This window comes from Mesoplodon mirus, assembly GCF_964341445.2.
Source record: "Mesoplodon mirus genome assembly, contig: HAP1_SCAFFOLD_655, whole genome shotgun sequence".
Taxonomy (NCBI): domain Eukaryota; kingdom Metazoa; phylum Chordata; class Mammalia; order Artiodactyla; family Ziphiidae; genus Mesoplodon; species Mesoplodon mirus.
This window is the reverse complement of record NW_028295373.1, coordinates 82,903-154,991: the sequence shown is the minus strand read 5'-3', so window position 1 is coordinate 154,991 and position 72,089 is coordinate 82,903. Positions and strand designations below refer to the sequence as shown.

General features: G+C 45.9%; 1 protein-coding gene across 3 annotated transcripts; it reads right to left on the bottom strand.

The window, feature by feature from the left end:
- Nucleotides 1-42,624: 42,624 nt before the first annotated feature.
- On the bottom strand, nucleotides 42,625-71,804 carry USP18 (ubiquitin specific peptidase 18). Of its 3 annotated transcripts, none has more exons than XM_082646010.1 (11): nucleotides 71,741-71,804; nucleotides 60,085-60,192; nucleotides 58,838-58,934; nucleotides 57,221-57,366; nucleotides 52,053-52,132; nucleotides 51,645-51,791; nucleotides 51,194-51,289; nucleotides 50,589-50,756; nucleotides 45,900-46,031; nucleotides 45,392-45,441; nucleotides 42,625-43,244 (listed from the first exon to the last, which is right to left on the bottom strand). In XM_082646010.1, the coding sequence occupies exons 2-11, from the start codon at nucleotides 60,086-60,088 to the stop codon at nucleotides 43,199-43,201; spliced, it is 966 nt and encodes a 321-aa protein (XP_082502136.1). In that variant the 5' UTR covers nucleotides 60,089-60,192; nucleotides 71,741-71,804; the 3' UTR covers nucleotides 42,625-43,198. The 3 variants fall into 3 exon arrangements, with proteins under 3 accessions (XP_082502136.1, XP_082502138.1, XP_082502137.1); XM_082646012.1 differs by lacking the exon at nucleotides 57,221-57,366 and adding an exon at nucleotides 53,861-53,922; XM_082646011.1 differs by lacking the exon at nucleotides 71,741-71,804 and adding an exon at nucleotides 71,503-71,698.
- Between the last annotated feature and the right edge of the window lie 285 nt (nucleotides 71,805-72,089).

Here is a 72,089-nt window from a genome sequence, read left to right as displayed (position 1 = left end):
TCTGTGTCAGCTCAACCGACAGGTGGGCTGGGGGCGCTCTGCAATGAGGGCTATGTGCACGGTTCCTGTGTGCCCAGGCTTGCTGGGTGCCTGCCCAGGTGAGCTCCATACCCGTGTAGGGGCCTGACCACGAGAGCCCGGTGGGCTGCTGGGTACCTGTCCAGGTGAGCTCCATATCCTGGGAGGGGCCTGACCACGAGAGCCCCGTGAGCTGCTGGGTAACTGCCCAGGTGAGCTCCATATCCTGGAAGGGGCCTGACCACGAGAGCCCCGAGGGCTGCTGGGTACCTGGTAAAGAACGTCAGGACAGGACAGTCAGTGAAGCCACCAAGAATATACATCCAGCAGATCCTAATTCCCACACCCTGCTGGTCATTCTACCATCCACCAGGACATGGTATTCTGTATTAGACTTAGATGATGCCTTCTTCTGTATTCCATTATTCCCAGAGTCACAAGAAATTTTGGCCTGTGATTGGCAGGACTCAACATACAACGAAGACAATACCGCTGGGGCCGTCCTGCCCCAAGCGTTCAAAAATCCCCACACCGTCTATGGGGAAACTTAACTAAAACCTAAAATATCTACCTCTGGAGAAGGGAACCTTCCTTCAATATGCAGACCACATTCTGCTCGCCAGCCCTACTAAGGAGGCCTCTGAACTGCCTAGCCAAGAAAGGATAGAAGGTGTCCAAGAAAAAGGCTCAAATATCACAGACTAAGGTAACCTGCCTGGACTGCATTCTCACAGAAGGTCGGAAAAGCCCATCCCAGGAAAGGGAAGAAGCCATTTGCAGCCTTACCCCTTCTAAAACTAGAAGACAGCTTAGGGGTTCCTGGGGAGGCCGGGGTTTGCTGCATCTGGATCCCTAACTACAGTCTAATAGCTGGGCCTCTATAAGAAACACTGACACGAAAAGATGATGATCCTTTTGACTAGAATCCAGAAGCAGCCTTTCAAGAATGGAAAGAGCAGTCACTTCAGACCCTTGCCCTGGAACTCCCTAGTTTAGCTAAACCCTTTGACCTTTACATTCTCGGTCGAAAGTGAACCGCCCTTGGAGCATTAGTGCAAACACTGGGACCACTTGAACTGTAACAACTCAAGTATGCCATCCAGGTAGGAGGAGCTACGGTCACCAAGGCCTTGGCCCGCCGCCCCATCCGGCCAGGATACTGGGGGTATCTAAAAACCTGGAAATCAGCAGCCCACAAGGCCAGCTCCCTCCTAAGGGAAAAGGACCCCACGTGGTGATCCTAACCACCCACCATGCCCTGAAGTTGCAGAGCAGGGATCGCTCCGTGGACACGCTGACCTCGAGTGAGGAGGCCCTCCAACCCCAACCTCCAGAGAGACAACCAGGGTCAACGGGCCCCCATGACGACTCGGGTGACCATCACTTGACCTGGAGTGTCTCTCAGAAAACAACAACAGTGTGATATTTGTATATGTATAGCTGATTCACTTTGTTATACAGCAGAAGCTAACACACCATTGTAAAGCAATTACATACCAATAAAGGTGTAAAAGAAAAAAAAAAAAGAAAGCCCAGAGATAAACCTACACACCTATGGTCAACTAATCTATGACAAAGGAGGCAAGACTATACAATGGATAAAAGACAGTCTCTTCGATCAGTGGTGCTGGGAAAACTAGACAGCTACGTGTAAAAGAATGAAATTCGAACACTCCCTAACACCATACACAACAATAAATTCAAAATGGATTAGAGACCTTAATGTAAGACCGGACAGTATAAAACTTAGAGGAAAACATAGGAAGAATTCTCGGACATAAACCACAACATGATCTTTTCTGATGCACCTCCTAGAGTAACGGAATAAAAAACAAAATAAACAAATGGGTCCTAATGAAACGTAAAAGCTTTTGCAAAGCAAAGGAAACTACACACAAGATGAAAAGACAACTCTCAGAATAGGAGAAATATTTGCAAATGAATCAACAGACAAAGGATTAATCTCCAATATAAATAAACAGCTCATGCAGCTCAATATTAAAAAAAAAACAAACAACCCAATACAAAAATGGGCAGAAGACTTAAATACACATTTCTTCCAAGAAGACATAGAGATGGCCAAGAAGCACATGAAAAGGTGCTCAACGTCACTAATTAGAGAAATGCAAATCAAAACTACGAGGTATCACCTCACACCTGTTAGAATGGGCATCATCAGAAAATCTACAAACAACAAATGCTGAAGAGGGCTGGAGAAAAGGAACTCTCTTCCACTATTGGTGGGAATGTAAATTGATTCAGTCACCATGGAGAATAGTATGGAGGTTCCTTAAAAATCTAAAAATAGAATTACCATATGATCCAGCAACGCCACTACTGGGTATATACCCAGAGAAAACCATAAATCAAACAGAAACATTCACCACAATGTTCATTGCAGCACTATTTACAATAGCCAGGGAATGGAAGCCACCTAAATGCCCACAGACAGGCGAACGGATAAAGATGTGGTACATGTATAAAATGGAATGTTTCTCAGCCATAAAAAGGAAGGAAATTGGGTCATTTGTAGAGACATTGATGGATCTAGAGACTGTCATACAGAGTGAAGTAAGTCAGAAAAACAAATATTGTATATTACTGCATATATGTGGAACCTAGAAAAATGGTACAGATGAACCAGTTTGCAGGGCAGAAATAGAGACACAGAGGTAGAGAACAAACCTATGGACACCAAGGGGGGAACGCCATGTGAGGGTGGTGGTGGGATGAATTGGGAGATTGGGATTCACATGTGCACACTTATATGTATAAAATAGATAACCAATAAGAACCTGCTGTATAAAAAAACAAATAAAATAAAATTTAAAAATTAAAATAATAAATAAAATTTTAAAAATAAAACAGAAAAAGAAGTTCTTCCCTTCCCAAAGCTGTATTTATACGAATGAATTATTTCCATGCTTATATCTATAAATACAAAAAATAGGAATAAACCCTAGCTTGAACCAAAAAAGAGAAAGAAAAAAAATCAGAACCCACCAGTTATACAGAGGAAAACCCTACCAGGGCACTTGCTCCAGTGTTAAACAAGTCTGAAGTTGGTCACAGGTGGGGAATCATCTCCCATGCAGCCAGCAGGCCCCCCGCAAGGAGCGTCCTCATTGCAAAGCTGGGGGACCGTGCCGAGGCGTCTGTGAGTAGACAGGAGCTGAGCCCCAGGCCAGCTGCTGCTGAACTGTTCCCACCCTTCCCAGGTAAAACACCTGAATGTGTGCAAGGACTTGAAAGCCTACAGGAAGGGCCGTGGAGCCACACCAGCGACAGCACGCAGGCCGACTTGGTGCCGGCAGGCCAGCCAGGATGGTCCTGGCCCCAGACGCTCTTCTGGAAGCTTTCCACTTCCCTGCCTGAGATACCCCTCCTGGCCCGGCCCCCACTGCTTTTTTCCTTCCTCACCTCTGCCCGGCGAGCAATTCCAGCAGCAGGTATGGGTGACACATCCTCTTCTTTAGCAGGTGGCAGCCTGGCAACTCCTGCAGAAAGTCCAGCAGAGCCCCCACTCACACCGGGCCACCCAAAAAGCCACGGCCCCTCACTCCCTCCCACCAGCCCAGCCCCGACACTGCTGACGGGGCAGAAAATATGGCGTCAGGCACAGCTGCAGGGGCTCTTGCTGCCTGGAGTGGTGTTTATACTGACCTCAACCCAGGCACACCTGGGGAGGGCTGGCCCGCCGGGTCAGCCAATCCTCACCCCTCAGCGGCTCACATTTGCAGAAAATGGCCCTTGCTGCACCGGCCACGTACAAGGAAGAGGTGTGGGCTCCTGAGAGTCAGGACAGACAAGGGGCTGCAGCCCTGGCTTGTTTTCTATTCAATTTAGCTGCCCCATGAGTGGGAGACAACCTCAAGAAGACCCTCTATTAATGAGAGGAACCCAGGAGTCAGGGAGAGGAGGGGTGGCGGGTGGAGACAGAGGCCTGGTGCCCCGGCTGCAGTGGAAGCCTCTGGAAGACCAAGCAGAGGGAGGCCGCACAGAGTGATGCCCAGGGTCACAGACCCGTCAGAGCTGCTGTTTTTTAGTTCAAGTCCTGCTCTGAGGTGCTCTGTGTCAGCTCAACCGACAGGTGGGCTGGGGGCGCTCTGCAATGAGGGCTATGTGCACGGTTCCTGTGTGCCCAGGCTTGCTGGGTGCCTGCCCAGATGAGCTCCATACCCGTGTAGGGGCCTGACCACGAGAGCCCGGTGGGCTGCTGGGTACCTGTCCAGGTGAGCTCCATATCCTGGGAGGGGCCTGACCACGAGAGCCCCGTGAGCTGCTGGGTAACTGCCCAGGTGAGCTCCATATCCTGGAAGGGGCCTGACCACGAGAGCCCCGAGGGCTGCTGGGTACCTGGTAAAGAACGTCAGGACAGGACAGTCAGTGAAGCCACCAAGAATATACATCCAGCAGATCCTAATTCCCACACCCTGCTGGTCATTCTACCATCCACCAGGACATGGTATTCTGTATTAGACTTAGATGATGCCTTCTTCTGTATTCCATTATTCCCAGAGTCACAAGAAATTTTGGCCTGTGATTGGCAGGACTCAACATACAACGAAGACAATACCGCTGGGGCCGTCCTGCCCCAAGGGTTCAAAAATCCCCACACCGTCTATGGGGAAACTTAACTAAAACCTAAAAAATCTACCTCTGGAGAAGGGAACCTTCCTTCAATATGCAGACCACATTCTGCTCGCCAGCCCTACTAAGGAGGCCTCTGAACTGCCTAGCCAAGAAAGGATAGAAGGTGTCCAAGAAAAAGGCTCAAATATCACAGACTAAGGTAACCTGCCTGGACTGCATTCTCACAGAAGGTCGGAAAAGCCCATCCCAGGAAAGGGAAGAAGCCATTTGCAGCCTTACCCCTTCTAAAACTAGAAGACAGCTTAGGGGTTCCTGGGGAGGCCGGGGTTTGCTGCATCTGGATCCCTAACTACAGTCTAATAGCTGGGCCTCTATAAGAAACACTGACACGAAAAGATGATGATCCTTTTGACTAGAATCCAGAAGCAGCCTTTCAAGAATGGAAAGAGCAGTCACTTCAGACCCTTGCCCTGGAACTCCCTAGTTTAGCTAAACCCTTTGACCTTTACATTCTCGGTCGAAAGTGAACCGCCCTTGGAGCATTAGTGCAAACACTGGGACCACTTGAACTGTAACAACTCAAGTATGCCATCCAGGTAGGAGGAGCTACGGTCACCAAGGCCTTGGCCCGCCGCCCCATCCGGCCAGGATACTGGGGGTATCTAAAAACCTGGAAATCAGCAGCCCACAAGGCCAGCTCCCTCCTAAGGGAAAAGGACCCCACGTGGTGATCCTAACCACCCACCATGCCCTGAAGTTGCAGAGCAGGGATCGCTCCGTGGACACGCTGACCTCGAGTGAGGAGGCCCTCCAACCCCAACCTCCAGAGAGACAACCAGGGTCAACGGGCCCCCATGACGACTCGGGTGACCATCACTTGACCTGGAGTGTCTCTCAGAAAACAACAACAGTGTGATATTTGTATATGTATAGCTGATTCACTTTGTTATACAGCAGAAGCTAACACACCATTGTAAAGCAATTACATACCAATAAAGGTGTAAAAGAAAAAAAAAAAAGAAAGCCCAGAGATAAACCTACACACCTATGGTCAACTAATCTATGACAAAGGAGGCAAGACTATACAATGGATAAAAGACAGTCTCTTCGATCAGTGGTGCTGGGAAAACTAGACAGCTACGTGTAAAAGAATGAAATTCGAACACTCCCTAACACCATACACAACAATAAATTCAAAATGGATTAGAGACCTTAATGTAAGACCGGACAGTATAAAACTTAGAGGAAAACATAGGAAGAATTCTCGGACATAAACCACAACATGATCTTTTCTGATGCACCTCCTAGAGTAACGGAATAAAAAACAAAATAAACAAATGGGTCCTAATGAAACGTAAAAGCTTTTGCAAAGCAAAGGAAACTACACACAAGATGAAAAGACAACTCTCAGAATAGGAGAAATATTTGCAAATGAATCAACAGACAAAGGATTAATCTCCAATATAAATAAACAGCTCATGCAGCTCAATATTAAAAAAAAAACAAACAACCCAATACAAAAATGGGCAGAAGACCTAAATACACATTTCTTCCAAGAAGACATAGAGATGGCCAAGAAGCACATGAAAAGGTGCTCAACGTCACTAATTAGAGAAATGCAAATCAAAACTACGAGGTATCACCTCACACCTGTTAGAATGGGCATCATCAGAAAATCTACAAACAACAAATGCTGAAGAGGGCTGGAGAAAAGGAACTCTCTTCCACTATTGGTGGGAATGTAAATTGATTCAGTCACCATGGAGAATAGTATGGAGGTTCCTTAAAAATCTAAAAATAGAATTACCATATGATCCAGCAACGCCACTACTGGGTATATACCCAGAGAAAACCATAAATCAAACAGAAACATTCACCACAATGTTCATTGCAGCACTATTTACAATAGCCAGGGAATGGAAGCCACCTAAATGCCCACAGACAGGCGAACGGATAAAGATGTGGTACATGTATAAAATGGAATGTTTCTCAGCCATAAAAAGGAAGGAAATTGGGTCATTTGTAGAGACATTGATGGATCTAGAGACTGTCATACAGAGTGAAGTAAGTCAGAAAAACAAATATTGTATATTACTGCATATATGTGGAACCTAGAAAAATGGTACAGATGAACCAGTTTGCAGGGCAGAAATAGAGACACAGAGGTAGAGAACAAACCTATGGACACCAAGGGGGGAACGCCATGTGAGGGTGGTGGTGGGATGAATTGGGAGATTGGGATTCACATGTGCACACTTATATGTATAAAATAGATAACCAATAAGAACCTGCTGTATAAAAAAACAAATAAAATAAAATTTAAAAATTAAAATAATAAATAAAATTTTAAAAATAAAACAGAAAAAGAAGTTCTTCCCTTCCCAAAGCTGTATTTATACGAATGAATTATTTCCATGCTTATATCTATAAATACAAAAAATAGGAATAAACCCTAGCTTGAACCAAAAAAGAGAAAGAAAAAAAATCAGAACCCACCAGTTATACAGAGGAAAACCCTACCAGGGCACTTGCTCCAGTGTTAAACAAGTCTGAAGTTGGTCACAGGTGGGGAATCATCTCCCATGCAGCCAGCAGGCCCCCCGCAAGGAGCGTCCTCATTGCAAAGCTGGGGGACCGTGCCGAGGCGTCTGTGAGTAGACAGGAGCTGAGCCCCAGGCCAGCTGCTGCTGAACTGTTCCCACCCTTCCCAGGTAAAACACCTGAATGTGTGCAAGGACTTGAAAGCCTACAGGAAGGGCCGTGGAGCCACACCAGCGACAGCACGCAGGCCGACTTGGTGCCGGCAGGCCAGCCAGGATGGTCCTGGCCCCAGACGCTCTTCTGGAAGCTTTCCACTTCCCTGCCTGAGATACCCCTCCTGGCCCGGCCCCCACTGCTTTTTTCCTTCCTCACCTCTGCCCGGCGAGCAATTCCAGCAGCAGGTATGGGTGACACATCCTCTTCTTTAGCAGGTGGCAGCCTGGCAACTCCTGCAGAAAGTCCAGCAGAGCCCCCACTCACACCGGGCCACCCAAAAAGCCACGGCCCCTCACTCCCTCCCACCAGCCCAGCCCCGACACTGCTGACGGGGCAGAAAATATGGCGTCAGGCACAGCTGCAGGGGCTCTTGCTGCCTGGAGTGGTGTTTATACTGACCTCAACCCAGGCACACCTGGGGAGGGCTGGCCCGCCGGGTCAGCCAATCCTCACCCCTCAGCGGCTCACATTTGCAGAAAATGGCCCTTGCTGCACCGGCCACGTACAAGGAAGAGGTGTGGGCTCCTGAGAGTCAGGACAGACAAGGGGCTGCAGCCCTGGCTTGTTTTCTATTCAATTTAGCTGCCCCATGAGTGGGAGACAACCTCAAGAAGACCCTCTATTAATGAGAGGAACCCAGGAGTCAGGGAGAGGAGGGGTGGCGGGTGGAGACAGAGGCCTGGTGCCCCGGCTGCAGTGGAAGCCTCTGGAAGACCAAGCAGAGGGAGGCCGCACAGAGTGATGCCCAGGGTCACAGACCCGTCAGAGCTGCTGTTTTTTAGTTCAAGTCCTGCTCTGAGGTGCTCTGTGTCAGCTCAACCGACAGGTGGGCTGGGGGCGCTCTGCAATGAGGGCTATGTGCACGGTTCCTCTGTGCCCAGGCTTGCTGGGTGCCTGCCCAGATGAGCTCCATACCCGTGTAGGGGCCTGACCACGAGAGCCCGGTGGGCTGCTGGGTACCTGTCCAGGTGAGCTCCATATCCTGGGAGGGGCCTGACCACGAGAGCCCCGTGAGCTGCTGGGTAACTGCCCAGGTGAGCTCCATATCCTGGAAGGGGCCTGACCACGAGAGCCCCGAGGGCTGCTGGGTACCTGGTAAAGAACGTCAGGACAGGACAGTCAGTGAAGCCACCAAGAATATACATCCAGCAGATCCTAATTCCCACACCCTGCTGGTCATTCTACCATCCACCAGGACATGGTATTCTGTATTAGACTTAGATGATGCCTTCTTCTGTATTCCATTATTCCCAGAGTCACAAGAAATTTTGGCCTGTGATTGGCAGGACTCAACATACAACGAAGACAATACCGCTGGGGCCGTCCTGCCCCAAGCGTTCAAAAATCCCCACACCGTCTATGGGGAAACTTAACTAAAACCTAAAATATCTACCTCTGGAGAAGGGAACCTTCCTTCAATATGCAGACCACATTCTGCTCGCCAGCCCTACTAAGGAGGCCTCTGAACTGCCTAGCCAAGAAAGGATAGAAGGTGTCCAAGAAAAAGGCTCAAATATCACAGACTAAGGTAACCTGCCTGGACTGCATTCTCACAGAAGGTCGGAAAAGCCCATCCCAGGAAAGGGAAGAAGCCATTTGCAGCCTTACCCCTTCTAAAACTAGAAGACAGCTTAGGGGTTCCTGGGGAGGCCGGGGTTTGCTGCATCTGGATCCCTAACTACAGTCTAATAGCTGGGCCTCTATAAGAAACACTGACACGAAAAGATGATGATCCTTTTGACTAGAATCCAGAAGCAGCCTTTCAAGAATGGAAAGAGCAGTCACTTCAGACCCTTGCCCTGGAACTCCCTAGTTTAGCTAAACCCTTTGACCTTTACATTCTCGGTCGAAAGTGAACCGCCCTTGGAGCATTAGTGCAAACACTGGGACCACTTGAACTGTAACAACTCAAGTATGCCATCCAGGTAGGAGGAGCTACGGTCACCAAGGCCTTGGCCCGCCGCCCCATCCGGCCAGGATACTGGGGGTATCTAAAAACCTGGAAATCAGCAGCCCACAAGGCCAGCTCCCTCCTAAGGGAAAAGGACCCCACGTGGTGATCCTAACCACCCACCATGCCCTGAAGTTGCAGAGCAGGGATCGCTCCGTGGACACGCTGACCTCGAGTGAGGAGGCCCTCCAACCCCAACCTCCAGAGAGACAACCAGGGTCAACGGGCCCCCATGACGACTCGGGTGACCATCACTTGACCTGGAGTGTCTCTCAGAAAACAACAACAGTGTGATATTTGTATATGTATAGCTGATTCACTTTGTTATACAGCAGAAGCTAACACACCATTGTAAAGCAATTACATACCAATAAAGGTGTAAAAGAAAAAAAAAAAGAAAGCCCAGAGATAAACCTACACACCTATGGTCAACTAATCTATGACAAAGGAGGCAAGACTATACAATGGATAAAAGACAGTCTCTTCGATCAGTGGTGCTGGGAAAACTAGACAGCTACGTGTAAAAGAATGAAATTCGAACACTCCCTAACACCATACACAACAATAAATTCAAAATGGATTAGAGACCTTAATGTAAGACCGGACAGTATAAAACTTAGAGGAAAACATAGGAAGAATTCTCGGACATAAACCACAACATGATCTTTTCTGATGCACCTCCTAGAGTAACGGAATAAAAAACAAAATAAACAAATGGGTCCTAATGAAACGTAAAAGCTTTTGCAAAGCAAAGGAAACTACACACAAGATGAAAAGACAACTCTCAGAATAGGAGAAATATTTGCAAATGAATCAACAGACAAAGGATTAATCTCCAATATAAATAAACAGCTCATGCAGCTCAATATTAAAAAAAAACAAACAACCCAATACAAAAATGGGCAGAAGACCTAAATACACATTTCTTCCAAGAAGACATAGAGATGGCCAAGAAGCACATGAAAAGGTGCTCAACGTCACTAATTAGAGAAATGCAAATCAAAACTACGAGGTATCACCTCACACCTGTTAGAATGGGCATCATCAGAAAATCTACAAACAACAAATGCTGAAGAGGGCTGGAGAAAAGGAACTCTCTTCCACTATTGGTGGGAATGTAAATTGATTCAGTCACCATGGAGAATAGTATGGAGGTTCCTTAAAAATCTAAAAATAGAATTACCATATGATCCAGCAACGCCACTACTGGGTATATACCCAGAGAAAACCATAAATCAAACAGAAACATTCACCACAATGTTCATTGCAGCACTATTTACAATAGCCAGGGAATGGAAGCCACCTAAATGCCCACAGACAGGCGAACGGATAAAGATGTGGTACATGTATAAAATGGAATGTTTCTCAGCCATAAAAAGGAAGGAAATTGGGTCATTTGTAGAGACATTGATGGATCTAGAGACTGTCATACAGAGTGAAGTAAGTCAGAAAAACAAATATTGTATATTACTGCATATATGTGGAACCTAGAAAAATGGTACAGATGAACCAGTTTGCAGGGCAGAAATAGAGACACAGAGGTAGAGAACAAACCTATGGACACCAAGGGGGGAACGCCATGTGAGGGTGGTGGTGGGATGAATTGGGAGATTGGGATTCACATGTGCACACTTATATGTATAAAATAGATAACCAATAAGAACCTGCTGTATAAAAAAACAAATAAAATAAAATTTAAAAATTAAAATAATAAATAAAATTTTAAAAATAAAACAGAAAAAGAAGTTCTTCCCTTCCCAAAGCTGTATTTATACGAATGAATTATTTCCATGCTTATATCTATAAATACAAAAAATAGGAATAAACCCTAGCTTGAACCAAAAAAGAGAAAGAAAAAAAATCAGAACCCACCAGTTATACAGAGGAAAACCCTACCAGGGCACTTGCTCCAGTGTTAAACAAGTCTGAAGTTGGTCACAGGTGGGGAATCATCTCCCATGCAGCCAGCAGGCCCCCCGCAAGGAGCGTCCTCATTGCAAAGCTGGGGGACCGTGCCGAGGCGTCTGTGAGTAGACAGGAGCTGAGCCCCAGGCCAGCTGCTGCTGAACTGTTCCCACCCTTCCCAGGTAAAACACCTGAATGTGTGCAAGGACTTGAAAGCCTACAGGAAGGGCCGTGGAGCCACACCAGCGACAGCACGCAGGCCGACTTGGTGCCGGCAGGCCAGCCAGGATGGTCCTGGCCCCAGACGCTCTTCTGGAAGCTTTCCACTTCCCTGCCTGAGATACCCCTCCTGGCCCGGCCCCCACTGCTTTTTTCCTTCCTCACCTCTGCCCGGCGAGCAATTCCAGCAGCAGGTATGGGTGACACATCCTCTTCTTTAGCAGGTGGCAGCCTGGCAACTCCTGCAGAAAGTCCAGCAGAGCCCCCACTCACACCGGGCCACCCAAAAAGCCACGGCCCCTCACTCCCTCCCACCAGCCCAGCCCCGACACTGCTGACGGGGCAGAAAATATGGCGTCAGGCACAGCTGCAGGGGCTCTTGCTGCCTGGAGTGGTGTTTATACTGACCTCAACCCAGGCACACCTGGGGAGGGCTGGCCCGCCGGGTCAGCCAATCCTCACCCCTCAGCGGCTCACATTTGCAGAAAATGGCCCTTGCTGCACCGGCCACGTACAAGGAAGAGGTGTGGGCTCCTGAGAGTCAGGACAGACAAGGGGCTGCAGCCCTGGCTTGTTTTCTATTCAATTTAGCTGCCCCATGAGTGGGAGACAACCTCAAGAAGACCCTCTATTAATGAGAGGAACCCAGGAGTCAGGGAGAGGAGGGGTGGCGGGTGGAGACAGAGGCCTGGTGCCCCGGCTGCAGTGGAAGCCTCTGGAAGACCAAGCAGAGGGAGGCCGCACAGAGTGATGCCCAGGGTCACAGACCCGTCAGAGCTGCTGTTTTTTAGTTCAAGTCCTGCTCTGAGGTGCTCTGTGTCAGCTCAACCGACAGGTGGGCTGGGGGCGCTCTGCAATGAGGGCTATGTGCACGGTTCCTGTGTGCCCAGGCTTGCTGGGTGCCTGCCCAGGTGAGCTCCATACCCGTGTAGGGGCCTGACCACGAGAGCCCGGTGGGCTGCTGGGTACCTGTCCAGGTGAGCTCCATATCCTGGGAGGGGCCTGACCACGAGAGCCCCGTGAGCTGCTGGGTAACTGCCCAGGTGAGCTCCATATCCTGGAAGGGGCCTGACCACGAGAGCCCCGAGGGCTGCTGGGTACCTGGTAAAGAACGTCAGGACAGGACAGTCAGTGAAGCCACCAAGAATATACATCCAGCAGATCCTAATTCCCACACCCTGCTGGTCATTCTACCATCCACCAGGACATGGTATTCTGTATTAGACTTAGATGATGCCTTCTTCTGTATTCCATTATTCCCAGAGTCACAAGAAATTTTGGCCTGTGATTGGCAGGACTCAACATACAACGAAGACAATACCGCTGGGGCCGTCCTGCCCCAAGGGTTCAAAAATCCCCACACCGTCTATGGGGAAACTTAACTAAAACCTAAAAAATCTACCTCTGGAGAAGGGAACCTTCCTTCAATATGCAGACCACATTCTGCTCGCCAGCCCTACTAAGGAGGCCTCTGAACTGCCTAGCCAAGAAAGGATAGAAGGTGTCCAAGAAAAAGGCTCAAATATCACAGACTAAGGTAACCTGCCTGGACTGCATTCTCACAGAAGGTCGGAAAAGCCCATCCCAGGAAAGGGAAGAAGCCATTTGCAGCCTTACCCCTTCTAAAACTAGAAGACAGCTTAGGGGTTCCTGAGGAGGCCGGGGTTTGCTGCATCTGGATCCCTAACTACAGTCTAATAGCTGGGCCTCTATAAGAAACACTGACACGAAAAGATGATGATCCTTTTGACTAGAATCCAGAAGCAGCCTTTCAAGAATGGAAAGAGCAGTCACTTCAGACCCTTGCCCTGGAACTCCCTAGTTTAGCTAAACCCTTTGACCTTTACATTCTCGGTCGAAAGTGAACCGCCCTTGGAGCATTAGTGCAAACACTGGGACCACTTGAACTGTAACAACTCAAGTATGCCATCCAGGTAGGAGAAGCTACGGTCACCAAGGCCTTGGCCCGCCGCCCCATCCGGCCAGGATACTGGGGGTATCTAAAAACCTGGAAATCAGCAGCCCACAAGGCCAGCTCCCTCCTAAGGGAAAAGGACCCCACGTGGTGATCCTAACCACCCACCATGCCCTGAAGTTGCAGAGCAGGGATCGCTCCGTGGACACGCTGACCTCGAGTGAGGAGGCCCTCCAACCCCAACCTCCAGAGAGACAACCAGGGTCAACAGGCCCCCATGACGACTCGGGTGACCATCACTTGACCTGGAGTGTCTCTCAGAAAACAACAACAGTGTGATATTTGTATATGTATAGCTGATTCACTTTGTTATACAGCAGAAGCTAACACACCATTGTAAAGCAATTACATACCAATAAAGGTGTAAAAGAAAAAAAAAAAAGAAAGCCCAGAGATAAACCTACACACCTATGGTCAACTAATCTATGACAAAGGAGGCAAGACTATACAATGGATAAAAGACAGTCTCTTCGATCAGTGGTGCTGGGAAAACTAGACAGCTACGTGTAAAAGAATGAAATTCGAACACTCCCTAACACCATACACAACAATAAATTCAAAATGGATTAGAGACCTTAATGTAAGACCGGACAGTATAAAACTTAGAGGAAAACATAGGAAGAATTCTCGGACATAAACCACAACATGATCTTTTCTGATGCACCTCCTAGAGTAACGGAATAAAAAACAAAATAAACAAATGGGTCCTAATGAAACGTAAAAGCTTTTGCAAAGCAAAGGAAACTACACACAAGATGAAAAGACAACTCTCAGAATAGGAGAAATATTTGCAAATGAATCAACAGACAAAGGATTAATCTCCAATATAAATAAACAGCTCATGCAGCTCAATATTAAAAAAAAACAAACAACCCAATACAAAAATGGGCAGAAGACCTAAATACACATTTCTTCCAAGAAGACATAGAGATGGCCAAGAAGCACATGAAAAGGTGCTCAACGTCACTAATTAGAGAAATGCAAATCAAAACTACGAGGTGTCACCTCACACCTGTTAGAATGGGCATCATCAGAAAATCTACAAACAACAAATGCTGAAGAGGGCTGGAGAAAAGGAACTCTCTTCCACTATTGGTGGGAATGTAAATTGATTCAGTCACCATGGAGAATAGTATGGAGGTTCCTTAAAAATCTAAAAATAGAATTACCATATGATCCAGCAACGCCACTACTGGGTATATACCCAGAGAAAACCATAAATCAAACAGAAACATTCACCACAATGTTCATTGCAGCACTATTTACAATAGCCAGGGAATGGAAGCCACCTAAATGCCCACAGACAGGCGAACGGATAAAGATGTGGTACATGTATAAAATGGAATGTTTCTCAGCCATAAAAAGGAAGGAAATTGGGTCATTTGTAGAGACATTGATGGATCTAGAGACTGTCATACAGAGTGAAGTAAGTCAGAAAAACAAATATTGTATATTACTGCATATATGTGGAACCTAGAAAAATGGTACAGATGAACCAGTTTGCAGGGCAGAAATAGAGACACAGAGGTAGAGAACAAACCTATGGACACCAAGGGGGGAACGCCATGTGAGGGTGGTGGTGGGATGAATTGGGAGATTGGGATTCACATGTGCACACTTATATGTATAAAATAGATAACCAATAAGAACCTGCTGTATAAAAAAACAAATAAAATAAAATTTAAAAATTAAAATAATAAATAAAAATTTAAAAATAAAACAGAAAAAGAAGTTCTTCCCTTCCCAAAGCTGTATTTATACGAATGAATTATTTCCATGCTTATATCTATAAATACAAAAAATAGGAATAAACCCTAGCTTGAACCAAAAAAGAGAAAGAAAAAAAATCAGAACCCACCAGTTATACAGAGGAAAACCCTACCAGGGCACTTGCTCCAGTGTTAAACAAGTCTGAAGTTGGTCACAGGTGGGGAATCATCTCCCATGCAGCCAGCAGGCCCCCCGCAAGGAGCGTCCTCATTGCAAAGCTGGGGGACCGTGCCGAGGCGTCTGTGAGTAGACAGGAGCTGAGCCCCAGGCCAGCTGCTGCTGAACTGTTCCCACCCTTCCCAGGTAAAACACCTGAATGTGTGCAAGGACTTGAAAGCCTACAGGAAGGGCCGTGGAGCCACACCAGCGACAGCACGCAGGCCGACTTGGTGCCGGCAGGCCAGCCAGGATGGTCCTGGCCCCAGACGCTCTTCTGGAAGCTTTCCACTTCCCTGCCTGAGATACCCCTCCTGGCCCGGCCCCCACTGCTTTTTTCCTTCCTCACCTCTGCCCGGCGAGCAATTCCAGCAGCAGGTATGGGTGACACATCCTCTTCTTTAGCAGGTGGCAGCCTGGCAACTCCTGCAGAAAGTCCAGCAGAGCCCCCACTCACACCGGGCCACCCAAAAAGCCACGGCCCCTCACTCCCTCCCACCAGCCCAGCCCCGACACTGCTGACGGGGCAGAAAATATGGCGTCAGGCACAGCTGCAGGGGCTCTTGCTGCCTGGAGTGGTGTTTATACTGACCTCAACCCAGGCACACCTGGGGAGGGCTGGCCCGCCGGGTCAGCCAATCCTCACCCCTCAGCGGCTCACATTTGCAGAAAATGGCCCTTGCTGCACCGGCCACGTACAAGGAAGAGGTGTGGGCTCCTGAGAGTCAGGACAGACAAGGGGCTGCAGCCCTGGCTTGTTTTCTATTCAATTTAGCTGCCCCATGAGTGGGAGACAACTTCAAGAAGACCCTCTATTAATGAGAGGAACCCAGGAGTCAGGGAGAGGAGGGGTGGCGGGTGGAGACAGAGGCCTGGTGCCCCGGCTGCAGTGGAAGCCTCTGGAAGACCAAGCAGAGGGAGGCCGCACAGAGTGATGCCCAGGGTCACAGACCCGTCAGAGCTGCTGTTTTTTAGTTCAAGTCCTGCTCTGAGGTGCTCTGTGTCAGCTCAACCGACAGGTGGGCTGGGGGCGCTCTGCAATGAGGGCTATGTGCACGGTTCCTGTGTGCCCAGGCTTGCTGGGTGCCTGCCCAGGTGAGCTCCATACCCGTGTAGGGGCCTGACCACGAGAGCCCGGTGGGCTGCTGGGTACCTGTCCAGGTGAGCTCCATATCCTGGGAGGGGCCTGACCACGAGAGCCCCGTGAGCTGCTGGGTAACTGCCCAGGTGAGCTCCATATCCTGGAAGGGGCCTGACCACGAGAGCCCCGAGGGCTGCTGGGTACCTGGTAAAGAACGTCAGGACAGGACAGTCAGTGAAGCCACCAAGAATATACATCCAGCAGATCCTAATTCCCACACCCTGCTGGTCATTCTACCATCCACCAGGACATGGTATTCTGTATTAGACTTAGATGATGCCTTCTTCTGTATTCCATTATTCCCAGAGTCACAAGAAATTTTGGCCTGTGATTGGCAGGACTCAACATACAACGAAGACAATACCGCTGGGGCCGTCCTGCCCCAAGGGTTCAAAAATCCCCACACCGTCTATGGGGAAACTTAACTAAAACCTAAAAAATCTACCTCTGGAGAAGGGAACCTTCCTTCAATATGCAGACCACATTCTGCTCGCCAGCCCTACTAAGGAGGCCTCTGAACTGCCTAGCCAAGAAAGGATAGAAGGTGTCCAAGAAAAAGGCTCAAATATCACAGACTAAGGTAACCTGCCTGGACTGCATTCTCACAGAAGGTCGGAAAAGCCCATCCCAGGAAAGGGAAGAAGCCATTTGCAGCCTTACCCCTTCTAAAACTAGAAGACAGCTTAGGGGTTCCTGGGGAGGCCGGGGTTTGCTGCATCTGGATCCCTAACTACAGTCTAATAGCTGGGCCTCTATAAGAAACACTGACACGAAAAGATGATGATCCTTTTGACTAGAATCCAGAAGCAGCCTTTCAAGAATGGAAAGAGCAGTCACTTCAGACCCTTGCCCTGGAACTCCCTAGTTTAGCTAAACCCTTTGACCTTTACATTCTCGGTCGAAAGTGAACCGCCCTTGGAGCATTAGTGCAAACACTGGGACCACTTGAACTGTAACAACTCAAGTATGCCATCCAGGTAGGAGAAGCTACGGTCACCAAGGCCTTGGCCCGCCGCCCCATCCGGCCAGGATACTGGGGGTATCTAAAAACCTGGAAATCAGCAGCCCACAAGGCCAGCTCCCTCCTAAGGGAAAAGGACCCCACGTGGTGATCCTAACCACCCACCATGCCCTGAAGTTGCAGAGCAGGGATCGCTCCGTGGACACGCTGACCTCGAGTGAGGAGGCCCTCCAACCCCAACCTCCAGAGAGACAACCAGGGTCAACGGGCCCCCATGACGACTCGGGTGACCATCACTTGACCTGGAGTGTCTCTCAGAAAACAACAACAGTGTGATATTTGTATATGTATAGCTGATTCACTTTGTTATACAGCAGAAGCTAACACACCATTGTAAAGCAATTACATACCAATAAAGGTGTAAAAGAAAAAAAAAAAAGAAAGCCCAGAGATAAACCTACACACCTATGGTCAACTAATCTATGACAAAGGAGGCAAGACTATACAATGGATAAAAGACAGTCTCTTCGATCAGTGGTGCTGGGAAAACTAGACAGCTACGTGTAAAAGAATGAAATTCGAACACTCCCTAACACCATACACAACAATAAATTCAAAATGGATTAGAGACCTTAATGTAAGACCGGACAGTATAAAACTTAGAGGAAAACATAGGAAGAATTCTCGGACATAAACCACAACATGATCTTTTCTGATGCACCTCCTAGAGTAACGGAATAAAAAACAAAATAAACAAATGGGTCCTAATGAAACGTAAAAGCTTTTGCAAAGCAAAGGAAACTACACACAAGATGAAAAGACAACTCTCAGAATAGGAGAAATATTTGCAAATGAATCAACAGACAAAGGATTAATCTCCAATATAAATAAACAGCTCATGCAGCTCAATATTAAAAAAAAACAAACAACCCAATACAAAAATGGGCAGAAGACCTAAATACACATTTCTTCCAAGAAGACATAGAGATGGCCAAGAAGCACATGAAAAGGTGCTCAACGTCACTAATTAGAGAAATGCAAATCAAAACTACGAGGTGTCACCTCACACCTGTTAGAATGGGCATCATCAGAAAATCTACAAACAACAAATGCTGAAGAGGGCTGGAGAAAAGGAACTCTCTTCCACTATTGGTGGGAATGTAAATTGATTCAGTCACCATGGAGAATAGTATGGAGGTTCCTTAAAAATCTAAAAATAGAATTACCATATGATCCAGCAACGCCACTACTGGGTATATACCCAGAGAAAACCATAAATCAAACAGAAACATTCACCACAATGTTCATTGCAGCACTATTTACAATAGCCAGGGAATGGAAGCCACCTAAATGCCCACAGACAGGCGAACGGATAAAGATGTGGTACATGTATAAAATGGAATGTTTCTCAGCCATAAAAAGGAAGGAAATTGGGTCATTTGTAGAGACATTGATGGATCTAGAGACTGTCATACAGAGTGAAGTAAGTCAGAAAGAGGAAAACAAATATTGTATATTACTGCATATATGTGGAACCTAGAAAAATGGTACAGATGAACCAGTTTGCAGGGCAGAAATAGAGACACAGAGGTAGAGAACAAACCTATGGACACCAAGGGGGGAACGCCATGTGAGGGTGGTGGTGGGATGAATTGGGAGATTGGGATTCACATGTGCACACTTATATGTATAAAATAGATAACCAATAAGAACCTGCTGTATAAAAAAACAAATAAAATAAAATTTAAAAATTAAAATAATAAATAAAATTTTAAAAATAAAACAGAAAAAGAAGTTCTTCCCTTCCCAAAGCTGTATTTATACGAATGAATTATTTCCATGCTTATATCTATAAATACAAAAAATAGGAATAAACCCTAGCTTGAACCAAAAAAGAGAAAGAAAAAAAATCAGAACCCACCAGTTATACAGAGGAAAACCCTACCAGGGCACTTGCTCCAGTGTTAAACAAGTCTGAAGTTGGTCACAGGTGGGGAATCATCTCCCATGCAGCCAGCAGGCCCCCCGCAAGGAGCGTCCTCATTGCAAAGCTGGGGGACCGTGCCGAGGCGTCTGTGAGTAGACAGGAGCTGAGCCCCAGGCCAGCTGCTGCTGAACTGTTCCCACCCTTCCCAGGTAAAACACCTGAATGTGTGCAAGGACTTGAAAGCCTACAGGAAGGGCCGTGGAGCCACACCAGCGACAGCACGCAGGCCGACTTGGTGCCGGCAGGCCAGCCAGGATGGTCCTGGCCCCAGACGCTCTTCTGGAAGCTTTCCACTTCCCTGCCTGAGATACCCCTCCTGGCCCGGCCCCCACTGCTTTTTTCCTTCCTCACCTCTGCCCGGCGAGCAATTCCAGCAGCAGGTATGGGTGACACATCCTCTTCTTTAGCAGGTGGCAGCCTGGCAACTCCTGCAGAAAGTCCAGCAGAGCCCCCACTCACACCGGGCCACCCAAAAAGCCACGGCCCCTCACTCCCTCCCACCAGCCCAGCCCCGACACTGCTGACGGGGCAGAAAATATGGCGTCAGGCACAGCTGCAGGGGCTCTTGCTGCCTGGAGTGGTGTTTATACTGACCTCAACCCAGGCACACCTGGGGAGGGCTGGCCCGCCGGGTCAGCCAATCCTCACCCCTCAGCGGCTCACATTTGCAGAAAATGGCCCTTGCTGCACCGGCCACGTACAAGGAAGAGGTGTGGGCTCCTGAGAGTCAGGACAGACAAGGGGCTGCAGCCCTGGCTTGTTTTCTATTCAATTTAGCTGCCCCATGAGTGGGAGACAACCTCAAGAAGACCCTCTATTAATGAGAGGAACCCAGGAGTCAGGGAGAGGAGGGGTGGCGGGTGGAGACAGAGGCCTGGTGCCCCGGCTGCAGTGGAAGCCTCTGGAAGACCAAGCAGAGGGAGGCCGCACAGAGTGATGCCCAGGGTCACAGACCCGTCAGAGCTGCTGTTTTTTAGTTCAAGTCCTGCTCTGAGGTGCTCTGTGTCAGCTCAACCGACAGGTGGGCTGGGGGCGCTCTGCAATGAGGGCTATGTGCACGGTTCCTGTGTGCCCAGGCTTGCTGGGTGCCTGCCCAGGTGAGCTCCATACCCGTGTAGGGGCCTGACCACGAGAGCCTGGTGGGCTGCTGGGTACCTGTCCAGGTGAGCTCCATATCCTGGGAGGGGCCTGACCACGAGAGCCCCGTGAGCTGCTGGGTAACTGCCCAGGTGAGCTCCATATCCTGGAAGGGGCCTGACCACGAGAGCCCCGAGGGCTGCTGGGTACCTGGTAAAGAACGTCAGGACAGGACAGTCAGTGAAGCCACCAAGAATATACATCCAGCAGATCCTAATTCCCACACCCTGCTGGTCATTCTACCATCCACCAGGACATGGTATTCTGTATTAGACTTAGATGATGCCTTCTTCTGTATTCCATTATTCCCAGAGTCACAAGAAATTTTGGCCTGTGATTGGCAGGACTCAACATACAACGAAGACAATACCGCTGGGGCCGTCCTGCCCCAAGGGTTCAAAAATTCCCACACCGTCTATGGGGAAACTTAACTAAAACCTAAAAAATCTACCTCTGGAGAAGGGAACCTTCCTTCAATATGCAGACCACATTCTGCTCGCCAGCCCTACTAAGGAGGCCTCTGAACTACCTAGCCAAGAAAGGATAGAAGGTGTCCAAGAAAAAGGCTCAAACATCACAGACTAAGGTAACCTGCCTGGACTGCATTCTCACAGAAGGTCGGAAAAGCCCATCCCAGGAAAGGGAAGAAGCCATTTGCAGCCTTACCCCTTCTAAAACTAGAAGACAGCTTAGGGGTTCCTGGGGAGGCCGGGGTTTGCTGCATCTGGATCCCTAACTACAGTCTAATAGCTGGGCCTCTATAAGAAACACTGACACGAAAAGATGATGATCCTTTTGACTAGAATCCAGAAGCAGCCTTTCAAGAATGGAAAGAGCAGTCACTTCAGACCCTTGCCCTGGAACTCCCTAGTTTAGCTAAACCCTTTGACCTTTACATTCTCGGTCGAAAGTGAACCGCCCTTGGAGCATTAGTGCAAACACTGGGACCACTTGAACTGTAACAACTCAAGTATGCCATCCAGGTAGGAGAAGCTACGGTCACCAAGGCCTTGGCCCGCCGCCCCATCCGGCCAGGATACTGGGGGTATCTAAAAACCTGGAAATCAGCAGCCCACAAGGCCAGCTCCCTCCTAAGGGAAAAGGACCCCACGTGGTGATCCTAACCACCCACCATGCCCTGAAGTTGCAGAGCAGGGATCGCTCCGTGGACACGCTGACCTCGAGTGAGGAGGCCCTCCAACCCCAACCTCCAGAGAGACAACCAGGGTCAACGGGCCCCCATGACGACTCGGGTGACCATCACTTGACCTGGAGTTTCTCTCAGAATACAACAAGAGTGTTCCCCGAAAGAGCAGAGTACTGCTTGCAGGACTTACTGCACCCAGAGGGGAGCTAATATGCTTGGCTGGGAACCGTAGATAATGCTGTCACCATATAAAAGCCTATAGACACCGCAGTGACGGCCGCCAATAAGACCAACTGGACTCCTGGCTACTTCAAAAGGCCGTTGACTCAGTGGCCGTCACGGTCCTGGATCACCACCGACCCTGGACTGTCTGGGAGTTGAGCAGGAAGGGCTCTGACACCTGGTGCTGTTTGTACGTTAATTCAGTGACCTAATTGAAGAAAGCACAGACTATTGGTCAGAGCTTCTAGTCTGGCAGAAACCATCAGCCTGAGGTGGCCGAACAACTGTGGGGCGGGGTAAAACCGGCCCTTCCAGCGTCTCTGCACATCTCTTTCCTGGACCCTTAAAGGTCATTAGAATCTATAACATTTCCAATGCTGGTGCTCAGGCGGACGATCAGTGAGGCAAGAGGCCTGGGGACAATCAACCTCACCTGGAGGCTGCTGGGGAGAAGTTCTGCCCCTCCCCCCCGGGTATGAGAACTGCCAACTCAGCACGAAGCACTTACAGAAGAGGGGTCTGCACCCTCCGCACCCGAAGAATGAGAAACGGGACAGAAGGCAGAGGAGGGGTTTGTCACTGGCAAAGTCCATTAAAAATTCCTGGGAGGTCAAAACAGAATCTGGGCAATAAAATAAAGTCTAACCTTTTTTTCCTTTATGCTTTGTCTAATTTTACGTCCTCCTAGGTTTCCACATGCATAGGTCCCACACCCGGCACTTCAGACCCGATTTCCTAGTGCAAAATGGCTGGGCCGACACCTCAGCTCATGGGGCCCTGTGCAGACTCCTCGACATAGAGCCTGAGCTCCAGGCCACCGGGCCGTCGAGAGCTCCGCCCCCTCCCTCCGGCTGACGCTGCCAGGATCCCTATACAGCAGCCCCGCCCACAGCCCGCGGGGGAGCGCTGGCTCTCACCTCTCCATTGTCTGATCCAAATATAACGTTATCGGGCTTCCCTGGTGGCGCAGTAGTTGAGAGCCCGCCTGCCGATGCAGGGGACACGGGTTCGTGCCCGAGTCCGGAAGATCCCACATGCCGCGGAGCGGCTGGGCCCGTGAGCCATGGCCGCTGAGCCTGTGCATCCGGAGCGTGTGCTTCGCAATGGGAGAGGCCACAACAGTGAGAGGCCCACGCAACACACACACACTATATATATATATATATATATATATATATATATATATATATATATATATATATATATATGAAGTTATCCTTTGCTTCTGAAGCAAACTCAGTCTCGATCTGTTGACTCCAATGACACTGGGCAGGGGGATGCTTGTTGGGGCCCACTCTGGAGGATCAGTAACAGAATTTGAGAACATTGTAACTTCAGTGAACAGATGTGTGAACCAAACTGTAAGGAACGCAGAGCAGTGTATAAGGCTTGTGTAAAATAAGATGTTTCTAACACTTCCATTTGATATTTCCATCACTTTATTATAAGCAAGGTCAGTATAGGGTTATTGTATTATTTGTCAAGTCGAGTTTAGAGAAATTAAGTGTTTGTTTTCCAAGGATGTACATCTAATGATCTTGGCTGAAGCTTCAATCTTCTTTTGAATGCTTTTCCATTGAAAATTATACCATTCTTTCAGCTCCCCCATTTCTGTGGAATATAAAATCTTGTAACTTATTGTTACCAAAGGGGAAAGGGGCGGGGAGAGATAATTTAAGATTTTAGGATTAACACACAATGCTATGTATAAAATGGATAACCAACAAGGGCCTACTGTATAGCACAGGGAACTACACTCAATATTTTGTAATAACCTATAAGGGGAAAGAATCTGAAAAAATAGATATGTATATCTACATCATCTACCAAGGCCAGATAAAATGTAACTTAAGGGAGGCTGATGGTGAGCGCTTCTGACCCTCAATCATGTAAAGCTTGGACTCTGTCTACTGCCCAAGGCCCTTCATGAACATACATGCATGTACCATAGCTTAAAACTTCCCCAGTTTTGGGGTTCTGGGAGACACTGATTTGGAAAGATCCCTGGTGTTCCCCTTACTTGCAGGGGACCCTTCCTACTGCTGAAACACTCCTGTCACACCCAGAGGATGGTACATCATCTGATCGGGAAGACTTTGGAAAAGGCATCTCATCTCCTCATCTCCAGGTGCTCGGGTTCCCCCCACCAGCCTCTTTCTGAACAATCTCCCCACTTATCGAAGTCAGCACCTTCAACATCCAGTTTCGCACAGTTTAGAATTTGTCCGGAGGATGAAGGGGAAGTGGGAGAACCATGAGAGACAAGCCCTAGGTGTTTGGACAGGAAAACGCCACTTTAATTTCCATTTAGTAAGAGGAATTAACCAAAGGTTCACCTTGCCCCCAGAACCAGAATAGGGCTTGAAGCAATGCTGTTGTTTTGTTGCTAGATCTCAAAGAAACAAGTTGAAAAATGGAGATCAGGAACACTGCAATTCACAAACCTGCAGGGTTTAAAATGATACCTATCATTGAAAAATGTCTTGAGGTAAGTTATGGAAAAGGATTTTAACGAAAGGCAGAATTGCAGGAAAGAAATTTTAAGAGGTAGATTGAACTAGCCATTAAAGCACATGAAATAGTGGCTGAACTTCACCAATCGTGCAGTTGTCCAAAAAGGGCGTATGCGTTTTTCCTGAATATATTCAGGAAAAATGCATACGCCCTTTTTGGCCAACAAAACAGGCTGGCAATGCAAATCAACACTACAAAGAGGTATCAATTTCAATCAGTCAGAAGGGCTATCCTCACAAAATGTAAAAACCAGAAATGCAGGACAGGGCTTGGAGAAAATGGAACACTGTTACACTGATGGTGGGAATGTAAATTGCCAATGGCTAGGCTGCAGAAGTGTATTGTGTTTCCTAAAAAATTTAAAAAACAGAGATACAGAGCATACCACACTTGCACTCATGGGCGTATATCCTGTGAAAACCAAAAGTCTACAGGACACAAGCACCCCAAAGTTTAGAGCTTCTCTGTTTATAAGAGCCTCGAATTGGATACAACATAAATGTCCTTGGGGAAAAAAAATGGATAAAGAAGATGTAGTACTTACAGACAATGGAATATACCTCAGCCAGGAAATCAATGAAATAAGGCCAGTTGGAGCAACTCGTGTGGACCTAGGTACTATCATTCTAAGTGACATAAGTCTGACAGAAAAAGAGAATTATCATGAGATATCACTTATAGGTGGAATCTAAAAATGGCTACACGTGAACTAAATAACAAAACAGAAACAGAGTCACACATTTAGAAACCACACTTATGGCTGCTAAAGGTGAAAGGTGGGGTGGGGTGAGGCATAAACCATGAGGTTGAAATTAGCACAGATACAGTTCCAAACCAAATAGCTAATCGACAAGACCTACTCTATAGCTCAAAGAACTGGACTCACAATAATCTAGTCACCAGAAGAGAATATATACGACTGGTAAGGATCTAAAAAAGAACTTATTGAGGTCTATCTGTAAGTGAATCAAGAAGATGTACCCCATTATAAAAATAAATTACAAAAAAAAAAGACAGTGAGAGAGAGAGAGAGAAATTCCTACAGAATTCCTTCAGGTTCTCTAATGCAACCTGGATTGACCACATCTAGACCCACAGATAGATGGGACTTAAGGATGGACACTTGTGGAGTGAGAAAATTGGTGAGGATGGGCCAGCAAATGCAGCACCTTTAGAATAATACTGTCTGGCCCCATTCCAAGGGTCCCAAATCTCCAGGTGCAGGGAAACCTTCCTAGAGCTAAAATATGCACGGGACACACAGAGGATGGTACACCATCTAATAGGGAAGAGTTTAGAGAAGGCACCTCCTCTCCTAAGCTCCTGGTGCTCGGGTCCCAACTCCAGCCTCTTTTCTAAGAATCTACTCACCAGCGGAAGTCAGCACCTTCAACATCCTGTTTCGCACAGTTTGGAATTTGTCTGGAGGTTGAAGGGGAAGAGTGGGAACAATGAGAGACGAGCCTGAGGTGTCTGAACAGGGACATGCCGCTCTAATTTCCAATCAGGAAGAGGAATTGACCAAAGGCTCAGCTTGCCACCAAAACCAGAATATGGTTGGAAGCAATCCTGGAAAAATGCCTTGAGGTAAGTCACGAAAAAGGACAAGAAAACAAGGCAGGATTGCAAGAAGGGGTTTTCAAGAGGTAGATTGGACTCGCCATGAAAGCAAATGGAAAGGTATAGAACTTCTTCAACGATGCCATTGGCCAAAAAGGGCGTATGCATTTTTCCTGAACATATTCAGGAAAAACGCATGTGTGCCTTTTCGCCAACCAAAGAGGCGTGCAGTGCAAATCAACACTACAAAGAGATATCACTTCACATCATTCCGAAGGCCATCCTCACAAAGTGTAAAAACCAGAAATGCAGCATAGGGCATGGAGGAAAGGGAGCCTTTTTACGGTGATTGTGGGAAGGTAAATTGCAAACGGCACTCTAGAGAAGTGTATTGTGTTTCCCCAAAAAATCTCAGAAACAAAGCCACAGAGCATACGGCACTTCCACTCATGAGCATATATCTTGGGAAAAGCAACACTCGACAGGACACAGGCACCACAACGTTTAGTGCTGGTCTGTTTACCAGAGCCTTGACTTGGATACAACCGAAATCTCCTTGGAAGGAAAACATGGATAAAGAAGCTGTGATACTTATGTACAATGGAATATAACTCAGCCATGAAATCAATGAAATAAGGCCAGTTGCAGCAACTCGGGTGGACTTAGGGATGATCATTCTAAGTGACATAAGTCAGACAGAAAAATGAGACTTATCATCAGATATCAGTTATAGGTGGAATATCAAAATTGCGACACATGAACTAAATGTCAAAAGAGACACAGAATCACACATTTAGAAAACACACTTATGACTGCTAGAGTGCAAAGGTCGGTTGAGATGAGACATAAACCAGGAGTTTGAAATGAGCACAGATACCGTTCCATAGACCAAACAGGCAATCAACAAGGCTTACTCTAAAGCTCAAAGGACTGGACTCAGCACACTACACACCGGAAAAGATTATATACGACTGGTCAGAATCAGAAAAATAATTTATTGATGTCTCTCTGTAAGTGAATCAAGTAGATGTACAGCAGCAAGAAACATAGCACTGAAAATCACCTACACCCCATTATAAAAATAAATTCCAAAAAATAAAAAATAAAAAAGACAGTGAGTGAGAGATAAATTCTTACAGAATTCGTTCAGGGGCTGTGATGCAATCTCAACTGAACACATCTAGACCCAGAGTTGGATGGGACCTAAGGCTGGACACTCGTGGGGCTGAGAGGCTTGGTGAGGATGGGTCAGCAAATGCAGCCCCTTTACATATGTTTGGTCCCCCTTCCATAGTTCCCAAATCTCCAGGGGCAGGGGACTCGTCCTACAGCTAAAAGATGCATTGGACACCCAGAGTATGGTACACTGTGTGACCGGGAAGAGTTTGGAAAAGGCACCTCATATCCTCATCTCTTGGTGGTCGGCTTCCCGCCTCGAGCCTCTTTCCTAACAATCTCCCCACTTGGGGAGATTAGCACCTTCAACATCCTGTTTTGCACAGTTTGGAATTTGTCCAGAGAATGAAGCCAAATGGGGGAAACCAATAAGAGACAAGCCCTAGATTTTTCAACAGGCACATGCCACTCTAATTTCCAATAAGGAAGAGGATTTGACCAAAGGCTCACCTTGACCCCGGAATCAGAATAGGGTTTTAAGCAATGCTGCTGTTTTGTGGCCTGTTCCCCACAAAATATGAAAAATCCACCTCAGGGCCCTGCAATTTTCAAGCCTTCAGGGTTGTAAAGGATATCTATCATTGAAAAAATGTCATGAAGTAAGTCATCAAAAAGGACTTGAAAGCAAGGCAGAATTGCAGAGAGGGATTTCAAGAGGTAGACTGGACTCGCAGTTAAAGCACATGAAAAGCGGTTGAACTATGCCAAGGATCCATTTGGCCAAAAAGGGCGTATGCATTTTTTCTGAATATATTCAGGAAAAATGCATACTCACTTGTTTGCCAACCAAACAGGCGGGCAATGAATATCAACACTTCGCATCAGTCAGATCGGCCATCATCACAAAGTGTAAAAACCAGAAAAGCAGGACAGGGCGTGGAGAAAAGGGAGCCCTGTTTTGCTGACGTTAGGAATGTAAATTGCCAATGGCAGCTCTGGAGAAATGTATTGTGTTTCCTAAAAAATCTAAAAAACAGAGCTACAGAGCATACGGCACTTCCACTCATGGGCGTATGTCTTGGGAAAAACAAAATTCGACAGGACACAGCGAACCCAACTTTTAGTGCATCTCTGTTTACAAGAGCCTCGGCTTGGATACAACCTAAATGTACTTGGAAGGAAAACGGATAAAGAAGATGTGGTACTTATGTACAGTGGAATGTTAATCAGCCATGAAATCAATGAAATAAAGCCAGTTGCAGCAACTCGGGTGGACTTAGGGACGATCATTCTAAGTGACATAAGTCAGACAGAAAAAGAGACTTATCATAAGATATCACTTAGTGGTGGAATCTAAAAATGGCTGCACATGAACTAATTAAAGAAGAGAAATGGAGTCACATATTTAGGGCTTCCCTGGTGGCACAGTGGTTAAGAATTCACCAGCCAATCAGGGGAAACAGGTTCGAGCCCTGGTCTGAAAAGATCCCACATGCTGCAGAGCCACTACGCCCGTGCGCCACAAATACTGAGCCAGCATTCTCGAGCTGGGAAGCCACAACTACTGAGCCCACATGCCACAACTACTGAAGCCCGCACGCCAGCGCCCGTGTTCTGCAACAAGAGAAGCCACCCAATGAGTAGCCTGCGCACCGCAACCAAGACCCAACGCAGACAATTAATTAATTAATTAGTTAATACAAAAAACAAGTTGCCATCTGACAGTGCCTGGTGAGGGCCAAATTTCTGGTTCATAATGTGGGTCTTCTGGTTCTGCAACTAAATGATGTAATGGGCATAAGATCTTTTGTGTGCTACATTTATTAGGTCACTAATCCCATATTTGAGGTCTCTGGCCTCATGACCTAATCACCACCCAAAAGCCCCACATCCTAATACCATCAGCAAGGGAGCTGGTTTTCAAAATTTGAAAACTAGAGGCACAAAATGTTTATACCATAACAGGGACCACACGGTTAATTTATTTTTCCTTTCATATTAAAGGTTTAGCACATATATATTTACTATATAACCCTGAAACCCTTGTGTTTTTTTAAGATTCATTTCCCATATAGGCCAGTACAGAGCAATGAGTAGAGTTCCCTGTGCTATACAGCAGGTCCATGCCAATACGTATCTATTTTATATATAGTTGTGTGTATATGTCAGTCCCATTCTCCCAATTTATCCCTCCCCCACTTATCCCCTGGTAACCATAAGTTTATTTTCTATATCCATGACTCTATTTCTGTTTTGTAAAGAAGTTCTTTTCTATGGTTTTTTTTAGATTCCGCATGTAAGCAATATCATATGATATCTGTCTTTCTGTGTCTGACTTGCTTCACCCAGTATAACAATCTCTAAGTCCACCCAGGTTGCTAAGAAACCCTTAATTGTTAAGGGTAACCCTCAATTTTTTCCAGTGTCATCAGCAATTCTTTCTGGCAGACATGTGATAACACTTTTCAAACAGGGATACTGAGACCAAGGCTCCTGAATTGCAAACAAACAAAACATCATTCATATAGTGAAAAGTTTGCACGTCAAAGGATGAAAGCTTGGTCTAAATCCCTTTGCACCCACTGCTGACAGAGGGCAGAGGAGTTTGACTCACTAACCGTCCTTACGTGCACTTCTTCCTAATGGGGTATTCCACCTAAAACTTATAAGAAGCGGGAATGCATCATGGAACACACCAATCTCTATTACAGATTCTGAAGCAGCAAAAAAACAAAAACAAAAACATGATGAATCCATCCAAAGGGTTCTGTCCACATTGTTACAATAGTTTCCCTCGCACTGTGAACCCTTTTCAACCCCTACCACTTGAACCCACTTTTATTTTTTTCAACAAAAATAATGTTAATCTGCAGTCACACGCTCCAGTAATATTATACTATCCCTCGTGCAAGTATGTAGGGATTCGAAGAGCTATGGGAGGCTATCATGAGAGGTTGCCTAGAGTAATTAGGACATTTCATTTCATGTTGCCTCTTCTCCCGAAGATGTCTGCTGCCCACTTCTTTTTGTAGCTACTAGCATTGAGAAAGTGACCAAGATAAGGCCCTTCGTTTTACTGCCCATGAATGCACCCGTGATGAACCTCACAGACATTGGTGCTTCCAGAATACCCTGAACCTACTGACCCTTCATGCACGGCATGACATAGGTAAGGATGGTGACGTGTAGACTTGTATAGAGCATGCTATAAAATTTTCGAGTCTTCCCTTCCTCATAATTCCAAAGAATAGATTTCTTTGGATTTCTGCTTAATGCTGCTGGAGTTGGTACATAAGTTGAGGTAGGTATCAGGGCACACCAAAAGAGAGGGTAACTGCACAGAAAATACAAGCAGGTACATTTCTGTGTAGTTTCAAGCAGCTTATTTCCTGTATCAACCATGGTGGTATGTTGACCCTTCCTCTTTCTACCAGTAGTACAACAAACAAATATAAAGGATATTTAGGCTGCTTGTTTTATCCCCACCTCTCACAATTGATCTGCATTCACATATAGGACAATGAAGGACCCTTACTACCATCTTAACCAATACTTGAGAACTAGAGGATGTCCAGATTTTTCCGGGGATTATTTTCACATTTCCTAATCAGGCCTATGAAGGAAACTTATCTATTGTGTTTAATGAAGTCATATCTCTGATGGCATTCCATCATCACCAAAACTGGAAAGAAATTTGAAGGGTCTTAGATTTTACCATATTTGAAATTCCAATATTTTAGTCTGACACGTTTTTGGATTTTAGACAAAAATATTTTAAATGAGACAAAAAATCATTTTTATGACCCAAAAAGACAGCAATAGTTTTATATTGTTATCTTTTCCACTTGCACACAAAAGTCTCACGGGGTTACGTAAAGCAGTCCTGTTAGATGCTGTGCATGGTGCAAGTATGGATTAAAACTTAGGAATCTTAAGCTTCACTCACCTGAAACTTTTAAATTAGGATGCAAGCAATCCTGTCCAACATTTGAACAGAGCAAGACACTGTCTTTACCTTGTCAGGTAATTAATCTTTTTGCCCCAAGGAGAGAAACAACTGGCACCTTCCATCAATGTGTTGTACAAAAATCTTTGAACACAGAGTGCAAGCAGAGGCTGATACAAGATGTGAAAAAAAAATGAGAGACCCCTGTGGCATTTTCTCCTAACTTATTGTAATCTCCCATTTAAAATGTGGGAATAATCAATCTTCTGAGGAAAAAGGCCCAAGGAAGGTTTTTGCTTTTGTGGAATAATGGGATGGCTAAAGATTTCATGAGGCAAGAAGAATTAGTGAGAATGACCATGAGAAATCAGAGAAAAGTCAGATCCATGGATGAAGTGATATTTACCTTTGTGAATCAATGAGAAGTAGGAGCAAATGAAAAGAAAGCTGAATACAACATTTTCTGAATAAATGTAACCTTTTAACTGTCATAGAAAAATTAATACTCACTATGATACAACATATTTAGTTCAGAAAGTTAACTTAAATGTAAAGCTTAGAGGAGGAGGGGGAAGGTGGCGGAAGAGTAAGACACGCAGATCACCTTCCTCTCCACAGATACATCAGAAATACAGCTACACGTGGAACCACCCCTACAGAACACCTACTGAACGCTGGCAGAAGACCTCAGACACCCCAAAAGGCAAGAAACTCCCCACGTACCTGGGTAGGGCAAAAGAAAACAGAATAAACAGAGACAAAAGGATAGGGCCGGGACCTGCACCAGTGGGAGGGAGCCGTGAAGGTGGAAAGGTTTCCACACACTAGGAGCCCCTTCGTGGGCGGAGACTGCGTGCGGGTGGCGGAGGGGGAAAGCTTCAGAGCCGCGGAGGAGAGCGCAGCCACAGGGGTGCGGAGGCGAAGCGGAGGGATTCCCGCACAGAGGTTCGGTGCCGACCAGCCCTCACCAGCCTGAGATGCCTGTCTGCTCGGCCGCCGGGGCGGGCGGGGCTGGGAGCTGAGGCTCGGCCTTCGGTCGGAGCGCAAGGAGGGGACTGGGGTTGGTGGCGTGAACACAGCCTGAAGGGGCTAGTGCGCCACGGCTGGCCGGGAGGGAGTCCGGGAAAAACTCTGGAGCTGCCGAAGAGGCAAGAGACTTCTTCTTCCCTCTTTGTTTCCTGGTGCGCAAGGAGAGGGTATTAAGAGCGCCGCTTAAAGGAGCTCCAGAGACGGGCACGAGCCGCGGGTATCAGCGCGGACCCCAGAGACGGGCGTGGGACGCTGGGGCTGCTGCTGCCACCACCAAGAAGCCTATGTGCGAGCGCAGGTCACTGTCCGCACCTCCCCTCCCGGGAGCCTGTGCAGCCCGCCACTGCCAGGGTCCCGGGATCCAGGGACAACTTCCCCAGGAGAACGCACGGCGCGCCTAGGCTGGTGCAACATCATGCAGGCCTCTGCCGCCGCAGGCTCACCCCGCACTCCGTGCCCCTCCCCCCCCAGCCTGAGTGAGCCAGAGCCCCCCGAATCAGCGGTTCCTTTAACCCCATCCTGTCTGAGCGAAGAACAGACGTCCTCTGGCGACCTACACACAGAGGCGGGGCCGAATCCAAAGCTGAGCCCCGGGAGCTGTGCGAACAAAGAAGAGAAAGGGGAATCTCTCCCAGCAGCCTCAGAAGCAGCGGATTAAAGGTCCGCAATCAACTTGATGTACCTGCATCTGTGGAATACCTGAATAGACAACGAATCATCCCAAATTGAGGAGGGGGACTTTGAGAGCAAGACTTATTATTTTTTCCCTGCTTCCGCTTTTTGTGAGTGTGTATGTGTATTCTTCTGTGTGAGATTTTGTCTGTATAGCTTTGCTTTCACCATTTGTCCTAGGGTTCTATCCGTCCGTTTGTTTTTTTACTTTAAAAAATTTTTTTAATAATTATTTTTTATTTTAATTACTTTATTTTATCTTACTTTATTTTATTTTCTTTTATCCTCTTTCTTTCTTTCTACTTTTTCTCCCTTTTATTCTGAACCGTGTGGATGAAAGGCTCTTGGTTCTGCAGCCAGGAGTCAGTGCTGTGCCTCTCAGGTGGGAGAGCCAACTTCAGGACACTGGTCCACAAGAGACCTCCCAGATCCACGTAATATCAAACAGCGAAAATCTCCCAGAGATCTCCATCTCAACACCAACACCCAGCTTCACTCAACGACCAGCAAGCTACAGTGTTGGACACCCTATGCCAAACAACTAGCAAGACAGGAACACGACCCCACCCATTAGCAGAGAGGCTGCCTAAAATCATAAGTCCACAGATACCCCAAAACACACCACCAGACATGGACCTGCCACCAGAAAGACAAGATCCAGCCTCATCCACCAGAACACAGGCACTAGTCCCCTCCACCAGGAAGCCTACACAACCCACTGAACCAACTTTAGCCACTGGGGACAGACACCAAAAACAATGGGAACTACGAACCTGCAGCCTGCAAAAAGGAGACCCCAAACACAGTAAGATAAGCAAAATGAGAAGACAGAAAATCACACAGCAGATGAAGGAGCAAGATAAAAACCCACCACACCTAATAAATGAAGAGGAAATAGGCAGTCTACCTGAAAAAGAATTCAGAATAATGATAGTAAAGATGATCCAAAATCTTTGAAATGGAATAGAGAAAATGCAAGAAACAGTTAACAAGGACCTAGAAGAGCTAAAGATGAAACAAGCAATGATGAACAATACAATAAATGAAATTAAAAATACTCTAGAAGGGATCAATGGCAGAATAACTAGGCAGAAGAACAGATAAGTGACCTGGAAGATAAAACAGTGGAAGTAACTACTGCAGAGCAGAATAAAGAAAAAAGAATGAAAAGAACTGAGGACAGTCTCAGAGACCTCTGGGACAACATTAAACACACCAACTTTCTAATTATAGGGGTTCCAGAAGAAGAAGAGAAAAAGAAAGAGACTGAGAAAATATTTGAAGAGATTATAGTTGAAAACTTCCCTAATATGGGAAAGGAAATAGTTAATCAAGTCCAGGAAGCACAGAGAGTCCCATACAGGATAAATCCAAGAAGAAACACGCCAAGACACATCTTAATCAAACGGTCAAAAATTAAATACAAAGAAAACATATTAAAAGCAGCAAGGGAAAACCAACAAATAACACACAAGGGAATCCCCATAAGGTTAACAGCTGATATTTCAGCAGAAACTCTGCAAGCCAGAAGGGACTGGCAGGACATATTTAAAGTGATGAAGGAGAAAAACCTACAACCAAGATTACTCTACTCAGCAAGGATCTCATTCAGATTTGATGGAGAAATTAAAACCTTTACAGACAAGCAAAAGCTGAGAGAGTTCACCACCAAACCAGCTTTACAACAAATGCTAAAGGATCTTCTCTAGGCAAGAAACACAAGAGAAGGAAAAGACCTACAATAACAAACCCAAAACAATTAAGAAAATCGGAATAGGAACATACATATCGATAATTACCTTAAATGTAAATGGATTAAATGCTCCCACCAAAAGACACAGACTGGCTGAATGGATACAAAAACAAGACCCATATATATGCTGTCTACAAGAGACCCACTTCAGAACTAGAGACACACACAGACTGAAAGTGAGGGGATGGAAAAAGATATTCCATGCAAATGGAAACCAAAAGAAAGCTGGAGTAGCAATTCTCATATCAGACAAAATAGACTTTAAAACAAAGACTATTAGAAGAGACAAAGAAGGAAACTACATAATGATCAAGGGATCAATGCAAGAAGAAGATATAACAACTGTAAATATTTATGCACCCAACATAGGAGCACCCCAACACATAAGGCAAATACTAACAGCCATAAAAGGGGAAATCGACAGTAACACATTCATAGTAGAGGACTTTAACACCCCACTTTCACCAATGGACAGATCATCCAAAATGAAAATAAATAAGGAAACACAAGCTTTAAATGATACATTAAACAAGATGGACTTAATTGATATTTATAGGACATTCCATCCAAAAACAACAGAATACACATTTTTCTCAAGTGCTCATGGAACATTATCCAGGATAGATCATATCTTGGGTCACAAATCAAGCCTTGGTAAATTTAAGAAAATTGAAATTGTATCAAGTATCTTTTCCAACCACAATGCTATGAGACTAGATATCAATTACGGGAAAAGATCTGTAAAAAATAAAAACACATGGAGGCTAAACAATACACTACTTAATAACGAAGTGATCACTGAAGAAATCAAAGAGGAAATCAAAAAATACCTAGAAACAAATGACAATGGAGACATGACGACCCAAAACCTATGGGATGCAGTAAAAGCAGTTCTAAGAGGGAAGTTTATAGCAATGCAATCCTACCTTAAGAAACAGGAAACATCTCGAATAAAATAAACAACCTAACCTTGCACCTAAAGCAATCAGAGAAAGAACAAAAAACCCCAAAGTTAGCAGAAGGAAAGAAATCACAAAGATCAGATCAGAAATAAATGAAAAAGAAATGAAGGAAATGATAGCAAAGATCAATAAAACTAAAAGCTGGTTCTTTGAGAAGGTAAACAAAATTGATAAACCACTAGCCAGACTCATAAAGAAAAAAAGGAAGAAGACTCAAATCAATAGAATTAGAAATGAAAAAGGGGAAGTAACAACTGAAACTGCAGAAATGCAAAAGATCATGAGAGATTACTACAAGCAACTCTATGCCAATAAAATGGACAACCTGGAAGAAATGGACAAATTCTTAGAAATGCATAACCTGCCAAGACTGAATCAGGAAGAAATAGAATATATGAACAGACCAATCACAAGCACTGAAATTGAAACTGTGATTAAAAATCTTCCAACAAACAAAAGCCCAGGACCAGATGGCTTCACAAGCGATTTCTATCAAACATTTGGAGAAGAGCTAACACCTATCCTTCTCAAACTCTTCCAAAATATAGCAGAGGGAGGAACACACCCAAACTCATTCTACGAGGCCACCATCACCCTGATACCAAAATCAGACAAGGATGTCACGAAGAAAGAAAACTACAGGCCAATATCACTGATGAACATAGATGCAAAAATCCTCAACAAAATACAAGCAAACGGAATCCAACAGCACATTAAAAGGATCATACACCATGATCAAGTGGGGTTTATTCCAGGAACGCAAGGATTCTTCAATATACGCAAATCAATCAATGTGATACACCATATTAACAAATTGAAGGAGAAAAACCATATGGTCATCTCAATAGATACAGAGAAAGCTTTTGACAAAATTCAACACCCATTTATGATAAAAACCCTCCAGAAAGTAGGCACAGAGGGAAATTTCCTCAACATAATAAAGGCCATATATGACAAACCCACAGCCAACATCATCCTCAATGGTGAAAAACTGAAACCATTTCCGATAGATCAGGAACAAGACAAGGTTGCCCACTCTCACCACTCTTATTCAACATAGTTTTGGAAGTTTTAGCCACAGCAATCAGAGAAGAAAAGGAAATAAAAGGAATCCAAATCGGAAAAGAAGAAGTAAAGCTGTCACTGTTTGCAGGTGACATGATACTATACATAGAGAATCCTAAAGATGCTACCAGAAAACTACTAGAGCTAATCAATTAATTTGGTAAAGTAGCAGGATACAAAATTAATGCACAGAAATCTCTGGCACTCCTATACACTAATGATGAAAAATCTGAAAGTGAAATTAAGAAAACACTCCCATTTACCACTGCAACAAAATGAATGAAATATCTAGGAATAAACCTACCTAAGGAGACAAAAGACCTGTATGCAGAAAATTATAAGACACTGATGAAAGAAATTAAAGATGATACAAATAGATGGAGAGATATACCATGCTCCTGGATTGGAAGAATCAACATTGTGAAAATGCCTCTACTACCCAAAGCAATCAACAGATTCAATGCAATCCCTTTCAAACTACCACTGGCATTTTTCACAGAACTAGAACAAAAAATTTCACAATTTGTATGGAAACACAAAAGACCCCGAATAGCCAAAGTAATCATGAGAATGAAAAACGGAGCTGGAGGAATCAGGCTCCCTGACTTCAGACTATACTACAAAGCTACAGTAATCAAGACAGTATGGTACTGGCACAAAAACAGAAAGATAGATCAATGGAACAGGATAGAAAGCCCAGAGATAAACCCACGCACATATGGTCACCTTATCTTTGATAAAGGAGGCAGGAATGTACAGTGGAAAAAGGACAGCCTCTTCATCTTCAATAAGTGGTGCTGGAAAAATTGGACAGGTACATGTAAAAGTATGAGATTAGAACACTCCCTAACACCATACACAAAAATAAGCTTAAAATGGATTAAAGACCTAAAGGTAAGGCCAGACACTATCAAACTCTTAGAGGAAAACATAGGCAGGACACTCTATGACATAAATCACAGCAAGATCCTTTTTGACCCACCTCCTAGAGAAATGGAAATAAAAACAAAAATAAACAAATGGGACCTAATGAAACGTCAAAGCTTTTGCACAGCAAAGGAAACCATAAACAAGACCAAAAGGCAACCCTCAGAATGGGAGAAAATATTTGCAAATGAAGCAACTGACAAAGGATTAATCTCCAAAATTTATAAACAGCTCATGCAGCTCAATAGCAAAAAAACAAACAACCCAATCCAAAAATGGGCAGAAGACTTAAATAGGCATTTCTCCAAAGAAGATATACAGGCTGCCAACAAACACATGAAAGAATGCTCAACATCATTAATCATTAGAGAAATGCAAATCAAAACTACAATGAGATATCATCTCACACCAGTCAGAATGGCCATCATCAAGAAATCTAGAAATAATAAATGCTGGAGAGGGTGTGGAGAAAAGGGAACACTCTTGCACTGCTGGTGGGAATGTGAATTGGTACAGCCACTATGGCGAACAGTATGGAGGTTCCTTAAATAACTACAAATAGAACTACCATATGACCCAGCAATCCCACTACTAGGCATATACCCTGAGAAAACCATAATTCAAAAAGAGACATATACCAAAATGTTCATTGCAGCTCTATTCACAATAGCCCGGAGCTGGAAACAACCTAAGTGTCCATCATCGGATGAATGGATAAAGAAGATGTGGCACATATATACAATGGAATATTACTCAGCCATAAAAAGAAACCGAAACTGAGCTATTTGTAATGAGGTGGATAGACCTAGAGTCTGTCATACAGAGTGAAGTAAGTCAGAAAGAGAAAGACAAATACCGTATGCTAACACATATATACGGAATTTAAAAAAAAAAATGTCATGAAGAACCTAGGGGTAAAACGGGAATAAAGACACAGACCTACTTGAGAATGGACTTGAGGATATGGGGAGGGGGAAGGGTAAGCTGTGACAAAGCGAAAGAGAGGCATGGACATATATACACTACCAAACGTAAGGTAGATAGATAGTGGGAAGCAGCCGCATAGCACAGGGAGATCAGCTCAGTGCTTTGTGACCGCCTGGAGGGGTGGGATGGGGAGGGTGGGAGGGAGGGAGATGCATGAGGGAAGGGATGTGGGAACAGATGTATATGTATGACTGATTCACTTTGTTATAAAGCAGAAACTAATTTAAAAAAAAAAAGAATGGGAGAAAATATTTTCAAATGAAGCAACAGACATAGGATTAATCTCCAAAATTTACAAGCAGCTCATGCAGCTCAATAACAAAAAAACAAACAACCCAATCCAAAAATGGGCAGAAGACCTAAATAGACATTTCTCCAAAGAAGATATACAGACTGCCAACAAACACATGAAAGTATGCTCAACATCATTAATCATTAGAGAAATGCAAATCAAAACTACAATGAGATATCATCTCACACCAGTCAGAATGGCCATCATCAAGAAATCTAGAAACAATAAATGCTGGAGAGGGTGTGGAGAAAAGGGAATACTCTTGCACTGCTGGTGGGAATGTGAATTGGTACAGCCACTATGGAGAACAGTATGGAGGTTCCTTAAAAAACTACAAATAGAACTACCATATGACCCAGCAATCCCACTACTGGGCATATACCCTGAGAAAACCATAATTCAAAAAGAGTCATGTACCAAAATGTTCATTGCAGCTGTATTCACAATAACCCGGAGCTGGAAACAACCTAAGTGTCCATCATCGGATGAATGGATAAAGAAGATGTGGCACATATATACAATGGAATATTACTCAGCCATAAAAAGAAACAAAATTGAGTTATTTGTAGTGAGGTGGATGGACCTAGAGTCTGTCATACAGAGTGAAGTAAGTCAGAAAGAGAAAGACAAATACCATATGCTAACACATATATATGGTATCTAAGGGAAAAAAAGTCATGAAGAACCTAGGGGTAACACAGGAATAAAGACACAGACCTACTAGAAAATGCACTTGAGAATATGGGGAGGGGGAAGGGTAAGCTGTGACAAAGTGAGAGAGTGGCATGGACATATATACACTACCAAATGTAAAATAGATAGCTAGTGGGAAGCAGCCGCATAGCACAGGGAGATCAGCTTGGTGCTTCTGGACCACCTAGAGGGGTGGGATAGGGAGGGTTGGAGGGAAGGAGACACAAGAGGGAAGAGATATGGGAACATATGTATATGTATAACTGATTCACTTTGTTTAAAGCAGAAACTAACACACGATTGTAAAGCAATTATACTCCAATAAAGATGTTAAAAAAATAGAACACAAAAATAAATAAATAAATAAATAAAATTGTTCCCTTGATTATAAATAAATAAATAAATAAATAAGAATATCTGCATCCAGCCAGTTCTCTTCAAGGAAACCATAAGAGATTTATATAAAGTATACAAAGCAAGTAAGGTAACATTTCACTACGAGCTGGAGCTTTGACCCCAAACACCAGTACAGAACTCCAGTGGCTAAGCCAAGCTAAGTGGAGGACTCATTTTTCCAATATCAGACAGGCCTCTGTTCAAAGAAGATCACAAGCCACTCTGTTATTTCCACCCTGAAGTCCAATTAAGCTTTTATCAATCAGAGCCAAAGGAAAGGAGAGAAAAACAGAGCAAGTTTGCCCCAAACCTGATATGAAAGGACAGGACTCCCAGATGGGAACCCCCTCCAACATCTTACCTAACCATGGAATTGTCCAAAAAGACCATTCACATGCACACCAACTTCTAACCCCCCCCCCCAGTTACTCCACCCACTAGCAGATACAACTAGGAACAAATGTTAAATTTCTGCAACTTAAAGTAATAATACTAAGGAATAAATTAAAGTCAAGCAACAGACTGGGGAGAAATATTTGCCACATATGTAATAGATAAAATTATTATCCAAAATAAATGAAAACTCCTATGATTCAATAACAAAAATGTAAAATACTACAACAAGGACAGAGTGTATAATAGGAAATGCATAGAAGAGATACAGATGGTTAATAAACATATGGAAAGATACTCAACTGTATTAATCTGTAAATTAAATCTGATCTAATTTAATCAATAATGAGATTTTTAGGGCTTCCCTGGTGGTGCAGTGCTTAAGAATCTGCCTGCCAATGCAGGGGACATGGTTTCGAGCCCTGGTCCAGGAAGATCCTACATGCCGTGGAGCAACTAAGCCCGTGCACCACAGCTAGTGAGCCTGCGCTCTAGAGCCTGCAAGCCACAGCTACTAAGTCCACATGCCACGACTACTGAGCCCTTGTGCCACTACTGAGCCTGCAAGCCACAACTACTGAAGCCCACGCACCTAGAGCCCATGCTCTGCAACGAGAGGCCACTGCAGTGAGAAGCTCGCGCATGCAACGAAGAGTAGCCCCCGCTCGCTGCAACTAGAGAAAGCCCACGTGCAACAACAAAGACCCAACGCAGCCAAAAATAAATAAATAAATAAATAAATAAATAAATTCATTTTTAAAAAATGAGATATTTAAAATCTATCAGACTGACAAAAATTAAAACTCACTAAGTAATTGGTGTTAATTGGAGTCAACTTGGCAGTACCTACCACAGTTTTAGACTCTCATGCCCTTTGATCCAGTACTTCCACCTCTCAGTACCTGCAGAATACTAACTCATGCACAAAAATACATCTAAAGGTGTTCATTCACTCTGCATTTTAAATAGTGAAAAAATGGGAATGCCCTCAATATTTACCAATATGGGAATGGGAAAAATATAGTGTGTCTATTTATGGGTTAAATGTAACAATTTAAAAGAATATTATCCGTCTGTACGCAGACTTGGAAATTTTCCTAAGACATTATTAAGTGAAAAAAAAACAATGAGAATAATTTGTACAGAATTTATGATGTAAAAATTATTTGTATCTGTTATATACATGTATGCAAATGCCTAGAAGGAGGCCTAGAGGGATATACACATTTTACTACTCTGAATAGTATGCCCCTAAAATTCCTATCCACTTGGAATCTCAGAATGTGAACTTATTTGGAAATAGAGTCTTTGCAGATGTAATCAGCCAAGTGAAAATGAGGTCACGCCGGATTAGGATGGGCCCTAAGTTGTGGCCGGTGTCCTTACACTAAAACACACAGGGAAGACGGCCACGGGAAGACAGAGGTAGAGACCAGAGTGACCCAGCGACATGCAAGAAATGACAGCCAGGGCCATACCACCAGCCGCCAGGAGAGAGGCCAGCCAGACTCTCCTTCACAGCCTCCAGAAGGAACCAGCCCTGTGGCACCTCGAGTTCAGACTTCTGGCCTCCAGACTGTGAGAGAATAAAATTTCTCTTGTTTTTAGCCCAGCACTTTGTGATAATTTGTTACGGCAGTGCTGGGAAACGAATACACACCTGTTTAACAATGTTTACGTCTAAGGAAGAGGTTCTATCAATATATTTTACAGTGAGAATTTATTCTTGCATGACTAATTTTTTGCCAATAAAAATAAAATAATAAATCACCCACATTTCACGTTGGAAGTTTCGGCCCCTGCCACTTACCAAGTATGAAACCTGGAGCAAGTCGTTAAACATGTGAAGGACTCAGTCACTTCATCTGTAAGACGGGGGTGTCCACATACTCACCTCCCAGGTTGGTACGGAGTCTCCCGGGACTCACCGTCCACGTTCTTCCTCTAACGTGGCTCCAGAGACTGTGAAGGCCCTTCCACCCACTCTGCCATCCTGTCTCTAATCCACGTCGCCAGCCCTGGCAAATCCATTTTACGAAAACACCACTAACTGTTCCTTTCCTTCTTGAACCCTTTCCAGAAAAAAAATTCCTCATTACTTATTAAATTAAACCCAAACTTCTGAGCCTAGATCAAGACCTTCTACATTCTGAGCCCCACTTCCCTTCCATCCAGGTGTGTGGATGATCTTTGGACCTTGAACCTTGCCTTTCAAGCATGCCACTGGGTATGCTTCTCCCTGTAAACTAACTGTCCTCACTCTAGGCCCCTTTTCAGCCTTCAGGCTTCTCCCATGACCCCCAAACAAGAGCAATTTCACTTTCCTTTGAATTCCTGTAGCATTAACCCTTAGTATAACCCCCATTAAACTAAAAACTCCTTTTGAGAGAAACAACTTTATTCATTATTGTGTCTGGCACACCGTCTCATGGAGAGTAGGTGATCAATACATATTTGCCAAATAAATGAATAACAATTACAAAGCACTTGAGTTTTATGTAATTGATACAGGTTCTAAAATTTTTTTAATTATAAACAGAAATGATATACAGTCAGTACTAACCAGTACAGTAACCTTAGCTGTAAAATATGGAAATAGTTCCCTACCACTGCCCCTTGCCACCTGACTTCCCCCTGCTCCCAGTGCTGGCCTGGTCTCTACTTCCCTGGGAGCCCCTGGGCTCCACAGTCTCCCAGCTAAAAGACCACCACATTGTACAGTAGGAGTACTCCAGACCTGATGCAGCCATGGGGCCAGGGTCCACTGGTGGAAGTATCCACTCTGACTGATCCAAACCTTCACAGTGTCACTGTTAAATATTTTGAAAATCACCACTGATAATAAATAAAGTTTAGTTAAACAATTTCAAAACAGTGCCTCTCCTCACTGCAGACCCAGGAACAGAAAAGGAAAATGATACTCGGTAGGTCTCTGAAGGTTTAGGGTACCTCCATTAGGACTCAATCTTCATGTAAACCAGAAGATATGCAGTTTCCCGCCTAGGAAGAAAACAATTGCAACAGCGTCACAGAAATGAAACATTCATAGTTGATTAATATATTATTAATTCACGATAGGACACCCGTCAGAAAACTTTCCAGGTTATTGGATCAAGTCTTCATATCCATCACCTCAGAGGAGACAAAACTGGTGACCTGGGAAAATAACTACTATTAAGCTGCTAGTTAACGTCTCAATCAGGGGTTGACAAACTATGAGCCTGTGAGCCATATCCAACCCTGTTTTTGCAAATAAACATAACTGGAACAAACCCACGCTTATTCACCCACGTATCATCTGTGGCTGCTTTTGTGCTGCAGAGGCAGAGTTGAGGAGTTGCAACAGAGACTGTGTGTCCCAGAGGCTGAAACATTCACTCTCTGGCCTTTTACAGAGAAAGTCTCCCAAACCCTGATCTAAATAATGGGTTATCAGGACCTCCCTGGTGGTCCAGTAGTTAAGAATCCACCTTCCACACAGTGGTTAAGAATCTGCCTGCCAGTGCAGGGGACACGGGCTCGAGCCCTGGTCCGGGAAGATCCCACGTGCCACGGAGCAACTAAGCCCGTGCACCACAACTACTGAGCCTGTGCTCTAGAGCCCACGAGCCACAACTACTGAGCCCATGTGCCACAACTACTGAAGCCTGCATGCCTAGAGCCCATGCTCCGAAACAAGAGAGGTCACCACGATGAGAAGTCTATGAACCGCAATGAAGAGTAGACCCTGCTCGCCACAACTAGAGAAAGCCCATGGGCAGTAAGGAAGATCCAATGCAGCCAAAAGTAAAAGTAATTAATTTAAAAAAGAATCCGCTTTCCAATGCAGGGGACATGGGTTCGACCCCTGGTGAGTTAACTAAGATCTCGCATGCCACAGGGCAACTAAGCCTGAGCACTGCAACTGGTGAACCCGCATCTCTGGAGCCTGCACACCGCAACTAGAAAGAAGCCCGTGCGCTGCAATGAAAATCCCTCATGCCACAACTAAGACCCCATGCAGCCAAATAAATAAATAAATATTTTTAAAAAATAATAGGGCTTCCCTGGTGGCACAGTGGTTGAGACTCCGCCTACCAGTGCAGGGGACACAGATTCGTGCCCCGGTCCGGGAAGATCCCACATGCCGTGGAGAGGCTGGGCCCGTGAGCCATGGCCGCTGAGCCTGCGCGCCCGGAGCCTGTGCTCCGCAACGGGAGAGGCCACAACAGTGAGAGGCCCGCGTACCGCAAATAAATAAATAAATAAATAAATAAATAAATAAATAATAATGGGGGATCACTGACAACCAAAAGGTGACAAAGAGTGGGCATCTAAGGGAGATGCTTAGAAGAAAAGGAAGAGAAGATGAAAGGTACAAGGTGGAGGCAGGGAGGATTTCAAGCACGAATTTTACCTAATTCATTAGTTTCCAAGTGAAGGCCTACGTGTGCAGCTGGGGTCACCTCACACATCATGCTTAGTGTACAATGTCACCTCTAAGCCAGAAGCTTAGCAGGAAAAACTTACAAAGTCTCTGCTTTACCTTCACCCAGCTTTTTTCTCTCCAGCTTCCCCTCTGTAGTTATTGATGTTTCACAATTTAGTTACTGTTATTTACTACATGCAAGCCACTGTACCAGACAAAGAAGGCGGAAAAGAGTGATCCTTGCTTCCAGAGAGTTCGCGGTTAATGTGAAAGAATGTTATGTAGGCGAACAATTACAGAGCAGTGAGATCCTTGCTGTAAAAGAGGTGAGCTCCAAAGGCAGGGAAAGCATCTGAGAAGCTCCTACAAACCTGCCTGGATGCTGCTGGGAAGCCTTTACAGAGCAGGTGGGCACAAGCAGACGTACCAAAGCATGAGAGGGGGTTTGCTGCAGTGACAAATTAGGAAAAGGCAGCACAGGCCGGGAACAGCCCGCGCAAAGCCACGGACAGTGTGACATTTGGAAGCCACTTATACTTCAGTACTGTTGGAGTCTAAACTGCAGGAAGAGCAGTGTGGTGGGTGCTGCTGAAAGATGAGGCTGAGCAGTATTCACTAGGGGGCCATCCAAAGGTGAGTGGCAGCTGAGTCCGTGGGTGTCTCATAGAGCAGCTAGCGCCCTATGCTGCTCAGGGTGTGTGAGCGCATTGGGACCCCACCACCCCAGTGCTTCTCTCACCAGCGGTAGCTGTGATCTCCATAGGTACACTGGACATCTTCCCAGGACACCTGGAAGCACACAGACAAGGTGAAGCGGCCCTCCCTCACTCACCCAGACAAACCCACCCCCATTACACCCATGACCTGGATCACCTAGTGACAGGTGCCACGTGTATGAAGTCTCTTTAGTACACTGTCCCTCTGTTTAAACTTGGTGTTGACGAGCCAAGATTTTCTAACTCTTTCTGACTCTTCTTGCTTTCAGTAAGCTTCCCCCAGAGCACGAGGCTACAGGGCACTGAGCCTAGAATCCCCAAAACCTAGACACTGAGCTAAGTGGAGTAGGAGAGCTCTGTACACCAGACAGGGGCTCCATGCAGAAGAGGCCTTCGAACCCCATGAGAGGCCCCCCACAGAGAACAGGACCACAGCGCGTCTGGGCCTTGAGGGCCCATCTAGTTCTGGCTCAGAACTCATTAGAGATGGAGAATCCAGGGCAAGAGGCAATTCTGGAGGAGGTTTCTCACCCAGCAAACATTGGAGTCATTGAAGCAGAACCATTTTCCATTCACAGAACTCCGGACATAAGCACAGTAGTGACCGAAGTCAGCCTTCCCCACATGGGCAATCACAGCGAAGAGTTCATACTGTCCCCCATGCTGAAGGACACAAGAACAAAGAGACCCCCATCATCCCTCCTCTTCTGACCCTCGTCTAGAAGGAGGCAACTATTTCATCGTGCCTTTGCTTATTCACTGCCTTTCTCTGCCAGGCACTGGTGCTTCCAGGGCACTAGAAAACCGTCTTTGACCACAAGACTCACAGCTAATTATGCCAGAGCTGTAATCCCATGTTTTATACCAGATGCATTCGGAGGTAAATTTGGGAAGAACCACTTTTTGCCCCAAAAAGGAGAAGGAATGACCAGCTGAGGAAAGCTCCCAGAGGAGACGTGCTTGAACTGATCCTGAAGGGTCATCATGGCACACGCATGACGGGGTATGGACCAGGAACTGTGGAGGCCCGGTGGAAACAGAACAGTGCACCCGGAAGCGCAGCTGGGGGTGCTGGGAGCCATGGGATTAATGTCCCCAAAGGCCAAGTCAGGAGTCAGAACTTTATCCCGAGCAGTGGGAGCCGTCGGAAGGCTTTACGCAGGGGAGCAACATCATCGGATTTGTGTTGGAGAAACACTGAAATAACGTGGTGCAAAAGCCGGACTGAGGGTTCAAGTGAGGCAGAGACAAGTTAGGGAACCACGACGGCACGAGGAAGAAGTGGTGAGAGCCCAGCCGTCACCCCCGGGAGCGGCCAGTAAACGGTAAGAAGCATTATTAACACAGCAATTACTAGCTGACTGCCAGCACCTGGCCAAGCCTTCGCATGCCTCGTTACATTTAACACCCACAGCAAACCTGTAAACTGGGTGCCAGCATCAATCCTACTTTGCAGACGTGGAATCTGAGCTCAGGGAGCAATTTACGCAAGGGTCAGAGCTCGTAGAGAAGAGGCAGGACTTCAACCCGGGCCTGCCCAGCTTCGAAGCTCAAGCTCTCAAGCCCTATACTGAGGAAGTGGGGGCGAACGTAGAGACGAGGGGACAGATTTGTGCAACGTTAAGGAAAAACAATAGGTTCCTTTGCAACTGATGGATATGGTGGTGCGGGAGCAAGTAGGGGCCACTACAAGGATGAACCCCAGATTTCTGGCTTGGAAATTAGGAAGACGCTGCTGCTCTAAGGTCACACACGGAACAGAGGTGTCTGGGGATGAAGACAGTGCATTCGGGGACCGTGTGACAACACTGAGTAGGAGGTGGACACACTGTTTGGAGGTCAGGAGTGAGACCTGAGCAGAAGACAGGGATTGGAAGTCTTCAGTTTGAGGTGAGTGAAACCATGAGAATTAATGAGATGACATTCAAAAAATGGGAAGAAAAAGGAATGGAATTAAAACTAAATATCAATAAAAATGGGCAGGGGGGCTTCCCTGGTGGCGCAGTGGTTGGGAGTCCGCCTGCCGATGCAGGGGACACGGGTTCGTGCTCCGGTCCGGGAGGATCCCACATGCCGCAGAGCGGCTGGGCCCATGAGCCATGGCCGCTGAGCCTGCACGTCCGGAGCCTGTGCTCCGCAACGGTAGAGGCCACAGGAGTGAGAGGCCCGCGTACCGCAAAAAAAAAAAAAAAAAAAATGGGCAGGAAAGGATCCAGCAATGGAGAAAGAAACCCCAGGAGAGAGGCCTAGAGTAGGCAGATTTTGAAGGAGAATAGGATCAATAACAGAATATCACAAAAAGATCAAGTAAGGAAAAGACCAAAAAGTATTCACTAGCATTGGCAGTAAGTCTTTCTGCTCCATCAAATCTTAGCAAGTCAAGATAAGAGAGAAGTCTCTGTGAAAAGACAACAGTGGCAAGAGAGAGAGTTTTCACTGATTGTGAGCAAAAAAATTGTACTTGTTTTCTCAACACAGTGAAATAATATCCCTAACCTGAGACTTTGAAACAGGATCATGAAGGGGACAGGATGAGGGTAGGACAAACGAAGCTTAGTCCCCCAAAAGGGAGGGCTAAAATCATTCTCTATTCTCACGTGGGGATGTTACACTGGATTTTTTTTTTTACATCTTTATTGGAGTATAATTGCTTTACAATGGTGTGTTAGTTGCTGCTGTATAACAGAGTGAATCAGCTATACGTATACATATATCCCCATATCCCCTCCCTCTTGCATCTCCCTCCCACCCTCCCTATCCCACGCCTCTAGGTGGTCACAAAGCACCAACCTGATCTCCCTGTGCTATGCGGCTGCTTCCCACCAGCTATCTGTTTTACATTTGGTAGTGTATATATGTCCATGCCGCTCTCTCACTTCCTCCCAGCTCACCCTTCCCCCTCCCCGTGTCCTCAAGTCCATTCTCTACATCTGCCTCTTTATTCCTGTCCTGCCTCTAGGTTCATCAGAACCTTATTTTTTTTTAGATTCCATATATATGTGTTAGCATATGGTATTTGTTTTTCTCTTTCTGACTTACTTCACTCTGTATGACAAGACTCTAGGTCCATCCACCTCACTACAAATAACTCAATTTCATTCTTTTTATGGCTGAGTAATATTCCGTTGTATACATGTGCCACATCTTCTTTATCCATTCATCTGTGGATGGACACTTAGGTTGCTTCCATGTCCTGGCTATTGTAAATAGTGCTGCAGTGAACATGGTGGAACATGACTCTTTTTGAATTATGGTTTTCTCAGGGTATATGCCCAGTAGTGGGATTGCTGGGTCGTATGGTAGTTCTATTTTTAGTTTTTTAAGGAACCTCCAAACTGTTCTCCATAGTGGCTGTATCAATTTACATTCCCACCAACAGTGCAAGAGGGTTCCCTTTTCTCCACACCCTCTCCAGCATTTGTTGTTTGTAGATTTTTTGATGATGGTCATTCTGACTGGTGTGAGGTGATACCTCATTGTGGTTTTGATTTGCATTTCTCTAATGATTAGTGATGTTGAGCATTCTTTCATGTGTTTCTTGACAATCTGTATGTCTTCTTTGGAGAAATGTCTATTTAGGTCTTCTGCCCATTTTTGGATTGGGTTGTTTGTTTTTTGATATTGAGCTGCATGAGCTGCTTGTATATTTTAGAGATTAATCCTTTGTCAGTTGCTTCATTTGCAAATATTTTCTCCCATTCTGAGGGTTGTCTTTTTGTCTTGTTTATGGTTTCCTTTGCTGTGCAAAAAGTGCAGGGCAATCTCTGGATCTAACTCTCAGTTCACGAGAAATACCAGAGCTAGAGAGTATGTCAAATAAGACCCGCCAGCCAATTCTGGATATACATTAAAAAACCTTCAACCAAATAAATTTCAAGGAAAAGAAAAGGAGGGGAAACATCAAAGAAACTTAACCTGAAGAAGAAAGAAAGGCAAGGGGGAGGGAGGGAGGTAAGCAAATACAAGTGTAGACTTTATTTGGCTCTAGATTCAAACAAAGCAAACAACTTACAGGACAGTCAGGGAAATCCAAATATTTACCGGCTATTAGAGGATATTAAAGAATCATAAGATGGAATTGGTCATGTTTAGAAAAAGAGTGCTTATTCTTTAGAGAGACATAATGAAATGTTTACAAATGACATGTATGGTGTCTGGGATTTGCGTCAAAATCATCCAGTAGAGGTTTGGAGAAAGAAGGGATGGGGTGTAGGTAAAGCAAGACTGGCCATGAATTTGGTAACTGTTTAAGCCGTTGGTGGATGTGGAGATTCATTATATAATTCCTCACAAGTCTTTTCAAGGGGAAGAAAATTTTAAGATATATTTCATTAGGTGGGCTGTGCAAGGGGAAATAAGGAAAACAGAAGGAAAGAAACTGAGAATCCTATGAAATGTACACGCCCTGAACAGGGAAGGAGCCACTGTAACACGCTGTCAGGCCTCAATTTTTAAAAAAAAACATGGTTCTAGAGCACGGATAGTAAACAGCCCAGGGGAACAAAACAGAAAGTCCACAAATGGACTCACATATGTATGGGAACAAATGTAGCATTTTAAACCTATGGAGAAAAGACATTTGTGTCACTTTTTTCTCAGAATTTCCCAACAATTCATTAGCTCAAGACAATTGAATCCAACTTTACTCTGAATCAATTTGGCCCAACGTGCTGGCTGCTTTCTTATTATCCCCAAGGTAAGCATAAGCTGCCTGAAGTAGAACGTTAGGCTGCGGCTCTATTTAGAACCCAAGGTGCTGTGGTTACCTGTGGCTATGTAAGCACTGCACATCCTATTTAAAAGGAAGGTTCTGACTTATGGGTTCCTTCCCTCATTGCTGTGAGGTAGATGAGTACAAACCCAGTCATCAGAAATAAAGTCTTTTGAATCTTAAAAGAAATGCAACTGCCAACAGCAAATGTTGGTGGCAATGGGAGGCTAACAGCCCATCGCTGTTATTCGAGAGACTCGGGTTCCCATCATTAAACTCCTTTATTGAAAAACAAGTGTTTCTCGAGTGTATGAATATGTTTCTATGAATCATACCAAGCCGTTGGTGAGCGTCCCTCCCTCCGTGTCCCGAGCTCGGCCACCGGAGGAGAGCAGGATGCTCAAAATGCATCTCTGGTGATCTTGATGCCAGTCAACTCAGGGGAGGGAAGACAAACAAAGGACGGGGTGTCTTATGCGGGGGGTGGAAGGGACACGAGGGGTCCTCACCTGCTCCTCAGCAGCGCAGGGCTCTCCCTCCATCTCAAGGAGTTTATTTAGATCCAAGTTCTGGGGGAAACACAGTGACTGGCAGATTTTTTCTGTCCGCAGATTTTTGCTGGAGAAACGCATGAGGTGGATGGTCAATGTCTGGGGCAGGTGGGTCAATGTCAAGACCTGGAAAAAGCAAAGTCACCGTGGAGATGAGTCCCAGGCACTTGAAACAGGTCGATTCCGAGAAATACCAGGGCCGATGGTATGTTCTTCTTCCAAAAAAAGAAGGGAGCGGAATGGAATCACACGGTAAGGGCCCCGCCTGCTGGATCTGCTGGGCCTCCCATAGAAGGCTCAAGAAGCCCAGGGCTCCGTCCAGGAACCCAGGGGAACTACGGGGTCTGCTCCCCTCCCAGGGGAGTCTGGCCCTGAGGGGGAAAACAGCCCCCGCTCTTGTGCCTTCCCCCATCCGTCTCAGTGATGGGGTCCGAGGAGCATATCCACAGCCCTGGACGACACAAGCCCCAGGATCCCCAGCCTGAAGGGATTCGCTCCCTCAGCGGGAGGCCCCCAAGGGGAACCCCAGACGGGCCAGAAGCATCCGGTTTGGGAGCAAGTACCTGCTTCCAGCAGGTCTTCTTCTCACAGTTCCCACAGAAGCACTTGTCCGTGCTGGACAGCTCCCTGGGCTGGAAGAAACAGCGGAGGGCGTCCTCCTATCCCCGGGGAGCAAGGGAAAGGCAGGGTTATTACCTTCTGGGTACAACCCCTCACCCTGCCCATGAGCTTAAGCTTCTCTCCTCGTTTTCCCCAGGTCCCCTAACATCCAGCCCAGCGTGGTACACGTGCCAGGGTCTCAGGAAAGACCTACGTTTTGGAAGAAGCAGTGAGGACAAGGGGCCGTAGGAGAGGAAACGTTTTTTCCCCGCAAATGAAAGGAGAACTTAGCCAGAGCCATGCAAAGGAAGCGGAAATGATGTTTTAAAAGCCAAGGGTGGATTAAAGGAGGAAGGGGGCACCAGAAGCGCTGGGCTGTGCGGGAACAGCAAACTCCCCACAAGGACCCCTCACCAGCGTTTTCAGGGGCTTTGAATCCATGTCGAAAAGAGAGACGGGGAGGGTCAGCATGCTGCTGCTTCTGTCGCTCTCCACGGCACATCCAAGGCACACGAGGGACTCCCTCACGCGAATGGCATAGAGGGTCTGCAGCCTTGCCACCTGCAAAAGGGACGGGGAGGGGGATGAAGGTGCAGAGAAAGCCGCGAGAAGGCAGGTCCGGCCAAGCTCCAGCGCTGGAGCCACCACACACAGCTCCGGACGGGCAGCCGCTCTCCGCTTGCTCACAAAGGCATAGAGGAATCACGGCGACTGCACTATGCAATCGGGATAAGCCCTTTACATGCATCTCCCCTTTCATTCCTCTCTACACATCACACGACAGCATCCTCATCTTCTGAGCTCTCTCGTTCTAGGACTTACCAAGTCCATATCTGTGATTTGGTCTTTAATCAGGTTCCAGACTGTGAGGTAGAGCTGGGCAGCATCATGCTGGACAAACACTGGCCAAAGAGAAAAGCAACGCCCAGGGTGAGGACCCAGGGACACCTGTCATGCCCTCCTGCCCCAGCTACCTAGATGCATGCGAACACTCGTCACGTTGCCTTTCCCCGCTCTCAGGCTAAGTTTCCACAGGATGTTGGGTCATAAAAATGAAAGATAAGCTTGGTATTGATTTTGAGAACTCCTTTTAAAACTCAAAGTCCAGCCCCACCGCACCACACAAGTCTTCTGTCCTCTGAGTTGCCACCCACCCCTGCTGGCCTCCGCTGGGGAACCCAGCTACACAAGACCAATAGTCAGCGGTGGATTCTCTCCTATGTCCCTGCCAAGCCTCCAACTGGACTCCTGTGGCCACTGACTTCTCTATGCCTCTCCGTATTTTCTTTATTCACTCCCCTAAAAATTGAGCAGTTTCCCAACACTAATACCTGACCCAGGTCTTCCCCAAAGGTGTACGGGAGAACAAGAAGGGAAATAACCTTCTCAGTGATAGAGGGTGCTGGCAGAGAGGAAGCAGGAATAAGCCATGAATCCTACACACGTGAACATCAGGCTACAAGCGGTGCACAGGGGTGAATGAATCCACGTTCCCGAGTTGCAAAGATGTTGCAAGAAAAGGTATTAAACATTCATACCTGCTATCTCAACACCATTTCCTCCGTGATACTTATCACAATCTGTACTTAATGTTTTGGGGTTGTATTTTGTTTTGGCCTGTGTCTCTCCTCTAAACTGTCAGCTCCATGGAGGCAAATACTCTGTCAGTCTAATTCCCTTACCAGCTCAGTAACTGGCACATAATAGGTTAACATTACATATTAGTTGAATGGTTAATTAATCCACATTCCAAGCTAATAATCCCAAACTGTAGACAAGCAGGCTGGTAGCAGGCTGCACTGATGCAGTCTCCAGGGAATTATTTTCAGAAGGCTGCCCACCACACAGGACATAAAGGGAGTCGCGTCAGCTTGCCACGTAGAGCCACCTTGTCGCACCTGAGCATCCCAGAACCAGGAGTCCCGATTCATCTAAGAAATACAGGGATGCCTGCCCAACCCATAACTTTCTTCACACCTGCTATGTGCAAGGCATTGCACAGGCCAGAGAAAGTTCCTGTCCCCAAGAAACCTATAGTCTAGGGGGAGGCAAGTATCCATGTACTCACAATTCAAAGAAGAATAAGAGGGCCTTCCCTGGTGGTGCAGTGGTTAAGAATCCACTTGCCAAAGCAGGGAACACGGGTTCGAGCCCTGGTCCAGGAAGATCTCACGTGCCGCGGAGCAACTAAACACGTGCACCACAACTACTGAGCCCACGTGCCACAACTACTGAAGCCCGCATGCCTAGAGCCCGTGCTCTGCAACAAGAGAAGCCACTGCAATGAGAAGCCCGTGCACCGCAAGGAAGAGTAGCCCCCGCTCACCGCAACTAGAGAAAGCCCGCACACAGGAATGAAGACCCAACTCAGCCAAAAAAAAAATTAATAAATAAATTTATTTTTTTAAAAGAAGAAGAAGAATGAGAAAAATTCCCCAGCTGTACAAACTGCTATGGAAAGCTAAAGAAAGGTGACATACAACTGGGACAGTGGAGTGCAGGTCTCTGTAAAAGCAGGATGCCTGCTTTCACCACTTCTGTTCAACATAGTACTGGAAGTTCTAGCCAGAGCAATTAGATAAGAAAAGAAATAAAACGCATCCAGATTAGAAAGGAAGAAGTAAAATTACCGCTGTTTGCAGATGATATAATCTCATTTGTTAAAAGACTCCATGAAACAAAGCTTTTAGATCTAATAAATGAAATTAAAAATATGATACAAAGTCAACAAACAAAAGTCAATTGTATTTCTATACATACATGAACAATAAACAATTTGAAAATGAAATAACACAAACAAATCCATCTATAATAGCTTCAAAAACAATAAAATACTTAGGAATTAACTTAACCAAATTGGTAAAAGATTTGTATTATGAAAACTACAAAACACTGCTGAAAGAAATTAAAGAAGACATAAATAAATGGAAACACATTCCATGTACATGGACTAGAATATTTAATATTATTTAAAAGTCAATACTACCCAAAGCAATCTACATATTCAATGCAATCCCTAACAAAATCCCAACAAGATATTTGCTGAAATAGAAAAACTCATCCTAAAATTCATATAGAATCTCAAGGGACCCCAAAGTGCCAAAACAATTCTGAAAAAGAATAACAAACTAGAGGACTCACACTTCCTCATTTCAAAACTTACTACACAGCTATAGTAACCAAAACAGTGTGGTACTGGCATCAGGACAGACATACAGATTGATGCAATAGAATAAAGAGTCCAGAAATGAACCCTCACATGTATGGTCCAATAATTTTTGACAAGGGAGCCAAGAGTATACACTCGGGAAAGGATAGTCCCTTCAACAAATGATGCTGGGGAAACTGGATATCCACATGCAAAGAAATGAAGCTGAACACTTCTAACTGCATATACAGAAATCAATTCAAAACAGATCAAGGACCTAAATGTAAGACCCTAAACAATAAAATGCTTGGAAGAACACACAGGACAAAAGCACACGACCTTGGATTTGGCAATGACTTCTTGGATGTGACACCAAAGACAAGGTAACAAAAGAAAACATAGAAAATTTCAACTTCATGAAAATTTTTTAAATGTATGCATCAAAAGACAGTATCCCAGGCTTCCCTGGTGGCGCAGTGGTTGAGAGTCCGCCTGCCGATGCAGGGGACGTGGGTTCGTGCCCCAGTCCGGGAAGATCCCACATGTCGCGGAGCGGCTGAGCCCGTGAGCCATGGCCGCTGAGCCTGTGCGTCCGGAGCCTGTGCTCCACAACGGGAGAGGCCACAGCAGTGAGAGGCCTGCGTACTGCAAAAAAAAAAAAAAAAAAAAAAAAGACAGTATCCCCAGAGTAAAAAGGCACCCCACAGAATGAGAGAACATATTTTCAAAGTATATATCTGATAAGGGATTAACATCCAGAATATACAGAACCTTTAAACTCAACAACAAAAATAACCCAATTCAAAAATGGGCAAAGAACTGGAATAGATATTTTTCCAAAGAAGACATACAAATGGCAGTAAGCACATGAAAAGATGCCCAGCATCACTAATCATTAGGGAAATACAAATCAAAACTACAGTGAAATACTACCTCACAGCCCTTGCAGCTACTTCAGACCCCCTGCAGCTCTGTCCAAGGATGGCGCAGTTATCGAGGTCGTGGACCCCAGCAGCCTGAGCCAATGAGATATCATATCCACCCCGACCCAGAGCCACCACAAGCCTCACACCACTCCATCTGGATGACAGCACACCCCAGCTGCAGGTGAAGGTCCCTCTTAGCAAAGTCCCTACACAAGTCTACAGGGACCACGGACAATCAGGGAAACATGATACCACCAGAAGACAAGAGTAAACTTCCAGTAACTGAAACCAAAGAAATGGAGATACCAAATCATCTGAAAAACAATTCTAAATAATTGTTCTAAAGATGCTCGGAGAGCTACCAGAGAACACAGATTAACAATTTAAATAAATCAGGAAAACAATATAAGAAAAACAGAAGTTCAACAAAGAGATAGAAAACATAAAAAAGAACCAAAGGGCAATTTTGGAGCTAAAGAATATTGAACTGAAGAATTCAAAAGAGAGCTTCAAAAGCAGACTGGACCAAGCAGAAGGAATCAATGAACTAGAAGGCAGGTCATTTGAAACTGTCCAGTCAAAGGAGCAAAAAGACTGAGAAAGACTGAAGAAAGTCTATGGGACTCCACTAAGAGAAACAACCTACACTTTAATGGAGTCCCAGAAGAAGAGAGAGGAAAGGGGGCCGAAAACTCATCTAAAGAAATAGTGGCTGGGACTTCCCAAATCTGGGGAGAGATTTAGACATTGAAGTTCATGAAGCTCACTGGTCCCCAAACATATTCCCTTTGAACAGATGTTCTCCAAGACACATCATAATACTGTCAAAACTACTGTCGAAAATCAAAGACAAAGAGAGATCTTAAAAGCAAGAGACAGGAAGTTTATCACCTACAAGGGAACCCTCATAAGACTATCAGCACATTTCTCATCACAAACCTTACAGACCGTGGGAAAGTGGGATGATAGGGAAAGTGATGAAAGGGAAAACTGCTGATAGAGAAAACTGTATCCAGCAACACTGTCCTTCAGAAATGAAGGAGAGACAAAGGCTTTCCCAGACAAAGAAACACTGAGAGCTCGTCACCACTAGACCTGCCTTACAAGGACAGCTGAGAGGAGTTCGTCAAGCTGAAATGAAAGGATGCTTCTTGTAACAAGGAAAGAGACTGAATCAATTCAGTGGGAAAAGAGTAGTATTTTCAACCAATGGTGCTGGAACAATTGGATGCCCACATGCAAGAGAATGAAGTGGGACTCCTATCTCACACCATTCACAAAATTTAGCTCTAAGTGAAACACGGATCTAATGTAAGAGCTAAAAGTATAAAACCTAGAAGAAAACAAAGGAGAATGACTGCTAATGGGTATGGGGTTTCTTTGGGGGGTGATGAAAATTTGCTAAACTTAGATTGGGATGATAATTGCACAACTCTGTGAAATACTAAAAACCTCTGAATTGTACATTTTTAAAGGACTGAATTTTACAGTATGTGATGTATATCTCATTAAGGCTGTTTTAAAATAAACACTAAGCTATTTAAGAGTTTCCTTTTGTAGAACATGGTTTCTCCTTATGAATCCTTTATTCTGTTTCCCTAGAATCCTTTACCTGCAGTTGAGTCAGCTTTGAGGAGACTCTTGGGCTTACTTATTCCACCGAGAGGCAGAAAAAGAGTGAGCGTGGAAGTAATACATGCATAAATAACACCAGTGCTGCACGTGGAAGACGGGAGTTCCTTAAGGCATCTCGCATCCACACACGTGCCTCCGACACGAGGGTTTCCTTCCCGTTCACTCACTGAGCCTCAGTCCCCCTCCTCCCCTCTGCTGCCCCCTCCCGTGTCCCCTCCCCCTCGCGCTCCCCTCCCTCGCAGAGCACCAGGCCAGGAGCCCGAGCAGGAGGACCGCCTTACGTGGTACACGGTACGTCTGGAGACAGGAGGCCAGCCCCATGGGTTGCACCGCTTTCTCCCGGCTGTCCTGCATCTTCTCCAGCAGCAGGAGCAGCTGGAAGGGGACACTTCTCCTCCGCTCTGCAGCTCCCCTTGGCACTGTCATCCTGCCGAGTGAGAACAGCCACGAACCTCCCTGTCCCCACGGTTCTCAGTGCCGGGGGCACACCACAGTCACAGGGGAGCACTTTCAAAACCCTCACGTCCAGGCCACTCTGCAGACTAACTACATCAGAATTTCTGGGGGTGGGCCCAGTTACCAGGAGTTTTAAGTTTCCCAGCTGATTTAAACGTACAGACAAGGTTGAAGAGCTACCGTGTTAGCAAATCAGCTATAGGGGAGTATCCTCTCAAAAGAGGGATCAGCACAGCTGCAGCCTCACCCCTCTCCCCACCCTGCACGGCAGTCACACCAAAACGAGGGGCAGGCGCAATAGGTTCTGCATCCACAGCAAAATGGCCAGCCTGAAGTTCTCCAAAGGCCAAAAGCAAATATGATCTAGGTCCTGGGAAGGACACAGAAAGGAATGTCAGTGTATCTTGGCAATGATTTGTTTAATCACTGGCATCTCTCAACTGCCCATGCCCATGGAAGGGGAAAAGGAGAAAGCAAAAGGCAGAAAAGAATGAGTGATAAAGTTTATGTATGTGAATATATACATATGGGCGTGGTGCTCGGGTTCCCAAGGAAATTTGCCTGTCAGTCCTGGCAGAGTCTCAGCATGTCTCTGCAGAACTGGTTGAGAAGAAAGAAGGGTTCTCGGGCTTCCCTGGTGGCACAGTGGTTAAGAATCCGCCTGCCAACACAGGGGACACGGGTTCGAGCCCTGGCTGGGAAGATCCCACATGTCGCGGAGCAGCTAAGCCTGTGCACCACAACTACTGAGCCTGTGCTCTGAAGCCCGCAAGCCACAATTACTGACCCCGCGCGCCACAATTACTGAAGCCCATGCGCCTAGAGTCCGTGCTCCACAACAAGAGAAGCCACCGCAGTGAGAAGCCCGCGCACTGCAACAAAGAGTAGCTCCCACTTGCCGCAACTAGAGAAAGCCGCGCACAGTAACGAAGACCCAGCACAGCCAAAAATAAATAAAAATAAAATAAAATAAATTTTTTAAATCATTTTTTTAAAAAAAGAAAGAAGGGTTCTCACGATGTGTATACTGTGTGAGTGTGGATATGTTTCGTTTGAGAAAAATCAACAGACTCATAGACCTGCCTGTTGATTTGACACTGGCAGGGTCCCCACTTCCTTCTAACCAAATCAGTGGCTGCCAATCTGGCTACACTTCAGAATCACCTGGGGAATCTTTTGAAAAGTACGAATGCTTGGGCCCCACCCTAGACACCCACCTAGGCCCCAAGTGAAACCAAATATTTGGGGGTGGGATCAGCATTTACATTTTTAAAAAATCATCTTAGATGATTATAGTATATAGTTCAGATTGTGCAAAGCAAGATCTTTTCTCTGTTAGCTTTTGGAAGTAGACTTCTAAAAGTCCAAACCACTGTGAATAACTGAATAATTGAAAACATAAAAATAATATACACATTTATCTGCCTGAACAATTGCCTTACCTCTTCAATATCTTGGTGAATTCCATGTTCATTACGAACACCTGGATCAGGGAGTTAAGGCAGCAGGTCTGCCCGATGTTGTGTAAACCGACCGGGCCTATGAAGAGCAGAGGGAAGATACTGAGGAAAAGCCCTGCCACAGAATTCAACAAACACCAAACATTCCTCTAGACCCTCCTAAGGACATGAAATTCTATAAGGTCCTCCCAGAGGCACAAAGAATTCACTAAGGAGCTTGGAAACAAATGGGAAAAGAGAGAGGAACACAAGCCTCTGCAAAGTGAAATAGCAGCAGAAGTTTTAACAGTCCATTAGGAAAAGAGAGGCCACAGGGAGGTGTATCACTCGTTGTCAAACTTGTAACCCAAGCGACAGTAAGAGCAAAGGAAGAGAAACCTTACAGACAGCACATCGGGGAGAACTAGGGGCGCTGCCCACCCAAGCTGCCCCTACAGAGCTGGCTCACAGCGGGCATCTACGGGCTCGGGGCGAGAGTCATCTCCCAGGCAATCTACTCTGGGCCCCGGGAGTAAGGCCCCTGCCCAGGCCCTACTAGGTGGTGGAAGGGAATCAGAAGAAAGCTCTGGGGGAGATCCACCTCATCTAAACTCACCTTGAGAGGCTGGAAGCCGCAAGGAACTTATGAGGATGCGAGAAAACCAAAAGGTAGTATTTCTCTGGCCCACTAGCAACCAACCTCCCCTTTCCCACCCAACCTTGGGCTCCACAGACCCCAAAAGGTGCGTAATTTAAGAGGGAGGGAGTCCACTCATCTCAGAGCTCCCGGGGAGAGGGCTCTGGTGTGCGAGCTGGGGCAGTAAAAACGTAAGAATCCGTGGTCAGCAGGAACCCGATCAGCAGAAGCACCTTGTCACCAGACACACTAGCGCCCGGGGGAAGGCTGGGGGCCACGACATGCCAAGCACAGGATTAAAGCAGCTGCCACAACCACCTCATTATTCTTCCCAACAGTCCTATGGGCTCAGGAGCATAATCATCCCCATTTCACAGATGCAGAAGTGGAGGCACAAAGAGCAGCAATCGTCAACCACAAAGCTCTACGGTCCAGCAGATGAGTAAAGCCTTTCTGCGCAGTCAAGAGAGAAGACTGGGGCTCTCGGCCCATTGGGAGCCCGGGCTCGGGGCTCCCTGGGACTCTTCCCATTGCTGCTCCCGTCCTTCTCCTAATGGGCTCTGCTGAGAAACGCTGAGACGGCCAAGACCGGCCTAGGGACCCGGAACCTTACGCATCAGCGGTCACTCCAAGACCCCCGGACGGCAGCTGCAGGGCGTCTTCAGGACGGCACGACCTCACTTCCGGGAAGAGCTCTCATGAGCCGGCCTTGGCAGGACCTCTGTGAAGACACACCGCGGAGGACAGGATGAGAGAAGGGGAAGCACAGCCGTGTGATCAGTTCTGATCCCCACGAGCCAGGCTCGGGGGGAGATCAGTGTCTGTGGAGACTGGCCCGCAAAGCTCTAGGGCGAGAGACGACAACTCGGTGAGACTCCGTCCCCTTGGTCCCTCATTCCCACCGTGTCCTCACTGGGACCCATGGCCCCAGCCTCTGCCCTGGGCCCTCTGTTCTGGCAAATGGCTCGACATTCACCAAGGGGTCCAGACCAAGACACCTGGGTCTCCCTGTTCCTCACTCCCAGGCCCTCCACTGCCTGAGGGCTGCTCAAAGCCCTCTCCTTGCTGTCCACACGCTGGCCCCAAGGAAGCCTGTCCTGGCTCCTGGGGAGGGGGCTGCTGTGAACGCCCACGAGTGTTGTACACAGGGCCGTTCAAGTAACTGGGGTGGGGAACAGCTATGTCTGCCTGTAGCGGAAGGTGGTGACCACTCACACTCCGGCGGGACAGGAGCCCTTCCCCAGTCCACCGGGTGCTGGTGGTCGACGGCCCCCAGCTGAGGCCCCCTCCACAATTCACCCCAGTGAAGAAAGCTGGCCCGGTCCCTATCCAGAGTCTGGATGATGAGGGGGTCTAAGGGCCTTACCACCTGCCTGAAGGGTCACCCAGCCCCCAAGCTCCCCTTAGCATTGGCTGAGGCCTCTGTCGCAAATGTTGGGAGTTCAAGTCCTCCGTTTGCCCACCCTGCTGTGCTCACCCTCTGGGTGTCGTTCCCAAGGGTGCTCCCCAGCAAACCTTCCCCAACGCACAGCTCAGCTGGGACTACACCGTCAAAGGAGGGCAAATCAACGGCAGGACCTTGAGTCTACTGAGCTTTCTCAGACAAAACACACACACACAGGGTATAGAGACTTCTTCTAAATGGGCTCCACCAAGAAATGTTGACTCAGCCAGGACTAGCTGGCAAATGTCCTTGGGAACCCAAACACCATGCCCATATGTATATATTCACATACATAAACTTTCTGACACATTCTTTTCTGCCCTGGGCTTTTTCCTTTTTCCCTTGCATGGGCACAAGCAATTGAGAGAGGCCTGTAATCAAATATTCTTGTTATAATGTGAAATGGAAAATGCAGTATATTTTCAACCATTTCACAGTGATGCCTGATATAGCCACAAAACATTGCAGAATATTCTGGCTGTTTTCAATTTTTTGCAGTTATTAAAAAAACTGAAGTGAACATTTTTAGGTATAAAACCTTTTTCTACCTATGTGATTTTTCCTCAGGCAAACCAAAGGTCATAGACACAACAAAACTGCAGCTATAAACCAGGTCATGTTAACCGGAACCCACGTCTTCCTGGCAACACAGGCTTCAGCCACCTGTGAATTCTCCCCAGGTGTGTGGGAATCTCAGGAGGAGTCTCTTGTGTTTTGGAGCGAGGTCACAGCAACCATACCCTGTCCCTACCTGCCCTGGAGTGCCCACTGGTGTCTGCAGCGCACTGCCCGACAAAGCAATCCATGCAAATATTCCCTTGTATCTACAAGCAGGGCCTTCATGTGGAAGTGGGATACAAGCCCAGTCCTCCCACTGCCTTGTGCCTTTTCATTTCACCAAGTTCTTCAGCTTTGCGGGAAGCCATCTCTCCCCAGGGCTCAGGCCTGCCCCCGGGTCTAAGCTTGGGCACAACCCATGCTGTTTCCTCAATCACTCCTCTGTCTCCGTGCAAATAAACCTGTGGCCTTCAGATACAACCAGACACTAAATCAATGTCTAGAAGAGGGGCCTCCCTGGTGGTCCAGCGGTTAGGACTTCGTCTTCCAATGCAGGGGGTGCGGGTTCGATCCCTGGTCAGGGAGCTAAGATCCCACATGCCTTGCGGCCAAAAAACTAAAACATAAAACAGAAGCAATATTGCAACAAATTCAATAAGGACTTTAAAAATGGTCCACTTCAAAAAAAAAATCTTTAAATATCTAGGAGATATTCTTTTTTTTTATAAATGTATTTATTTATATTTTTATTTTTGGCTGCATTGGGTCTTTGTTGCCGAGCGTGGGCTTTCTCTAGTTGCGGTGAGTGGGGGTTACTCTTGGGCTACTCTGCTGCGGTGCATGGGCTTCTCATTGAGGTGGCTTCTCTTGCTGCGGAGCACGGGCTCTAGGTGCACGGGCTTCAGTAGTTGTGGCACATAGGCTCAGTAGTTGTGGCTCACGGGCTCTAGAGCACAGGCTCGGTAGTTGTGGCACACGGGTTTAGTTGCTCCGCAGCATGTGGGATCTTCCCGGACCAGGGCTCAAAGCCGTGTCCCCTGCACTGGCAGGTGGATTCTTAACCGCTGCGCCACCAGGGAAGCTCTAGGAGATATTCTTAAAAATATAATTACAAGGTCACAGTGTTCGAAGTTTAAGGCTCTTAATATACATAGCTAAATGACTTGCCCCCATCTGTACTCTAGCCAGTGGCTCAGAGGCCCATCAGGATTCAGTGGTTTAATGAAGTAACCTAAGTTCACTGATGTTCACAAGGGCAGGGTTCGTGGGAAAAGTGAGTCTGGATCTGAGTTTATCAAAGAGGAAAGGGTATGGTTTAAAATAAGGGGCACCTTGAGGCAGGGTAGGTGTTATGCAAAAAAGCCCAGGGGTTTGGGGGAGGAGCATGTGGGGAAGAGTGTACAAAGGGCTGTGAGCAGACCTGCACAGGTGAACCCAAGCCAGGACTGGAATACAATGTAGACATTCCAGAATTTTAGTTTTTATAAAAAGTAAGTGGTCACTAGTGGTCAGGGAAGTGCAAACCTTGACCATAATGAGATACCATTTTACACTATTCTACTGGCAACAGTTAAGAATTCTGATGGAACCAAGTGTTGGAAGGGATGTAGATAAATAGGGTCTTTTATATACTACTAGGGGAGGGTGTAAAATGGTACAGTCGCTTGGGAAAACAACCTGGCATCATCTTGTGAAGTTAAACATCCACTTAACTTCAATCTAAAAATTCAAAAGAGAAATTCTTACATGTGTCCCCGGAGACGTGAACAGGAATGTTCACAGCAGTGCTGTTCATGCAGCAAAAACATGGAAACAATCCAAGCGCTTGACCCAAATGTCAGAAGAGTGGGTACATGAGCTGTAATAAATTTACACAATGGAACAATATTCCTCAGTTGCACCTGAGTGAACATGTCACAATAGGGTGAATCTTAGAAACACAATGTTGAGTCAAAAGGCAATTCTTAGAAGATGATAACTAGTATTTCTTTTTGTAGATTCAAACTCAAGGAAAATGAGACATTATGCTATTTAGGCATCAACGTGCATGTGTGACAAAGATTTTTAAATGGATAACGAAGATCAAAAAGACCAGGCCAAGGACTTCCCTGGTGGCACAGTGGTTACGACTCTGTGCTCCCAATGCAGGGGGCCCGGGTTCAATCCCTGGTCAGGGAACTAGATCCCACGTGCATGCTGCAGCTAAGAATTCGCATGCCGCAACTAAGGAGCCCGTGAGCTGCAACTAAGGAGCCCGCCTGCCGCAACTAAGACCCGGAGCAGCCAAATAAATAATAAATAAATAAATATGTTAAAAAACCAAAAAAAGACCAGGTCATTACCTCCAATGGGCAGGCAGAGGTATGAGAGAAGTAGAGAGCATGTAATTGCCAGTAATGTTCTAGTTTGGGGGGAAGGGTTTCATAAGTGTTTATTTTATCATTAATTAGTTAATTAATTAATTGGGACTTGGAGTCAAGGCCAGTGGTCTGAGGCAAACAGACATGGTCTGATGCGGGTGTGGAGTCATTCTCTGCAAAGAGCACGCACACAGCCCAGCAGTGGAGGCACAGCTAACTCAACTGCTGACAGATCTGAACCACAAATCACTTCCAGGACTTTCCCCAACAAGCTCAGTTTTAATTGACTAGAGAAGTCCTTAAGGCAGATGCCCTTAGATCTCTCTCTCCAGTGAGAAAAGCTGAAGCCAAACCAGGCGTGGGAGTGTCAGCACTGCCCCCTAGTGGATACATGGGAATGTCCCGGTGGACGTGGGCTGAAGACAGACTGCCAAGGCTGGTACCAAGTAAACAGACAGGAGCACACACCCAAGGACAGATAATAAAAGACCTAAAACGAAAACCCTGAATCATACTGAAAGACCAGTCGTTCCCACCTACTGCCAGAGCACTTACTGATAGTGGCACCGCATCCAAATGCATGCTAAACGTTGTATGAAGACTTACATTTTTCAGATGAAGTAGGAAAGTACCAAAGCGTGGCTTCACTTTATTATTATTATTCATCTGAGATCTGCTCCTTGGCCTCATCCTTTGAAAGGCCATCCACCAAATGCCCACCTCAGTCCCCTTCTGGTGTCCCTGCGCTGGTACACAATCAAGTGATCACTTTGGTTACTACCCCATGTGACCAGTGTAACAAAAAGGGGGAGGGTCACTTGGATTAACTGTTAATATCTGAATATCCAGTTGCAAATGATCCACACAACTTAGGGCAGAAAACCTCATATATTGTACTTTGTATGTTGAGATATAAAAGCATAATTTTCACTGCAAAAGAAAGATGCTGCAACAGTGAATGGTCTGGGCCATTATATGCATAAAATTATTTTAAAATCTTAAAAAAGGAAAAGAGGGCTTCCCTGGTGGCACAGTGGTTGAGAGTCCGCCTGCCGATGCAGGGGACACGGGTTCGTGCCCCGGTCTGGGAAGATCCCACATGCCGCGGAGCGGCTGGGCCCGTGAGCCGTGGCCGCTGAGTCTGTGCGTCCGCAGCCTGTGCTCCGCAACGAGAGAGGCCACAACAGTGAGAGGCCCACGTACCGCAAAAAAAAAAAAAAAAAAAAAAAGGAAAAGAAATGAATACATATAGTAAAGAGAGAGTAAGTTTGCTAAATAGTTTATAGAGGCTATTATATCTTTTTTGGCTTACAACTTTATTAAATTTTAAAAGTAATTGAAAATAACAGAGTTAGGGCTTCCCTGGTGGCGCAGTGGTTGAGAGTCCGCCTGCCGATGCAGGGGACACAGGTTCGTGCCCCGGTCTGGGAGGATCCCACATGCTGCGGAGCGGCTGGGCCCGTGAGCCATGGCCACTGAGCCTGCGCGTCTGGAGCCTGTGCTCCACAGTGGGAGAGGCCACAACAGTGAGAGGCCCGCCTACTGCAAAAAAAAAAAAAAAAAAAGAAAGAAAGAAAGAAAATAACAGAGTTAGACTTTGCAAAATTGTTTGGTATGCCAGCCTTCTCATAATATTAAACAAAATAATCTTTAAGAATTGTATTTAAATTTTAATTATTTAATCCCAATTAAGCCATGAGTCTTTCAAGAAAAAAACCCTATTTGCAAATTCTTCACATCTTGTGAAGATGAATTAAAACCAGAACATCAACTTTACCACTTATCATGAGGAGGAAAAACTCCAAATGTATCTACAAAAAAATCAATAATTAAATCATCATTCAATCCAGGTGTGATAAAGAATATAAAAAATCTGAAAAGAACCAAAGCACCCAAAACACAGTTTGTTCTCACTAGTCAAACTTCAAAAACCACAGACTACACACATGAATCAAGCACACTGCTCTATGTAATGTTTGGTCTACTTAAGGAGGCTAAAAACTGTTGTTCAAATGATGGCTTTAGATTGTCACTCAGTTTAATAGTTGGAAATAAAACTCTCAACTTTTGACAGTCACCCAAACTATGAATCCTAGGGACAACATTGCTCTGGAAAATACATTCCTAAAAATAATTTTCCTGAATTGTATTCTGCTGTGCGCACAAAGAAACAGTGATAGTTTTAAATGTGCTACTTCTATATCATGTATATCAGGCATCTGAACAGGCAGAAACAACCAGACCCTCTTTTAAACAGCACGGTGGGTTAATGCTGAGTTCGGTCAGATTCTCTCCTTGCAAGTCTGATTGAAGAAATATTTATAGACTGGAAAAGCAGTATTTTAAATGCCAATGCCATACAGTTGTCATCAACAGTGGAACAAAGAAGATGAAGGCTATGAATGGTTTGGGAATCACAGACTTAGGGCTGACTTGGTGAGTACACAACCTGTGTAGCTGCCCAGACTTGCATTCAGAAGAGCCCGGCTTGGTTTAATGCTCTCCTGTTGCAGTCCTGAAATTCTTCACAATTGTTTAATAAGGAGCCCCAAGTTTTTACTTTGCTAGGGGACCTGCAAGCTATGTAGACTGTCTTGTATATAGTGTTTTGTTCACATCCTTCAGTATGCGTACAGGAGGGTAATTACAGCACAGAAGAATGTAACAAGAAATCCTGGTCAGAGGAGAAAGATGGGGAGACGGTTTCATCATCCTTCATCAGAGACTTTGGAATACTCTCATCAAGTACTTATGTGAGACGTTCAAACACTATGGGGTAGCAGACACTATGTGTTTAAAAGGCTACTAAGACAGTAACGACCACGGGGTGGCGGGGGGAAGCCCTAATGCTGTAGCTTTCAGAACTTAACACCTGCAGTTTGTTCACTAGCAACTACTGAAGTAACCACACTAAAAGTCTTCTTGAGGATCCAAATATTTCTCATGCGACACCTGCTGTAAGATCCTCCCGTTCTTCAGTCCCAGTGATGTGCTGAAATTACTGTGCACTTAAGCAAAGGTGAGGGGCAAATGGCCTCAACTGTAACCAAACACTGAGTCTAACACTCAGCCCTTTAGTGTTCTGCCAAAAGGTTACAAGCTTTCCTGAATGCACAGAGATTTTCAGTGTGTTTTCTCAATCAACGGCTACTAAGAGTTCAGTTCTTATCTGAAGGGGAGCTGGGTCCTCAACTTTTTTCTTTTGTTCTGCTGAAATATTGGCAGCCACTGGTCCAGCATCTTGGAAGCAGGTAGGCAGGTCTCTGGACCAGCAGCAACAGCATCACCTGACGTTTGTTAACAAGGCAGGACCGGGGCTTCCCTGGTGGCGCAGCGGATGGGAGTCCGCCTGCCGATGCAGGGGACGCGGGTTCGAGCCCCGGTCCGGGAAGATCCCACATGCCGTGGAGCGGCTGGGCCCGTGAGCCATGGCCGCTGAGCCTGCGCGTCCGGAGCCTGTGCTCTGCAACGGGAGAGGCCACAATAGTGAGAGGCCCGCATACCGCAAAAAAATAAAAAATAAAAAATAAATCTCTTGGGCTTCCCTGGTGGCGCAGTGGTTGAGAGTCCGCCTGCCGATGCAGGGGACGCGGGTTCGTGCCCCGGTCCGGGAGGATCCCACATGCCGCGGAGCGGCTGGGCCCGTGAGCCATGGCCGCTGAGCCTGCGCGTCCGGAGCCTGTGCTCCGCAACGGGAGAGGCCACGACAGTGAGAGGCCCGCGTACCGCAAAAAAAAAAAAAAAAAAAAAAAGGCAGGACTGGAATCTGCCTTTTGACAAGATTCCTAGGTGATCTACGCAAGCATTAAGGTTGAGAAGCTGTTCTAGACAAGCACTGACCAAGCTCAGGCTGCAGGGGACTGGCCACCGGCATAGAGGATCTACTGCAGACCAGCTACCTTCAGGTCATCTCATGAAGACCGTTTTCAGTTCAGTCCCAGCGTTGCTCTCCCTAAAGGTACATGATTCCCGGCTGCTTTATTTCCATTGAAGGGGTCACCAGTGAAGACCTCCCGGTGTTACTTGTGCAGAGAGATCTTTCAGTCCGTGTACACAGCAGCAGCCAGCTACTGGGAGTGGACACTGCCACAGCCAGCCTGGACGACCACTTGGCAACATGTACCGCAACCTTGAAAATGACCCCAGTGGACGCCTGTCATTTCTGCCAGCCCAGTGCCCCACCTTTTGGCAGCATATTCACCTTTTCTTTACAAACTTTATCTCCACTTTCAGAATATGAGTACTGGGTGGAGCCCACACGCACAGCCTGGCTCAAAGCCCTGGCCACTGAGGGCCCAAAGTGACTGTTTCAGCAATGGTCATGTGACCCGCTCAGGGCTGATCATAATCAGCCTCTTACCAGGCGTTTTAAGCCAGAAGAACATAAATCAGACCATCTTTTCTACCACAGGAAGAAAAACCACCAGCCAAGGAAAAGAGCCAATGACAGGAAACAGAACCAAGAGATGGAGAAAGAGACAGAACCCTGCGGCTGCCAGCTGAAGCCCTGGGTCCAACCCAGCCCCCAGCTGCCTGCCACTCTCAGTCGCCTCTGCTGTTCTTAACTTCAGTTTGAAATGGGTTCCCGTCACTTGTAGCTGAAAGACTACTGATTAACACTGACTCTACCTTAGGATTCCTTCTTCAAGAAACAAAGACACAGAGATCTATGTAAAAGACTGTTCACCAAAATTCATTTCTATAGCCTATTTTCTTTCTGTGTTTTACAAATTGTATAGTCTGAACACAATTTTATAAAACATAAACCTAACTACATATACACACAGAAAAAGGACTGGGACAAAACATATCAAAAATGTCATTAAAGGCTAACTCTAATTGGTGAGATTACAAATCATTTTTGTCTTTTTCTGGATTATTTCTCTTAATTTCCAAATTTCCTGTAATTAATATGTGATTTTTAAATAAGCAATAATTCATTTAAGGCACAGATTTCATTTCTTTTAAGGGAGGCTTTGTTTGGCAATAGTGTTCCTATTCCAAGATCCAAAAAATTAATGAATTAGGGATGAGAAGTCTTAGAATTTTTTTTCTCAATTCTGTTCTAAAATGTGAAGGAAGGAGAACATCCGAAGTTGGGAAACAGCTAAATATAAGTGGCATAATTAACAGATTCATGTTAAATGGCTCAGATAACAAAATCTCTTTTCTTAGTAAATATTTACTTTCAATAGTCATAAACAGCTGTTCCTCTTACGAGGCTCAGCCTAGGAAAGTCAAACCGAGAGAGAAATGATGGCAGTTGACAACTCCACGAGCGAAAAATAGGACTTTGAGACCACATCGAGGGAAATCTGATGAAACAGTAGAAAGGGACTGTTTTCCAGAGACACTATTCTGCACTGTGCCAAAACCTCGAAAATATGACAGTAAAACCCAGGAGGCATCATTTGGGCCGGCTGGCAGGCCAGATCGCAAAGAACAACAGAAAAAGGCAGGAAACTTCAGAGCTGATCACAGAGGAGAGGCAGGTTAAGTGGGGCAGAAAAGGAAGGAAAAGAACAGAAGCGTTCTCTGTGAGCAGGGATGCACCTCAACGCGTTGGCTGGTGATCACCCCCAGAGTTTCTTTCCCTGAAGCCTTTGTGGTGTAAACAGAGCAAATAACGAGAGCTGTGTCCTTTGTCCTCTCTTCCAAGGAAAGGGTATAAAAGTTGTTTTAAAGGAAGTCTGAATTCTGTGGTATCACTCGGTTTTGGCCCTGTATCCATTTAGATGTTAGCCTGGGATTCTTTGGGAAACTGCACCCCTGGAAGAAAATGAGGATTTCTAAAAGAATTGTTTCAGCAGCTGTTAATGTAGGTAAGAACACAGCAATGTCTTTGAAGATTCTTTAGACAGCAAAAGCATGTGGGATTTCACTTTTGCGACGTTAGTCTCTTCCATTGAGAGACTGATTTGAATTACATTAGTCAAACAGCGTCCAGTTTTCAATTATTTTATAATTTTGTATTGTTGGAAAACACTCAAACTTTGATTCCTGGGTGTTACAGCATGTTTTTAGTTTTAGGCATCAAATTAAGATCTTTGCATTTAAATCGTTGAAGAAAGCAAATTTTAATTTGTTTTCAAAATGTTATCATTAATAAATAGTGATCCTATCAAAAAAAAAAAGGAAGGAAAGTGAAACTTAAAGATCTGAGAAGGATGGGGAAAGGCAAAGTGACCTAAGCAACTGGTGACAGGGAAAAAAAGAATGGATATATTCCAAGGAAGCTGAATTTTCACACTCAACCCCTGACTCAGAAAATGGGCTCCAACACAGGATTCTTAGGGCAGTGAAACTATTCTGATACTACAGTGGTGGATACATGTCACTGTACATTTGTCAGAAGTCACAGAATGCAGAGAACAATGAACCCTAACACAAAGAATGGACTCTGGATGATAATGATGTAGGTTCATCAGCTGTAACAAACTGTCGAAGGTGGAGGCCGCTTTGGAGTCACAGGAAGCAGCAGGGAGTATACAGGACATCTCTGTACTCACTGAAGTTTGCCATAAACCTAAAATTGCTCTGAAAAGTGAAGTCTAGTATTAAAGTCTATAATTTAAACAAAACTGTTGGTTCCAAAGAAGTAAACTAACGTAGCTCCCACCCTTCCAAAAACTTTTGCCCTTAAAATAAATGGGAGACGTGAATGACAGAAACAGCTGGCTTAGACTGTTCATCATTGTAGTCACAGAAACAACTGGGGTCTTCGGAGAAACAACATAAGACATAATGGAAACCTGAGCTGGCCCTGGTCTCTAGCTGGGCTCTTCACTCACCACTAGATTCTCTACAAGGAAAACTGACTCCATCCTTAAATGCCCAAAGAGGAACAAAATCATCATGCCTGGAACATGACACAAGCCTCACAGTCTTCTAAATCCAACGCATCATGGCAACAACAGATTCAGACCTCATTCTTAATCATTCGTGTGTATTTCTCAAGTGATGGTAATGTGCTGGGCACACAGATTAGCACACTCCAGATGAAACCCATTTTCCCCTTTGCAAGCTCATCATTGTGTAAAAGTGCCCAAACTGTGCAACGCATTTTTTTTTAGTGAAAATACAAAAAGCGGTTTCTTTTTTTTTTCAGTTCTTTGATAGTGATCCAAAAACCAAGATGGATCTGTGCACCTGCATTAGTCCGATTTGTATGAGCGCATTAGACCACCTGGATGTCTAGGTCTGAACCGTCTGCCTCACTCTCACAATATAACACCAGAAAGAAATGTTTTAAATATGTGCCTCTTTTTTGAACAATTTCAAAGTATAACTACCTCAATGCTGTAAAGCATGAAGTTAAAGCCTCTGCTTTAGTTTTCAAAACACTTTGAACCCCGATTTTTCAGGGGTCATAGAATAGAGTTTTAGGTTTAAAGGTCTAAATTTAGCTTTCTTCCAGGAAAAGAGGGAGACGGTAGGAGGCGGATTTTGCAATTTCTTCTTTAATTAAAAACAGTCGTGCAAAAAAAGTCCAAATAAATATATCAGCGTGGGAAAATTTCACTGATCTAATATACGTATTAACGAATACAGACCATTATTATAATTCGCTCAGCCCAAAAAAATCCCATAATTATCCACGTGGCATCTGAGCACAGCCCCGTTGTGCCTTCCCTGGAAAGAAAGCTTCCAAAAGTATCACCAAACTTGCCTCAGGTGCAGCGAAGAGTCAGACCCGCGCTGCTAAGTTGGATGAGGGAGAAACTCAGCAACCGCGTCCGGTCCTCCAGGCAGCGGCTTGGTGGCCGCTGCGGGCGGCGTGAGCGGGGCCCCGTCTGTCCCCACCTAGGTTCCCAAGTCTAGGTCCCCAAGTCTGTCCCCGCGCCTCTGTCCCCACCTCGGCCCCCGCGTCTGTCCCTGCAACTCTGTCCCTGCGGCTATGTCCCTACCTCGGTCCCCGTGCTTCTGTCCCCAGGCGCCGGGAACCTCTCTGCCAGCACCTACGGCCCCGCCTACGGCCCCGCCTACGGCCCCGCCCCGCCCCGCCCCGCCGCCCAGCTTTCGTTTCCTGCGAACCGAAAGTGAAACTCAACCGAGGCTTCGCCCCGGCGCACGGAGCAAGTGCAGCCGAAGCTGGTTTCGCGTTTAAACGTGCGCGCACTTTGCGTTACATGCCCTTTCCCAGCGGCTCCTAGGATAAGCGCTTCTTTTGACATTTGAAGATCTTCGTAGTAATTAGCGGTCGTCTTACAATCGTTTGGCATTTCGCAGTACACGTGGCAGCATGTTTTTCTTTTT

What these genes read in the sequence shown, in the direction of transcription:
- USP18 (XM_082646010.1), bottom strand. An exon ending in TTCACCAAGATATTGAAGAG is followed by an intron (nt 57,367 to 58,837) that starts GTAAGGCAATTG and finishes CTCACTCGGCAG; the next exon opens with GATGACAGTGCCAAGGGGAG. An exon ending in CCTGCGCTGCTGAGGAGCAG is followed by an intron (nt 46,032 to 50,588) that starts GTGAGGACCCCT and finishes TGTGTCCTTCAG; the next exon opens with CATGGGGGACAGTATGAACT.